At 37.0% G+C, this 72,089-nt stretch overlaps 1 long non-coding RNA gene, 6 other non-coding genes and 2 pseudogenes across 7 annotated transcripts; 8 read left to right on the top strand and 1 right to left on the bottom strand.

Moving 5' to 3' along the window:
* Positions 1-12,730: 12,730 nt before the first annotated feature.
* Positions 12,731-17,173, bottom strand: LOC135157560 (uncharacterized). The gene is made up of 5 exons (XR_010296547.1): positions 16,827-17,173; positions 15,554-15,650; positions 14,638-14,797; positions 13,283-13,566; positions 12,731-12,895 (listed from the first exon to the last, which is right to left on the bottom strand). It is a non-coding gene; the product is annotated as an uncharacterized LOC135157560 (long non-coding RNA).
* A 26,868-nt stretch (positions 17,174-44,041) lies between these two features.
* On the top strand, positions 44,042-44,260 carry LOC129282322 (small nucleolar RNA U3). The gene has a single exon (XR_008586590.2). It is a non-coding gene; the product is annotated as a small nucleolar RNA U3 (small nucleolar RNA).
* A 545-nt stretch (positions 44,261-44,805) lies between these two features.
* LOC129282313 (small nucleolar RNA U3) lies at positions 44,806-45,024 on the top strand. Its single transcript, XR_008586582.2, has one exon. It is a non-coding gene; the product is annotated as a small nucleolar RNA U3 (small nucleolar RNA).
* Positions 45,025-45,557: 533 nt separating this feature from the next.
* On the top strand, positions 45,558-45,776 carry LOC129282327 (small nucleolar RNA U3). The gene has a single exon (XR_008586594.2). It is a non-coding gene; the product is annotated as a small nucleolar RNA U3 (small nucleolar RNA).
* A 546-nt stretch (positions 45,777-46,322) lies between these two features.
* On the top strand, positions 46,323-46,541 carry LOC129282326 (small nucleolar RNA U3). The gene has a single exon (XR_008586593.2). It is a non-coding gene; the product is annotated as a small nucleolar RNA U3 (small nucleolar RNA).
* Positions 46,542-47,083: 542 nt separating this feature from the next.
* LOC129282311 (small nucleolar RNA U3) lies at positions 47,084-47,302 on the top strand. The gene has a single exon (XR_008586580.2). It is a non-coding gene; the product is annotated as a small nucleolar RNA U3 (small nucleolar RNA).
* A 529-nt stretch (positions 47,303-47,831) lies between these two features.
* Positions 47,832-47,920, top strand: LOC135157570 (small nucleolar RNA U3; annotated as a pseudogene).
* Positions 47,921-52,107: 4,187 nt separating this feature from the next.
* LOC135157569 (small nucleolar RNA U3) lies at positions 52,108-52,353 on the top strand (annotated as a pseudogene).
* Positions 52,354-52,886: 533 nt separating this feature from the next.
* LOC129282325 (small nucleolar RNA U3) lies at positions 52,887-53,105 on the top strand. The gene has a single exon (XR_008586592.1). It is a non-coding gene; the product is annotated as a small nucleolar RNA U3 (small nucleolar RNA).
* The last annotated feature ends 18,984 nt before the right edge of the window (positions 53,106-72,089 follow it).

Raw genomic sequence — 72,089 nt, 5'->3', positions numbered from 1 at the left:
GGTTCCATTTTGAGAAGCAGTTAGTAGTTTGACTATTTGCTTCCCTTTTTTCTTCCACAATACAACAAAAAATGCATATTTCATTTCATTTATTGATTTATTCAAGTCCATTTACATACATTAAACATTAAAAAAACGATAACAAAAACACAGAAAAGTAAAGAAAAAAGGAATAAAGATAAATAGTAAGATTCATGTAAGGTAGAACATAGCTAATATTGTACAAAGGCTATTTACAGTAAATGCAAAAATATTCACTACTGAATGATACGCGCCGTATAAGCTAAAACAACAACAGCAACAACATAAAAAATGAACATGAAATGGGAAACTGCAAAAGAAAAAAAAGAGCAAAGGTTCATTATTTCAATTGCATTGAGATACTTATAAAAACATTATCTCCAACAAAACCGACTAAGTCGGATTTTGACAGGCACATCTCCAAGCGAAATTACCGACCGCACTGGGGAACATAGTTTTGAACATTCCAACAAAATTAATGTTTATTTCATCAAGCTAAAATCATATGAAAACGACTCGTTCCCCGCGGCAATATCGATGACTGTATGAAGGTTGTAATAGAATAACGGAAGAGTGTATGTCTGTTCGATTCAGCTCTTGTGAGGGAGCCGCTGATTTTCAAATTAAAAATTAATCAGGAAAAAAAATAAAACATAAACAAGCGGAAAAATTGAATCCGAACATTTCTATGTCCTTTAGGGCTGGCAGAAACATCCGTCTCTTCCTCATCAAAATTTTATTGAAAAATATTGGCGAAATTATTTGGGTAGATGTTTTCTTTATCGAAAACCCTAGAAGACACCAGGAAGACGAAGATATTTCCTGACATGTCGCTTGATCTATTTCTTTATTTTTGGTAATTTTGTGAGTTCACTCGCCTCGGGGGTAAAAGAAAATCACGTTGTGTCACCGGATTCTTTGAAGACATTTTGGCATCATGGTTTTCGTTCGACATTTTGCTTGTGTGTAATTTTCCTATGAATTATAAACGACGTTTGAAATTTGAATACATGAGAAAGACTTGATATTAATAAAATTGCTTTCCACATTTATGCCTCCAAGAGTTTAAAAGGTACAACTTTTGTTTAAAAAAGGTAGAATGTTGGCATCAGTTTACTCTCTGATACCTCATAACCTTTTTGAACCAACGAAATAAACTAGTTTGCAGCAAATTTTAGAATTTAAAGTCCTGCTAACTATCGTATTAACTTTCGTAAAAAAAACACAATAACTTTATTTAGCAAGATTTTCGTTTATCGAAAACACAATGTTTGTTATCTTCTTTTGATCTGAACTTGTTATCTGATAACTATATATTCTCTTCTTAAAATTCAATTTCATATTGTAATTTTTTTTTTGCTACGTACCATGTACAGGGATTTAAAACAAGTCCACATGGACTGTAGTTAGGGACCAATCGAATTCCGGATTTAGTTTGAATCCTTAAGATTCATTTTTAAATCTCGAAAGATTTAAATTTAAATCATTTGAGATATAAATTTAAGTCGTTAGGATTAAAACTAAATTCAGAAATCGATTGGTCCCTAGCTACAGTCCATCTGGACTTATTTTAAATCCCTGTAATTTAGAGTGTATATTAAACTTAATCAGTTCAAGAGTCTAGAAGAGGTAGGTGCTAGCGCAATTGCTCAGTTAGTGATATAAAACGGTGGTTTCGTAAAGCAGCCATCCGGGTCCTTTGTATCCTAATTAACATGTCCCTCGGAGAAGACCGTAAGTAGTTGGTCGTCTGCGTACATAAGACCACCACCCATGTTGTCTTTTCCTAATCATGTTAATGATTTAGTCACCCATAGTTTCATATCTATCATGTCTATCACGGGCTTGTACAAAAGTCTTGCGGAAGAGGGGGCATGTATAGTTTGAAATCTAACGATTCGTCACGAAAGGGAATGGGGCGACTCTTAGACAAGCGAGAGAGAGAGAGAGAAAGATATATATATATATATATATATATATATGTATATATATATATATATATATATATATATATAATAAACACAAGTATATATATATATATATATATATATATATATATATATATATATATATATATATATATATATATATATATTAATGAGGCAAAGTGGTAATGCATTGTACTTTGTTCCAACAGTTTATTTTGAATTCCAAATTTTCGACGTTAAACATACGTCTTCCTCAGGGATACAATAAAGCTCACAGAGACAAGAACTGAAATAATAACATTCATGATTGTGGTAGTCATGGAACCGCGCACAAAACAGCATCACCATCATAATAATAATAAAAAAAAGCATATTGGAGGCGCAGGCTGTAAAAATTATCGCGTGAGGATATCATTGTTACGTAACAATCACTTTAATATTATGACGCCACCACAATCATGAAAATGCAAGAATAGAAAGGATAAAGGCTTATAATATATATATATATATATATATATATATATATATATATATATATATATATATAGATGAAGGTCCTGCGTCGGCTGTGGTAGTATAAAGCAAAATACAAGGTGAATAAAACAACCGTAGAGAGAAAAGTTAGATCAAATTTTCGCCCATAGGGCTTCATCAGGAAAAAAAATATATATATGAACTCCTCAAAAAAGTTTGGAAATCTGACTTTGATCGATAATTCCTCCTCGGTTGTAGTGAATATCAATGTGTAATTAGTATCACTAAATAGATCATTTAATTCTCTTTAAAATGATACCCTACATGATATGATTATGGTTCACATGGAGGTGCAGTGCCTTGAAATGTGGGGCAGGGTCAAAATTCAAAAGTTGCAAAATGACACAATATTGTTCTTTTTTCTGTGGTGATGATGAGTTTCTCAGCGGTTTTTTTTTTTGGCTTTGATCGATGATCTCTCATCGGTTTTAGTAAATATCAATGTGTAATTGATATCAGTGAATAGATCATTGAATTTGCTTTAAATTGATACTTTGCATGATATGATTATGGTTCACATGGAGGTGCAGTGCCTTGAAATGTGGGGCAAGGTCAAAATTCAAAATTTGCAAAATGACACGATATTGAAAGACACTGTTCTTTTTTTCCCGTGGTGATGAGTGAGATTCTCAGAAGTTTCTTTTAATTGTTTTCATGCACCTTAACATCAACATGAACATGGAATCAAACTCACCTCTGCACAAGCAAACATATAACAAACAAACAAACCATCACTACATAAACCACAACAAAACATGTGTCAATCTCTATTGACACAGACAAAAGAATCAAGTTCTGTATTGACCCTTCATTACTATTTCTGCTCATTTTGCAGCTTTTCAATTCAGACCTCATCCAACACTTTTGAATCCTGCTCTTTTCGTAATGGTATGATCATAACAAGCATAGTATCATTTTAAAGACAATTAAATGATCTTTAACATGATGTCAAATATGCATTGTGTAAAATTTGGAGTTGGGAGAAATTAATGACCAAACTCATATTTCCAAACCTTTTTTGCTCGTTTTGCAGCTTTTTCAATTCAGACTTCATCCAACACTTTTGAATCCTGCTCTTTTAGTGATGGCATGATCATAAGAAGCATGGTATCATTTTAAAGAGAATTAAATGATCTTTTACATGATGTCAAATATGCATTGTGTAAAATTTGGAGTTGGGAGAAATTAATGACCAAACCCATATTTCAAAACCTTTTTTCTCGTTTTGCAGCTTTTTCAATTCAGACTTCATCCAACACTTTTGAATCCTGCTCTTTTAGTGATGGCATGATCATAACAAGCATGGTATCATTTTAAAGAGAATTAAATGATCTTTTAAATGATGTCAAATATGCATTGTGTAAATTAATGGCCAAACTCAGATTTCCAAACTTTTTTTAGGGGTTTATATATCTTTTTCTCTCTCTCTCGCTTGTCCAAGAGTCGCCCCATTCCCTTTCGTAATAAACATTTCTTACGTCCATATCAACGTGAATGCTTTTAGATCTCGCCTCTCTTCCATTTATCATATTCATGATTAAATAAAAACAATCACGTTATATATATATATATATATATATAACGAGTTGGTTTACAGATTAATAAACATTTCTTACGTCCATATCAACATGAATGCTTTTAGATCTCGGCTCACTTCCATTTAACCTATTTATGATTAAATAAAAACAAACACGATCGCTTGCTTCATCAACCATTAATTTAACATTCCTTTTTAGTTGGAAGAGTAATTCCTATCTTAACCATGTTAACGCTCTGCATAACCCATTCACACTTAATAAACTGAGACTATCCATTCGCTCCACTTTACTTGCATTAAAGTCTATGTCAGTGCATTCCTACCCCCCCCCCCCCCCAAAAAAAAAGAGGAATAAAAAGAGTCACTGACGAAATACACACCCGTCTTCGCCGTCTCCATCAACTCGGAGACGAAAGAGGTATGCGATGATGGGTCATCAATTTCATGCCCGGTCATCGATTCCAACAATGCTCACAACGCGAACCCGGTCGTGGCGCCGTCTCGCCGTCGAGCCATCACACCCGACAAGCACTTGTAATCAAAATGCACTTTTTCCCCTCTCGCGCGCGCGCGCAAAATTGCCATAAATTTTTTTTCTCGCGATTTTATACGCACCATAAGACGATGCGATGTTTCATGTTCTGCATTCTGGCTGAATAAAAAGCATCCTTCGTGGTTTGATGATTGTCGGTTATATACGCGTCACTGACCTACGGCTACGCATCTCCATGCGTGGTGGTGGTGGTGTGGTTTAATGTTTTACGCAAATTAAAAACAAGGGAAATTACAGTGTATAAAACTTTCACGCATGACGTCCCACTACTTCAGCCATCAGCGTCTATTAATATCATGAAATATCGGGTGACCGTCGCCTATTGTTTGGTCGACCGGAAGATGTTTTGAGCCATTGGTATAAGAAGGCATCGTGTTGATTCACAGCCCATCTATTCGTAGTTTGTACTTCAAAGATCATATATTTCCGGTGGCGTACCCTGGGTCATGGCATGGGGGGACACCAGCAACAATTTTGAGTCACTTAGTGGGCACGCGAAGCGCGCTCAATTGCCAGGTATACTGACCTAATGGAGACATTTCATGGACTGTACGTGCCATTAAACGGATATGTATCTCACTGATCAAATTATGCGAGCACGAAGCGCGAGCTGAATTTTTTTATATTCAGACCTAAAAAAAGGACGTTATAGGCAAATTTTTGTAATCATGATAGTACCTGTCTCACTAAACATACAGTGCGAGTGCGAAGCGCGAGCTGAATTTTTTTTATATTGACCCCAAACGGACATTTTTAGGATTTTTTTTAGTAATTCAGGAAGTGCATACATATCTTACCATAGTCATCTCATGCGAGCGCAAAGCGCTTGCTGATTTTGTTAAAATTACAACTAAGCACATTCATGAAGCACTTTTTTTATAATTCAGACATGAAGAGGGGCATTCTAAGGCTTGTATGTAGGAATTCACTATAATACCATATTTCTCTAACCAAATGATGCGAGCGCTAAGCGCGAGCTGAAAACTTTTGATATTCAGACCAGAAAAGGGACATTTTAAGAACTTTTTAGGAATTCATGAAGGGCAGAACTATCTCTCCAATCCACTAATGGAGACGTAAGCACGGACTGGAAAAAGTATCTATTCAGATCGACCTCAAAAGGGGGCAATCACTTTAAGAAGTCATGAAAAAGAAGCATATGTCAGTACATAAAACAATAATAACTCGAAGTGCAAGGAAATATATTTGGTGTATATTGACTTGAAAATATTTTAGTACAACAGGATTATATATCTCATCAAACAGACTAATTTCCGCAGCTCGTTACCTCCTCCACATCTCCTCCCCTCCCTCTCTCTCTCTCAATTTGTTTCATGTATTTATTATCGATATACTCGTTATACGTTAAACTCTTCTTCATGTACCTCCCTCTTTCTTGCACTCTCTTTTCCCTTCTCCCTTTCTCTCTCTCACGCATACACCCACTCCCCCAAACCACGCCATTTCTCGATTCCTGAAACACCTTATCAAAATTATCATTTCCACGTAAATGACTTGCTTGAAAATTAGCTCCTCTTATAAGGGCACGACCAAAGGGGGAGGAAAAAAAAAAAAAGCAAAAATGAAACGAACCGAAACAAGAGCGAAAACATAATAGACACGAGTCCATGGTAGCTGGTTAATCAAGGCCTGTCAGGGAATGATGAATAGTGGCATCAATAAAATAACCTTTGGGGAATAAATATTGTGATGCTTAGAATTCGGAAAACAACGGCGAGGGGATTCGGGTGATGTATCCAAATTGGGTTTCACATCGTAAACTTCATCTCATCAAGCGCTTGACGGAAAAGAATAACAGTAAGAAGAAAAATGGATGACTATGCATGCGATGATCACATAGGCGGCGAAAGCGGGGGGGGGGGGGCGTGTCTCCCCTAAATTTTAGGTGGGGGGGGACGGTCCCCCCCTAATTTGTTTGTTGATAACCTTTATTTCTCTTTCTTTCTTTTTTGCTTGTCAATTTTTTTTTCCTGCGTCCCCCCTAAAATTTTTGGTTGATAACTTTTTTTTTTTTTTTTGCTTGTCAAAATTTTGTTATGGTCCCCCCTAAAATTTTGGGCTTCCGCCGCCAATGGATGATCATAACCCTTTCTAGCCTCTCTGCAGCCATGATTATGTTTTAGTCTGATCTAGCAATATATGGTAATCATTGAGTAGTAAAAAAAAAATAAGTGATCATTGTTGAATGTCGATATGAGTTGAAGGCCTATACCTACCTCATTTTTGACAATTTGGGTTACATATTAGAATTAGGAGTTATAGAGCTTTCGGAATGCAAGATATCAATGCCCAGTATTGTACGAAATTTCCGTTGCTTTAAAAAAGGCAATTTTAGAATGACTACTTGCATTTGGTGTTATCCATTGGTTTGATGCATATAATGTTACATGCAGGTTAATCATTATTGTTACACAGGTTCATCATGCTCACCAAGATAAGATGGACAAGCAAGAGTGTGCAACAAACATACAAAATCTAATTGATTATGTCTCACAGTAACTTGTTCAAATATGTTTTTACATTTATCTTATGATCTTCTTAAGATGTGGACTTATTTCTGCTCCTTTTTTTTATAATCCCACTCTATATATAGTTAATCTTATTTTTTTTAAAGAAATATTTGCGAACATCTCAACTACAGCTCTCATCACGGTAGTTGCTATTACAGTCATTATCCCCACCAGAAAGGTGTAAGGGTGTGTGTGTGGGGGGGGGGGGGGGAGGGGGTGGTTGCTGAAAAAAGCATTGTCACACAGCATGTGCACATAGTGATCTGTGTGAAAATGTGATTTACATTGTTAAAATGCTCTGATTCAACAGTGTGACGATGTTTATCAGCTTAATATATGAATAACCTAAACGTAATGGTATTAATATCGCTTTTATAATTTTATTATCATGATTATCACATTCGCTTATTTCAATAACTTACAGGGAACAAGTGTCGATAATCAAATCCATCCCAGTTCATTTAGCTGATACTTTATGCGCCCATCCAAATATAAAATTTGCCCAAAAATGTAGCCTTAAATATGTAATCAACTGTCTGCTACATAAAAGAATTACAAAATCTTATATAACTGAATATTTCAAAAGATGTCTCCAAACATCTTCTAATGATATCCCCCACAATAATGTAAGTAAGTAGTTATGAAAGTACATTCTTGTATTTTTATCATCTATTTCTTTTTGTAATGAATGCGCTGTGTATCTTATGAAAATTCACATACAACGAAACATAGAACACAGCAAATACATTAGAAATGCAAGTCAAATCAAAATGGAAAGTTGGGAGGTCTTTGTCGAAAATAGTTGTTGGTGAAAAGGAACAGCGTTGTCGTCCTGCGTTTCAGAGCTGACGGAATTGCTCATTCGATTCACCAACCATCGACAAAGACTCCATTGTCATGAACAGGATGAAGGGCATTTGACAAAGAATACATTTGATTTGTTCCCGAAAGTGATCTGCGTCGCCGTTGCGAAAAACTACCTAACGGAGATCTACAACCGTCGTTACATTTACTGCTATACAAAGTGCATAAACAGGTAGTCACAGCGTAAAAAATATGTATATGTATGCTGAGCAGCAGTGACTCATTTGAGTTAACAGAAAAAAAACGATAACATTCATGAATGATTCTGTTTCCCTCCAGCGCGGACTCAGAACTTAATCCCGATTATTTCATCCATGTGAAATGGTCCGTGGAAGGGTTATGGGGTGTTTAAGACACGAAATTCCGCGTTGGTTGATAACGAGCTGCACGGATAATGCGATTCTGTAATACCGACTATGATGGATGGCCGCGCTCCGTGATGATCACATCTGATCCTTTATTCATCTTCAATTCGTTCATTCATCCCACATTCCTTGTCTTGATTAAGTGCTGCATTTTGCATAAGCCTTCCACTCTGTTATTCTTCGTCACCTCTACAGGGTGTCTCATAAAAATATGTTAGAGCTTGATTAGATTAACTTACGGTACGCCTTTCTTCTTCTTCTTCCTCCTCCTCCTCTTCTTATTCTTCTTCTTCTCCTTCTTCTTCTTCTTCTCCTTCTTCTTCTTCTTCTTCTCCTTTTTCTTCTTCTTCTTGTTCTTCTGGTTCTTCTTGTTCTTCTTGTTGTTGTTGTTCTTCTTCTTCTTGCTCTTCTTGTTCTTCTTCTTGTTTTTGTTCTTCTTCTTCTTCATCTCCTTCTTGTTCTTGTTCTTCTTCTCCTTCTTCTTCTTCTTCTTCTTCTTCTCCTCCTCCTTCTTCTTCTTCTTCTTCTATCTTAACAATTGAGAATGCAGGAAAGCCGCTATGAAAAGATGCACAGTACTTTTATAGAGGGATTCCTGCTTTAAGACGCACCACAGACCACTGACAAGGCACGTAAGCATAAGGGCCCGAATTCACAAAGGTCGACTAAAGTTATACCGGGGTTAAATTTAGTCGGGGGTTAACTAATACCGGGGTATAAAGTTAGTCCACCGCGCTATTCACAAACGGTGGACTAACTAATCCATGGACTAACTTTAGCACCCGGTGCTAAAGTTAACCCACGGCTGAGTTATACCCCGGTGATAACTTTAGTCCATGGATTAAATCATGGACTGAAGCTAGCATACTATTATAACACTGCACTGAGCATGCTCAGTGTAATAAAGCAGTACTGAGCATGCTCAGTGTCGTATTTGAGAGTTTCGTCTGCTAGGGCCATATATGAAATGTCGCCATTGCATCACATGAGTTAGGAAGCAGAACTCAACCCCAAAATCATGTATCAGCAGCATGAACTTGAATTTCTTAGCAAATGAGGTGTTGACAACGAACATTGTCATTACTTATTTGTTAATATTTACCAACTTAGGTTCGGACTAACGTTAGCGCTGCCTGCGTGCGAGCTAGCTCGACTGCGCCTGCAGCATCGTACCGTATTGAGAAGTTCAACAAACTCCGTCAATGTATATACGGTACACGTGAAGAAGTTTTAACCTTTTTTAGACAGCTGCAGCAGCCGGCTTTTTTCGATGGGGTTTTACACATTTTTTTTCAATTCCTTATTTCTCAATTGGTTAGTGGAGGCAACGAAGTCCAGTGGAACAATGACAGAGACCAAAGTTTTTTTTTTTTTTTGCCTTTTTGGTCTAATATGAAGTCCAGATCGATCGCCATCGTATTACAGTGCAGTAGTTAGACGTGGATCTAGGCCTATAATAGCGTGCCGTAACTGCGTTTTAGGCCTGAGGAAGTTACTTAGATCTACGGAAAAATAAATCTAACGTTACGCCAATTACATCTAGATCAAGTGCACATTTGTTTGAAGTAAATCATAACCAATCTGATTGTATAATCCTACCTACCTTATCGTAGTCCGGTGGAACTTTGCCCGGAGCTAGCTTTGATAGAAAATGGAAATATGGAATTGAATCTTTGTTTGGGTTATGTACTTGGTAAATGGTGGGGCCAGCGTCGCGTGGGGCGAAGCGACATGACCTTGATCTGAGTCGCGTCCACAAGCGTGCCTCTTTTCCTTTCCCTCAGAATTGACTTTCCCATTCGAAGTAATATTTTCAATTCATTTATTTATTCTTGTCTTTTTATATGGTGTATCTCGATAAATTGATTTTAAAAAAAATTAAGCGAGCAAAATTTTTTTAAAATTGACATTAAAATCCTAGTTTGTGTTAGATTTTCACATAATATCAAAAAAATATTCTATTTCACCCTCGTTTCTTTTATCTTTTTCTTGGTCGTGAATTTTTTTTTTTTTTTTTTTTGGGGGGGGCAAGAGCCCCAAGCCCCCCCCCCTCCCTATTCTATACGTCAGTTCTACCAACATCTCTAAAAGGAGCTGAGATACTCATTAGTAGCTCCTCCACACTCACTGGTCACTCTTGCAATCGCATTATTCCCAACCTTAACCTATATACTCCAGTTTGCTTTAATGGGGGGGGGGGGGGGGTCAAGCTATTCACCATGCTTGCAGTATTTTTTTCCTTAAAGGAAACACAATTTCCTTATCAGAAAAATAAAGACTTATCAATCCTGGATAAGTGTAAAGGGTATTCCACCCAATCATAATAATATATTTGAAATTGGGGAAATATCAGTGGGCTAAATATGGCATATCAGGTAAAATAAAAACTTGCAAGGAAAAATATTCAAAATTTTAATATCAAATATCCAATTTTGTGATAGATTTGACATAATATTCAGAAAATAATGTGTTTCACCTTTCTTTCTTTTCTTGGTAATACTATTATTTTTTTTTTTTTTTTTGGGGGGGGGACTTTTTTCCATGGTCAGTGGTCCATGGTCTGCCCTCTATACTTTCAAACTGAAGGGACTAAATTTCCTAAAATAAAATAACTTTTAGACAAAGATTTATGCTATAACACCACTGGCCATTCTCTCATTGACACATGTAGCTACCTTTACTCCTTTCATTTCTCATTTGCTTCCATCACATGTACATTATTGTGCATCTTAACGTGCAATACTTTTCTCTCAATTAAATTATATTATAAATAATTTTGCATTATACCCTACAAGTTTCTAGAAGTAAATCCTCCTGCACAAGCAAGCAATCACTTGACTTTCTTCATAAACAACCTTAACCAACATACCATTACCACCACCCTGCCTTACACATAACCTTAATCTCTCCTTAGCACAATTTTTATCTGAGAGTAAATAAAATAAGTCTTTCTTATATAAATTTATTTTTTGCCTCCTGCAAGAACGATGAACCATGCAGCATATGGACAGAATTGATAAAAGAATTTCATTTTTGTTTTCTCCTGACACAATTACTTGAAAATGATATAAAAGGACAAGTCCACCCCCACAAAGTTGATTTGAATAAAAAGAGAAAAACCCAACAAGCGTAACACTGAAAATTTCATCAAAATCTGATTTTAAGATATTAAGTTATGACATTTTTAAAGTTTTGCTTGACCACACACTTATATGTACATCCCAGTAGGCATGCAAACTATTTCTTTTTATTCTACTAGATGAATAATTCAAATTTTCTCTTCATTGTCAAGTGAAACCAAGATTAGTCCCCCCCCCCCCCCCCGAACATGTGGGATTTGCATTATTTTAATACTATAATTTTGGTTTAATCAAGTTGGCCCTCAATGTCAAATCTGTAAAAAATGAAATGTTGTACAATTCAAGCAACAAAAACAAAAGAAATAGTGAAGGACATCATTGACTGTCTCATTTGCATGTCACTGATCTGTGCATATAACTGTGTTGTGAAAAATAAGCCAAATCTAAAAATGTCATAACATTCCTATTTGACAACCGATTTTGATGAAATTTTCAGCATTATGCTCTGTTGATTTTTTTCTATTAATTCAAATCGAATTTTTTCTGGGTAGGACTTGACCTTTAAAATCAAAACTTATATGTACATGTGTAGTAGACAGAGCAGTTTATTTAGTGCATTACTTTTTAAGGTAGATTGAAATTCTTTACATAATGATACGAAGATTGAATAGACTGTTTACGTTTTCTTAACAATGCATCAGAAACTCTGAATGAAAATAGATAAACAATGGATTTAAAAAATTTTAATGAAGATTTTAAACTCTACAGCTAAAGCATGAATATCACAAGTAATTTGTCAAATATATTTCTGAAAGAAATTAAAGGATGATTCTATAAAATAGTAATATCAAACAAATGATAATAGCTTGCAATGTATTTATAGCGCTTACTACAGAAATGTATCTTAGGCCCTATAAAAATAGGTTGAAAAAAAGGATGTTCAGCAAAAATGATTATTTTATAATTTAAATTTGATAAATTAAGAAGCTGCATATGCTAAGAAAAATGACTGTTTAATTAACAAAGAGGTTTTGAAATTGAAATCATGAGGCTTCAAACATTGATTGTTGATTAAAACAAAATTGGTATAAAATATACCTGAATCATAAGAAAGACCAAGTCCATCTCATGCCAAACTTAATTAAACGAAAAAAATGTTGCTTATACCTCTCGTGTCCCTGCTTATACATTAGCCCATCATGTGTGTCATTTACATCCTGGAATTCACGTCCCAAACCTTTTGTCAAACAAGAAAAATATTGTGATTTTGGGATTTAAGAAGCAAGATGGTCATTTGATCACTAATAATAAATCGGAATGCATGAATACATCCTATCAACCAAGCTACCATATTTTTATCACAAGTGTCCACTTTCATGCACAGATAATCCAATGGAATGCTTAATACCCGTAGCACACCGTCCTTTTCTATTGACAACAGAATGCAGGCAGGAATTCATCAAAGAGAGGAGCAACGGATACCTGCAATAAGGATCAAAACAAAATGAATATTAGAAAATTTGCTCTTCGGTATTCTTTCTGGAAATATATCTTCGTTGATCAAGCAATTAATACATCCTTTACCTGAATAAGCAAAATGCATTTTTTTCTATTTTTCATTTCTCCTGCAATAGGAAAGTTAGCAGATTATCTATATTTTTTTTCTTCAGTGAAATCTTTGAAATTGTCTTGTTTCACATATTAAGAGTATAAAATTAGAAAAAAATTTGACCAACAACATTGAAACTTGATAAAAGACAGTAAAAGACATGTAGTAGGGGCCAATATATTTTTTCTTCATTATCACATACCTCTAGTAGGTGTTGAATACAGAGAATATCACATTGAAAACTGAGTGAGTATACCAACCTATACATTTACAGAAGACCTGTTCTTCCTGCTAAGTACAGGGCTTGTTCCCCATCAGGACTCCTGATGTAGACATGGCCTGGAGTGGCCCCAATCGATAGCACCTATGACTCTTGGAAACCTGTAGCAATCATCAAATTGTCGCTGGGTGGTTTGAATTTCTCGTCATTGGAAACTTTATTCACTGTTACTCCTTGCTATTGCCTCAGAAAAATCTTTGATGATTCTGCACACGGATGACTGTGATATAGTTGCTTCGTCTGCTTGCATCTTCTAAAAGGTACCTTTAGTTATCGAATGATAAGTGATGTTATGTAATTGGTTTATTGATATGAAAGCCAATTGATACTTTACCATTTACATTTGCAAACATTGTGCTTCTGTTATGACCTGATGTTTATGATGCACTGGAACTGTTTAAAGAGATTTTTCTTCGATTCATTAAAAAAAAACTCTACTGCAATAACAATCCATGCAAAATGGAGAATATCTCTCTAGCTGAAATGACATACCAATATTTCTTTTTGAGTGGTTATAAATCATCCTTCATGATAATTTCCCACTTGAATATGACATATTTGTATTAAAAAATGTTGCTACATTGTAAAAAATGAGAGAAAAATAAAATCCCCACCTATTTCCAACCCAAAGGGTTACGTGTTTCATTCCGACAAAAACCTTTCTGTGAAATACCCCCAACACTCCCCCTCCCATGTAAGGGGTTACTAGTACTCCTGGCTGAAAGCAGAAACAAAAATCATACAATTTGGATGATTAATAATGAATATTAGGTTTTGCATTAATTATTTCTGTAAAACATGTGCATGTTTTCATGAATATGCAAGAAATAGCCTGATGATGTCACATCCACACATTTTCCACACATGAATGTACAAGGGTTCCATGATATTTGCTCTGGCGACAATTACTCAATGGAAAATCTGCATGCTAAGCAAAACATAAAACTTAATTTTCATGACTAGATACTTCCAATCCTTGATCCTTACATTATTCTGAACTCGCAATAACTATCTTAAATATATAATCAGCAGTCAACCCCATTTTTACATTCCTGGAGGAAAAAATTAATGATTATAATTTCAGATCACTAGAGAACAAGTGGGGATATGAATATTGCATATGAGATACACAGAACTGTTTCCCCCAAGTTATGTAAAACTTTAAAACTGAATCAATTCATAATTCTCCATCCAATATTGATGGTTTTCGCTAGTCGAATTGTTCTTTATCAAAATCTCATCATTTTTGGCCTGGAAAATCACTTTCATAGAACATAATTTGAACCCCCCCCCCCCAATTACCCTCTGCTTTATAGTTCGCACATGAAAACTCACCAATGACATAAAAGAAAGTCCTGTAAAAACCTGTAACATGACAGGCAATGTGTGGTTCTCTCTGTTGGTACCCCACTCTGAGAGGTTCATCCTCGTAGTATTCAAATGGATTCTTCCTGTCTCTTAATCCATGCTGTGGTCTTTCTATGTGTTGCTGAATCTGCATGGAAGTTGAAAGATTGTGTTGAAGAGTCACCATGAATGGGCAATTTACTCTTTGAATTTCATTTAATTCAAAAGTGTTTAAAATGAGGAACAGAATGTGAAAGATTATACAGAAATCCTTAAAAAAAGATAGGATAAAAATTCTAATTGACATGAGTAGCTTTTCTATTTACCTACTTGTAAAAGTGAAGAAGAAAAACCTGCCAATTGTTGCTGATCATCATCATTGATCAAACCACGCACGTCTTAGAGATGCTTCTATGAAAACTGATTAACTGAATCACTTTCAATTGGCTTTAATAAAGAAGGCAAGGCACTAATTTTATGGAACTTTGTTTACACAAATAGAGGTTATTGCTTGCGAGTGACTTTCGAATAACATATTTTCATGAATCTTCATCAAAGTCTCATTAAACCTTTTTTTCTACCCCCCCCCCCTCCGGCATTCATCAGACTGACAATGCTTTCTTTCTCTCTTTTAAATAAATATTCAACAAAATGTCAGGATTAATTGGAGATCAACAAGCCTAGTGACCAGTAGACAAATATATATGTTAATAACACACAAGCAAGGTCCCCCCCCCCTCTTCTTTTTTGTCAATTACTATGACAAGAATGAAAAAGTAACATACATGTCACATGATACATTTACAATTACATGATGAATTCAAATCCCAGAAATAATATTTTATTAAAAAAGGCCATTTTAATGACATTTAATTTTTTTTAAATATGAATTGATAAGGCATACCTCACTCTCTTGCAAGACGGCACGGCAGTTCAAAATTGTGAGCCATGTTTGCTTTGTCTGGATTGAGCACAATCTGCCAAGTATGTATGGTCTGTTGCTGATATGGAAGAAAAAAAATAATGAAAAAAATATTTATTCATCAATCATACTGCAATGTCAAGGTATATCAAAGAAAAAATAATAAAGTAGCTACAAATGTAGATTGATAAAATCTGCTGTTTCAGAGGAGTCTTTCAACATTTTCTGATTTTTTTTTTGGTGGGACGGGATGCTGCGGAGCCACATGAAATCTCAGGGGAGCATATCCCTGACAGAAATAAACCTATTTATCGGTCTACTACAAATGTAGAGGACTGAAGATCAAATGCACTTGTCTGTGGTCTCATGTGAATATAACATTGGGACTCCTTGTGAAAAAAAAATACTTGAAACAAAGAGGGTGGGGTAGAGAAAATAACCCCCAAAAGAGAGAATTTTCAAAGTTAGACCTCAGTTACTGAGTTAGATCTACTCAAATAATCAGTTAAGCCTAGGTCTAGGATTTCCATTATTTTTTAATGTTTTGACGACACCGTAAATCTATATTGATCTCAAATGCAATGCCGAAGGTCAGTAAAACTTAGTTTTAGTAAAAGTAAAATATTTTTTTTACTCCAACGATGTTGTAGGACTAACTCTAACATGGCTACCAGGTAAGCTTCATAGCTTGACCATCTATCCAAGCCAAGACAAAGCCAGCCCAGAGTAGAGTGTCTAAGTTAGACCGGCTCTGTATTGTAGTGTTTAAAAAAAACTTATTTGTATTGCTGCTCTCCTGGACTTGCCTTGGCCTTGCTTCAGTCTCAGACAAAATTAGATGCACAGTAGCTGTGTTGGCAGGGCCAGGAGGAGTGGCAGGCCAGGAGGATCAGGCCAGGAGGAGTGGCAGGGGTATCGTAGACAACAAAAATTCCATGAAAATCACACGAAATCGAAAATCACTGCCTGAGCTGACATAACTAGCAAATAGTATCGACCTTTCAATCACGCCTACCTGGCCTGTGTAGTGTACGCTAATTGCGTCTCGCACTGCAATGCTCATATAGATATGAACGCACACAAAAGTACATGGCTGGGACTGAGCAGCTTAGAGACGCGACGATAACAATGATTCAGATACCATTTCAAGTTTTCGAGTATACCTTTTGGAAAGTTAAAGCTATCAATAATAGTTACAGATGGAACTGAATGCTCCGTCATGATTTAAGCTCCAAAAATTATGTAATTTACTTACAATCTCGGTCGAAGTCGTGAAATATGAAGCTTTAGATAAGCCGATCACACCGAATCTCGTCTCTGTCCAAAAAACTTTTTTCTTGCAGCAAACTTTTCCGCAATCGAAATGCTGCTCTCTGATTGGTTAAAACAGTGGACTAACTTTAACCCACCGATTTAGTCCACCCCAAAGAGCTGACTAAGTCGTGACGTCAAATGACGCGTTTTATACCCCGGTATAACTTTAGTCGACCTTTGTGAATCGCAAAAGTTAGCCCCTAGGTGCTAACTTTAGTCCATGGATTAAAATGACGTCAAATGACGCGTTTTATACCCCGGGTATAACTTTAGTCCACCTTTGTGAATTCGGGCCAATACCTTTCGCCCTTGCACAACAATCGTTCCATATTCTGTGTTTTATCACCTAAAAAAAAATGACTAGACAAGGAAACAGAAGAAATAAATATTTCTTCAGATATGGAATATAATTCCTTTGACTAATTAGATTTTTGTGCGATGTTCAGGGGTAATAAAAAGATGAAACAAGTTTTGTCAACCGTTTAACTTGGCAAAAGATTGTGAAAAATGCATGATAAGAATTTGTTGATTTTAAACAATAACGATTAAAGACTATAGTAGTTACTGCGTTGTGCCTTGGGACATTCGAAAACTACTTTTCTTGCAGATAGCGATTGAAAATAAAATTTTGCTAGTCCGGTGAATCATAAATTATGTGTTGCAATCAATCTTAAAATAAAGATTGATCTCAAATAAAATACAGTGTCTAAAATCTTTCTATACATAGTGGTTGAGGAAAGTGTAAGTAGCTCTAGGCATGCGCCGAGTTATGCAGTTTCCATTTCTTGTACGAATTATGACGATATATTCTACATTGGTCACACCATGTAAAGTTGAATACTTTGTCATTCGCTGGATGTATATCACTCTATACCTCTACATGGTGCTCAAGCAAAATGTCACGGCTTCAGTGGTTATCAACGGATTGACTATCAATTAGAATTAATGGAGAGAATTATCCCCTCTTCTCGTATGAATGACCATGATGACATTTCGATGCGACTGCGACTGTCTGACTCTCGCCTTGTACAGTTGTAATCAGACGGCCGTGTGTTCGAAACTCACCGCGGCCTAGAGTCCATATAGGCAATAATAATAATATAGGGTATTTATATTGCGCACATATCCACCTTGTTAGGTGCTCAAGGCGCTCCTATATTACCCGGCTAAGCTAGGCGTTCATAGCGCACACAGCTTTTTAAGGAATTACTTCCTACCGGTACCCATTTACCTCACCTGGGTTGAGTGCAGCGCATTGTGGATCAGTTTCTTGCCGAAGGAAATTACGTCATGGCTGGGATTCGAACCCACGACCCTCTGTTTCAAAGTCCGAAGACTAATCCACTGGGCCACAACGCTCATGCACTCTCAGGCAAGGCATCACTCTCCTTTTATATAGGTGTTAAATGGGTACCCGGTAGGAGGCGAAAGCCAATGTAGTATGCCTAGCGATTCAGTTTGAAAACTCTTGGTGGAATGTTCCGCGGGGAGTGGAGAAAGGTGTATAATTATTTTGTGCTGGAAAGCCAGGATCCGATGACCGGGGTAATAGCGCTTATAGATAAGTAGCGACGCGTCGTTCCGTTAAGCGCTGAATAAATATAAAAGCGGAATATTGAGATCACTATCATAATACCCATTGTATAAGATTTCATTTTATGCGTGTGTGTCATAAATTATGATGATACTCTGCAAGAACTGACTGAGGCAGTGACATTCTCACATAATCCATCATGTCAATTGAACTACCGTCGTTCAAGTTACCGTCGGAAATCGTAAACTCACTAAAGTAGGTCTATAAAGCTTAATACGGTTACAATCAAGATATTTTTTTCGATGCCTCATTGTCTGTTTGCGTAAAAATAAGCAATTAATCAGGAATAACGTGGTAATGAAAATGGAATAGGAAGGAAGGAAAGCTTTTTATAATAGGATGCTACATCCTACATTGTTGGGCAAGCAGCTGCCGTTTCTAAGTTTACGGTGTATTCTATGAATCATATAGCAAGTTATAAATAGGTGATGGGCCCCAAACAGATAGCATTTAAAATCATTGATATAAACAGAAGCTGAACGTTCCAGGAATAGTATTATTGAGAGTGAAGTTGGTGAAATATACGAGGGTGATTCTCCGAAGCGTAGGACGCGGTGTTTTGGTTTGTATAAAACTTTGGCCCCTTTAATGTTCGGTGGTTTAGAATTGCAGCAAATTGCACGTGACATTACTTGTCATGTTAGTTAGTGCGGTGCGCCCATTATCGTTAGCCAGACATCGGCCGCTCATTCGCTGCGCATTTTGGAAATGACAGTTGGCATTAGCTCCGAGACGGGGAAAGGCGGGCTGACGAGGGACGGCGAAATCTGTCCGCGCATTCTTTGGATAACACCGCGGGGCTGGCGAGATTTGGGTTGACAGGAAAAAGTACAGGAGAGGGTTCTCCGGTGTGGGAGGGGTGATGAGAGGGAAGGGTGGGAAGGGGTGGAGAGAGAGAAAGAGAGAGAGAGAGAGAGGGGGGGAGAGCGCAGAATACGCATGATATATAAGTTCAAAGTGGAAGAAAAGAGTGTGAAAACACAGAATGGCAGAGAATACGGATGGGAACTAAGAAGTGCTTTACATTAATGACAATTACAATGAGAACGAAGCGTACTACACTGTACATAGTGGAGTTCCTGGGTAGATCATGAATATAATATACAGAGGGAAAGTGAGGGGTGGGGTAAAAGAGATATATACAGGGGGTAGGGGTATAAAAGAAACAAGGGATGTGATGAATTTAGAGATCAGAAATGTTGGACAAAGCTACCCCATCCCCATTAGAAGGGACCAAAGAGTGGGGGTAGGGGTGCAAAGAAGATTCATCGGGGTGGGGTATGCAGGTGACCGGGTATATAGAAGATGGACGATACCAAATAGAAACCTTGGGGCAATGACTGCCATCCCATGTCCGTTCATCAATCACAATCCTGATTATATTTGTCAGTTGTATACCAATGTGGCCTTTCGCTTTAATGGGTGCATGTTTGGTGGAAACTAAACTTTGCTGCGTCCAAAGGTAATCTCCAGTACATCCATGTCGTGTTTCATGTTTTCTTTAGCGTCATTTTATTAAGCTTAATAGAGAGAGAGAGAGAGAGAGAGAGAGAGAGAGAGAGAGAGAGAGGGGAAGAGAGAGAGAGACAGACAGACAGAGGGGGGAGTGAGGTTGGTGAAGGAGATATAAAAGGCTGGAAATGTGGATAAAGTTTCACGTCCCCTTTTACATTTTTTACGTAGGGCAACGACCGATACTTATGTCATTTCAATAAGTTTGACATGATAAGGTATCCCTATTTTTCACAAACTCCCCTCTTAACAATATACTATTTTTCATATTTTATATCTCCCTCTTTTCTTTCCCTTAATTAAGTTACTTCATTCATATATATATTTTCATGCGTGTATGTATAAGTCTCGGTTGTCACAAAGAATTGTTAATAATGCACGCTTTATGTAAATTGAATGTCGTTGACTGTTCACAGGAGGGAAAAAACAAATGAAAAGTAATCATCATGGAATGTTGGATATTATCTTATAATACCCTAACATGATCATCACATTTTTTTTCATAGGAAAATATTGGATTAAAGATACCGCAGTATATACCAGCAGGTATTTTTTCACGACTGTTTTGTTCAGACGATTTTAATATCTACGGTAGATCGTTCTCTGCACACGGCATAGTAATGTGGTGTTGATCGTTTTACACCAGTCATTTTAATCCGGTGTTAAATTTACAGTGCTAGTTATAATGATGGGTGCTATTACAACACCTTCTTTTGTTACTTTAACACTGTTTGGTGTTATTTTCAATCTCTTGAGTGTGATTTTAACACCTCACGGTGTGATCCTCTATAAGACACCAATGGTTTCCGTTTTGACACCCCAGTTTACCACACTGCAAAAAATCCGGTGTTGATTTAACACCAGCCCGGAATCTATATATGTCCCCACCAGAGAAGTATTGGAACAACACCAGTTTGGAATCAAACCGATGCTGTTTTAATACTAATTAGTGTTGTATAAACACATATCTGGTGTTAGACCAAAACGAAACTGGTGTTGTTTAACACTCCTCTGGTGTGGACATATATAGATTCCGGGCTGGTGTTAAATCAACACCATAATTTTTGCAGTGCAGGAACCTGATACACAAGTCTAATGGGAATTATTGTGTGCAATTAATATCAACTGTCCTATACACGAGGCTTGGGTTAGGAGATTCTAACCGAAGCCTTGTGTAGTACACACTGCAACAACGCCGGTGTTAAAATAACATCAGCCTGATATCTATATCGGTCCACACCAAAGAGGTGTTGAAACAACATCGGTTGGCGTTAGGCTAACACCAATGGGCATTAAAGCAATACCACAGTGTTAAACTAATATCGGTTTGATTCTTAACTGGTGTTGTTTCAACGCTTCTCTGGTGTGGACCGATATAATGAGATACCAGGCTGGTGTTAAATTAGCACCGGTGTTTGTGCAGTACATTTGATATTAATTGCACACAGGTCTCATTATACATCTAATCGCATGGCGCGGCTTCGTAAAACTTTTTGTTTAAAAATAACAATTGATTTAGTTATTTCTCCAATGATATAATTATCGCATCATCTTAGTAGCCTATAAAGATATAACTTGCACCATCTCTGGTCCTCATTTTTTTAATGATTTATCTTCCACTCCCGTAACTCATTCTTTCAATTTCCTCTCTCTACCATGCACCCTCCTCTCCTTTCCCCTCTGCGTACCTCAACATTCCCTTTTTAGTTCTTTTTTGTCTGTCTTTTATCATATTTATATCTCCCTCTGTCGTTACCCGTCTCTCTTTACTCCGAAATTAATGAGACATCTCTTCCAATTATATATGCAAGCCTAATTGAAGTTTTGGTACCCCCGTGTCCTTAACTATTCAAATTTTTTTTTTACCATAAGTGTGTATGTTATACAAATGTTATAGTATGGATGATATGGAGAAAAAATGTTCTCCCGACTTTCTAAACTGTTGTTCTGAGTATGATCCAATCCAAGAATTAAAGGCATTGATCAATGATTGTTGACAAATCGATCGTTTCAACAGCTCAATTCATGTTTCAGAGTGCAAATATCCAAGCTCTTGATTTCGAAGAGATTGCCTTTTACGATCGCATTTAGACCAAGATAAATATTGAATTTGGGTGTGCTGATACAATATTGCGGTATGCACTTATTCCTTATTTTTTTCTTTAATTAGACGACGCACAAATGCCTTACCTACCCAGCCGCCAATAAAAATAATTCATAAACAGTTCCAAGAAACGTTTGCAATATATGACATACAATGTACATGACGTAACAAAGGTTCCTTGCGGGAGGTGATTGATACCAGTTATAAATTTACATTTAAGATTGTCACGCACGGATGTTATTTTCCAAGATGATGTATACCGGTTTCTATTATTCCACTACATCCTGGTATTTCAATATTAGCGTAATTAGCGGGTTGTGGTAAATATCAATTATTGTTGTACCTGTTCAGGCAGACAGACCATTTCTTATTTTTTGAAGGAAACGCTTCTATGTATAAAGTTTCTTTTTATTGTCTGTTTCATATATTTAAAAGGGGATCAGGAAGATGACATTCAGTGATGTTCTTTTTTTTTTTATGCAATCACTTCTAAGTGTACACATGAAAATCGTATATAATGGACAATACAATATTGTCGTCTGATTATGTCCTCGTTATCCCGGTAAGCATGGTAATCCCAACACAACGCTTTTGTAACCAGGACATAAAATGCGTCACCAAATAGGTGATTTATTAAGAGAAAAGAAATTATATATATAATCATAATTCAATGTTTTACACCCTAAATATATTAAGTAAAGATTTGCCCAATATTGGATTAAAAGGAAACATCACACGTTTGTCATTTTCGTTGGGTGACAAAAGGTAAGTTTCATGGGTATTTTTTTTTTTACATCAAATGTGTAAAATGTACACAGCATTATGTGTTGTTTTCTCAACAAACACACATGTACACGTTCTCTTTAACCTAGTTCTGAGCAATTGTTTTTACTTAACTCTTTTTTAATAATGCAGGTTTTTCATCATTTCACTAATCATGATGCATCTTAATAAGAAATATTTAATTCAATTCATTCTTTATTTCGCAAATAAGATAAAAATACAAAGAAACATCGAATGTGAGTTGATACAAAATCGATCGCGTGGCTTTCCACTAAGGTTATAAAAACCTATAAGGCTGGATCGCCAAAACACATTAAAAAACATTAATAACAATATTAATAAATCACAAAATCTCCTAGTAGTAATAAAACAACGTAGGAAAATAATCCTAAAATACTTAAACATGAGTAAAAGAGGGGGGGGGGAGGTAATTATGGATTTGAGTTCTTCTTCGGAAAGGGCCTAAATAAGGGTAGGGTCTATTATATCGATATCGATCTTTGCAATAACGCTGGAATGTAGTCAGTGATTTAGTGGAGTTTCGATAAAAATAAAATTCACCGTGAACTTCTTTCTTGCTATTCTGCATCAAAGAGAAAGCATGATCTAATGATGGTGTTAATTTATGTTCTAAGAATTTTTTGTCCTTTTTTTTAAAGGATGATCACCGCTTACCTTTCAATATATCAACTGGCGACAGGAGTGACTCAGTGACTCTGGTATGTTCATGGAAAATAAATTTCAAAAGATAAGTGTCGAAAGATGTTTAGAAATGAACTCACTCACTGAAGACGTAATACATTATAAATGGTTGAAACTGCTAATAAATCACAAACTTTTCCGAATGCCTTTCCCAATCTAATGGTCGCTGCGAAAAGTAGTGATATCTCAATTTTTCTTCAAATGAGTTAAAGGCGATAACATTTTGTTATGAGATGAAGAATTATTATTATATTTACTCAGTGAATTCTGCTAAACCAATTAGACTAATTTATCATGTTTATTTATATTACTTCGAATGGAGCAAGTTTCTTTGACAGAACAATGTTAGCATGAATATTTTTCTTTCTCTTCCTCTCCAACCAAGCTCAATCGATGATATGACTTTTCGTAGAACTGACAACCGTTGATAAAATATGACAATTGCAGTATACGAATGACCGAGCGCAAAGATTAAAAACATGAAACGCGGAGATCGAATTGAGGTAATTGACATGCGCGGTTTTCTCTTGTAATTTTCATTTCTTCATTTTCTATGATTCAGTTTCTCTTCCTATTTCACTGTTTCTTGTTTTTTCTTTATTAGCCTAGTTCATTATATGTGCTTCGGGGGATATTTTGAAGAAGAAAAAATACCCTGCATGCGTCAAGAACTAATTAGCAGGGACAGTTTAATATCGGTGTGTCTCATTTCCATTCGTTGTCCCATTTTTAAAGTCGTGTTTTCATATTGTCCCCTTATTTCATTTATTTCCATAGTCCATTTCCGTTTTAAAGTCAGTGCAATAAACATAATAACAAATTTCTAAGTATATAGGTTATTGTAATTTACGTAATTTAATCCAACAGAAACAACAATTATTATAGCAAAAAGATGCCCTTAAAATATAGCAATATACAAAATCTTATTTTGCCTTCACATCATGAAGATACCTTCATTACATATTTGGTAACAGATTGATTCTACAAAGGATTAAACACTCGGAAACTCTGATATTCCGATGGCTTATTAGTGCAAATGTTCGTTGGGCCGAAGGTTCGGTTTCCAAAAACAAACAAAAAAATAAAAAAGATATAAGGTTCGATATTCTGAAGTTTGGACTATAGAAAATTCAGAATATCGAACCTCATTTCCCTTTTTTCAGAAAACGAAAACGAAGTTAATAATGAACTAAAGTTCGTATATTTAATTATTAACTTTCGTGTCTGAAACGTATTTCATTACATGATAAACAAATATTCGGCAAAAAATCCTACTTTTCGGATAAAAAAACCTTCGAAATTGCAACTGGTATTCGGTTTAACATGTTTAACGATGTCATTACGTATGACGTATGGAGAGACAAAAATAGTGAAAAGTGTGGATTAACTAAAAAGAGCCAATCGACAACACTGACCTTGAAACAACTTTAAATGAAGGAAGGGAAATAAATGTTTGATTGACAAATTACTAAATATGTGAAATAATACGGGGAAATATTTTTTTCCAGATCCTTATTTTCCGGTGTCGAGGGAGGTGTCATTATGGAGACTAATTTTTATGAAAGCCGTTTTAAAGAAGCATTATTGTGAGGCCTCGTATAAAGGCTATATTGTGTATAATTATGCTTTCGACACACGATTCCCTTCCAATTGGTTTAACAGCAAGCCAAATATGTCTGGCTTATGTGCTTTTCGTCTTTAATGTTTAACATTATTAAGTACAGTGACCTTTTAAAATAGCACCCGACTTACGAAAAAAGAAAAAATCTAAATGGTAAAGTCCCTTTTCGTCACAACCTCTTACAAAAGAATACTCTTTTCATGCTTACAGACTATGTGTTATATTTTATCGATAAAAAGTATCGATTTAGCTGTCTGATCTAATCATCGCCAGACGTACTAAGACAAGCGTTAGAGCAAAATATCGATAGCTGCCGATCAGTTATTACCAATGGTTTGTGAATTTGACAGTTCTTGAATATCAACACAGATCTTCTGATCAAAAGTGCACTTTATATGGCATGAATTAGCTTTCGCGCAATGAGAGGCGAAACCTTGGAAACTGAAGTTTATGAATTCGGGTTTTCTGAAATAAATGAAGGTAAAAACTTTAAAATAAACATTAACTTTCTCTCAAATTACTCTTTAAACATGATGATGAAGAGATGAAGGTCAAATCGCATTAACAATTAAAATTTCATATCGGAGGAAACTTGTAATTAAAAAAATCATACCGTATGAAGGAAATAACTTTTCATTTTTTTTAATTATGCTAGAATGACTATTTGCTCTACAGCTTAATCACAATTTGAAATAAAACTCATAATCAATTTCAGGATGAGTAGATATCTGTATAAGCAGCTTATAATTTCTAACGATGATAAAAGTATTAAAATCAATAATAATTAAGTATTTCCAATCAACTCTAGCTCGTGATCATTGATGAATAACTGTACGGAAAAACGGGGACAGAAATAACCTTCAAAGAGAAAGCTTGATAGATGAACAACAAACACTGGATTACGTTTTTGTTTGAATGGAGCAATAACAAGCTTCCATTTTAGTAAGAATGTTGCTTTTTTTGCAATATTCATGTTATTGTATTCCATGGATGTTTGCCTGTTTTGTCTCGAAATTCATTACTTTTCGATCCCTTCCTGCCGGTTAAGATGGGGGGTAGCCTAGCAGACGTAATTCACCACCACTAACTGCCCATCAAGGGTCCATCGCACCAAGTAGAAATAATTAATGTGTACTCAAGACTGTTAATTTGGCGAGGCTCACGCAGGCAGACAACCGTATATTATAAGAGTCCACCCCGCGCAGAACCCGCCATTTAATTGTCCTTCCCGCGCTTTTTTCCCGCTCAATCTTCTGTTATACATCTGCCCTCCCCTCCTCTTGCCGAAGACACACCATCAATAAAGCGTCCATTTCTAATGACGTTTTAATCCCGTGATTAATGCCTTCTTTCAGGTTGTGCAGTCAATTCTCGTGTAATATGGACAGGGAAATTCGGCCTTCGCTGGTTTTTCGAAGGCTTCATGTCGAAAACCCCTCCCCGCGCTCGGTGAAACAAATACATCCAGTCATTATGATTGAAGACAGCCCACTTCGCTTTATTAAACAGTGAAGGCATAGAAGTTAATGGGAGTGTAGGGTGGCAAAGTGGAATGGATTGTGAATAGTTGGAAGTTATCTGTCATGATTGGAAAATTGCCACAAAATGTCAAAATAAAGATCATCATGTGACAACAGAACCACTCATGAGAATGATTTGCGGAGAAAACTCAACATGCTGAAATAAAACGCAGTCGGCACTTTTTCACTTTTTCTTTTTATTAATGGGTGTGACTGTATTTCAGCCTTTCTTCTTTCACCATACTGCTTCTTCTTTTCTCCAGCTACGTCTCCTTCATTATCATTATCATCATCATAATAATCATCATCATCATCATCATCGTCATCATGACCATCAACATTGTCATCATGACCATCATTATCATCATCATCATCATCGTCATCACCATCTTCATCAACATCGTCATCATCATCACCATCATCATCGTCGTCATCATCATCATCATCATCATCATCATCATCATCATCATCACCATCATCATCGTCATCATCATCATCATCGTCATCATCACCATCATGGACATCATTATCCTCATCATCATCATCATGGACATCATCATCATCATCAGTAGTGTACAGATAGGGGGCTCGGGGCCAAAAAAAGTATCACGACCGAGAAGAAAGGAGAGAGGGAGAGAGAGAAAAAAAAAGGAAAGGTAAAAGTGTGAAATATGATGTAATTTTTCTATAATATGTGATTGAAGTCTATCACAGAACAGATTTTGTATTAGGAAGGTCACAATTTTGGCCCCCACCCCCTCAAATGTTTTGGGTCATTACGCCACTGATTATGATGGTCATCATCTTCTCCAGTTTCTTCCTTTCTTTCTCGTTCTTCTACTTCTACTTCTTCTTCTTCTTTTTTTCTTCTTCTTCTTTATCTATCTATCTATATATCTATCCATTTTTTGGACCAAATACGGACCGAATACGGATTCAGATTGCGGATTTCAATCTTAACCCTGAAGATGTATCAAAATCATTTTCTACGATATGCAAATTCAAAAATATGTAAATCTATATCCGCAGTTCGACTGGTGACTTTTCAAAACCGATCTAGACTTATTTTAAAATCCATTAATCTGATCCATGACCTGTTCTTTCCCCAATTTGATATGTGGGCCATGTCACCCCCGTTTTGAAAAGTGGAAAGAAAAGTAGACCATAGGCATACTTGCGGTCACAGTCACAACGGCGAATAACCTCCATACCGATCAAAACTATTCCGTTATTTTCAATGGCATTCAATCGGTCTGAATGGAATTGGTCTCGTAGGTGTAACGGCCGCATTACCTGCAGAAATTTCCCAAGAATGAGGTGAGATGGATGGGAGATGTACCGTACGTTCGGCAGAGATTCTTCTTCTGTGATTGCATCTTCGCACTTCCATCTGATAAAAAGATGCATGTTGCCACTTAATAAAACAAGACACGGAGCTTTTAGCATGTTTAGCATAGTCCTTAAACAATCTATTTACTCACTTACGAAAAACGAGAGTGGGATCCGCTAAACTATTTTCCATCTCTACCTGTGGGTAATGTTGAGGGGGCTCGATACGGCGTATCGCGTAAGATTAATAAAAAGTTGCGAGCGAGCGAAGCAATCGATCAAAATATGTATTCGATTTGTGGAATATTTTGACATAATATTCATAAAATAATTTCATATTTCACGGTTATCCTTTTCATTTTCTATCCTTTTGTCTTTTACGTTTTTTCCTTTTCTCTTTTTTTTTCTCTGTCATTTTCTATCTCTCATTCATCAAGATGTCAGGTACCGGAAAAGGAGGAATGGGTCTCGGAAAGGGTGGTGCCAAGCGTCATCGCAATGTTCTACGATCACGAAGCCTGCTGTCAGGTCGTGAATATCTTTTTTTTATTGGGGGGGGGGGAGGTTGGGGGCAAGATCCCCCAAGCTGCCCCACCGCTATCTGTACGCCAATAGCCATCCTCTCTGTCTCTTGCATTTTCAGTATTTCCAAACCAGTTGGAAAGGGAAAGAGAGCGAATCGGTATAGAAAGACAGCCTTGCAGAGGCACATGGAGATGGATACACTGGCGAACAGATAGGAAGGCTTAAGGCCATGGACCTCCAAAATTTCCACGATCAAGGAAAAAAAAGATGGAATATAAAAAAGAAAAGGAAAGGGAAAAGTGTGACATCATCATCATCATCTGCTGTAATCTTCAAAGATGATCTCGAAGATGAAATGATGATATGATGACATGATACAATTTCTGAATATCACGTCAAAATCTAAAAAAATCTTTTGCTTGCTCGCATCTTTTTTTTCTTCACATTTCCTTCGTCAGTGCCTACGCCATGTCTGGCCCCTTCAATGTTTGTATCATTACATCACTGGATGGATGGATGGATGGGGAAGATGATAATTTATAATTGAAAAATGAAAGACCATTTGATTGATTGAAGGATTTTATTGAAAATATCCATTCTCGCAGTCCAAAGACTGAATTGCAGTGGTTACAATGTATGTATCCAAGATAAAATAAATAATACAATTTAAACATTTGGTTCGAGAAATAAATAGTAAATGAAATAGTTATATGCATGCACAATTGAAAGTAGTACTTTTTGGAACAATTATTGATGAGAAATAAAAGTGTATTCACTGGGAATAACAACGCAATCTAGGAAGTATGATATTACTAGAAAGTTATTAAAATTGAATATTATTATACAAGAATGCTTGTATTTTGAAAGTGGTTGTTTGTAGATTGATATTGCACAGGTTTAGAATAAAATTGAATGATGATCTGGATTAATATATGGTAAAAATAAAATCAAGAAGATGAAGATGACACTTACACCATGACCATAAAGACTCTTAAAATCTCCCCCATGGTGGATTATAAAAGAGGATCCTCGGTATAATTATAAGTTAATTATTTTCTTTTCCCATCAAACTTGTGTCCGTTTCTAATTTTGAATCAGAAATAAAAGGAAAATAAAATACAAACAGATTCATGGGTTGGTACAGCGGCCAGAGAACTTCAAAAGCACAGCGCCTGAAGCCTACATATATACTGCAGATGTTTTTAATTGTTCGTAGAAGCCTCTTACAAGGTGCCTAAAAACATCACCAATTAGCAACGCTCCCTAATGGGGGGACTTCCATTAAATTGCAGGTCATCTTGGGCAGTTCATGACTCTCATCCTGTCTTAAGTGGAAGCAAAATAATGATAGCAAGAAAAATGGAGACCGATTTACCCTGAGATTTTGAAGTCTTTGAGCATGTTGACGGTACTTGAAAACACCCAGTTTTTCGTCACCAACCGGCCGACAAACAAAACGCTTCTTAAGCATGTTAAGCCTCGGGCGATTGCTAATTAAACGCTTCGAACGCCTTGTCTTGAAAATACATTCATTAGAACGAAAAGGCGGGAAATTTTACTGAACAAAATCCAACATAAGCATGAGAAGTAATGAAATTGTTGAAATCATATTACCTTAGCATACCTTAAAGCTGATTGAACTGTTGACGGTTTTCAAACATGTCTTCTTCTTCATCTTCTCCTTCGTATTTCTCTTCCTCTGTGTTCATCTCCTTCTCTCTAACTTACTTTCACCATTGTCTTGTACAAATGTTATATTATGTATACTATTTCTTCTACATTTATTGTGTTTGAAATTTAATGATGAATATTTTCCGCATATACCAGGAGGAGGGGGGGGGGTGTTATAGCATCATACATACCTTTCATCATCATCCACATGCATTATGAATTTTGGGGGGTATTAAAGTAATTGCAGACAGTACTGTTATTAATAATTAATCGTGATTGTCCATGTAAAGTATTTCAATATTGTTATGATTATATTGTACTTTTCATCTTTTTTGTGTATACTTATTGTTAGAGCCAATGGAAACCAAATTTCTTTGTATTCGTACATTGACCAATTAAATAATCTTGGATCTTGAACGAGAAAAGTTATCAAGGAGATCGAAATGATTGGAAAAAATGATTCAAATATCCCGTACACCTGAAGAAAAACAATTAATTAACCCCGAGGCGCTTGCTATAATAGGGGCGGTGACGATCCGCCCTTTACTGAAAGATAATTGTTCATAATATACCAAGGTCTAACATGCCTTTCGGGCACAGGAGTTTCATGTTGATAATTATCTATTCCGGGAGGGGACGAGCTACGAAATGGAAGATTGACTTTAGTCACACATTTAAGTTCTTCAACACAAAAAAAAGCGTGAAAGAGATCACTTGTTCTGAGAGAAATATGTTTTTCACCTTATTTTGAAGGAGAAAGACTAACCATTCAAAGATCAGACAAATGAAGAAAAAATAGTTAGACTATACGCCAATCCAATCAGTCTAAACTTTACTCGTTCAAGAGTTGAAATATGAGTGGGTTACAATCAAATTCAAACATACATGTACATGTACGTTAAAATGCATAGGGCGTAACAAAGTGAATTACTAAATAATTATGGGCCTATATGCGATGTGTTTTTGTGCTCACCTGCAATCAATGTTAACATCTCGTTGATTATAATAGAGAGGTTACAGCTTGTTGTATCATCTAATCATAATTCATAAAGGAATACTAATTCCCAGATTCACTCCGCTCCTTTCCTAAGCGCACCTTTACCGTTTCAACAATGTCAACCTTAACTTAGAAATTACACCCCCCCCTCTTTTTTCAGATCACGTGATGTTTCCTTAAATTGCCTGACAGATAACTCTAGGGAGATAAATCCCTTCAAACCGAGCATGGTTATGAATGCAAATAATTTCTCTCCAAATGTTCCCCTCTTAATTAGCAACTGAAAGTTTTGAGAATAAAATAATGGTTAGGCACGAAACCTGAAGCATCTTGAACTTCATGAGCTCTTAGTCTCGCGGGGAAAAGGTCCCGTATGTTCGTCTTATGTGACTATTCGCCAGAGAAGACGGATGGCATGGAAAGAGTGGCGTTCTGATCAGGCGCCATTTTGTGGCGCGCGCACGTACTCCGCACCTGCATTAATCGAGCGTCCCGCAAGAGCGTCGCGATGATTATACCGCGAACGTATTAACGGACTGAGAGGGGTGGTTTGCAGTGCTTTTTTTGGAGAAAATTGCTTCCATAAAGGGAATGGTACGTGAACAGTTTTGCTTTCATTATGATCATTCGTGAGAAAGGAAAGAAACAAGGCCGATGTCTGGAGACTAAAGCCCTGCTCGGGGCTGTATAGTCGCGAAGGATGCACGTGGGTGAAACGGGGCTAAAGACGGAACCGTGAAAACATCTCAGCCGGGAGCGCCGGGGCGGGTTTTGATTGAAGTCGGCTGTACAGAGGAAACGGCCGGCCCTTTTGATCTCCATTTTATACAGCCAGAATTCATGTTTCGGAACACATTTCCTCACGATAAGTTCTCTTCCAATCTCAACGACTCTCAATCTCTCTCTCTCTCCATCTCTTTCACACTGCCCTTCTCCATCTCTAGTTCTCTTTCGCCGTTTTCTACATTAGTTTCTCTTTTTTTCATCCATCTTCCCCGTTTTGTGATCTCATTAGAAGGTGGTTTCGTCACCCATTTCATTTCCCCCTTCAAACCCCCTCACGCTCCTCTCCCCTTCTCTCTCTCCCTTCCTCCAGTTCATTCTTTCATCAACCTCTACCATCCCCTTTGCATCACTCTCCTCAAAGAGCCGCCAAAATTGCACCTCATAGGGTGTTGTGTGTCCCTGCGGGGTTCATTGGTAGGTGTTTAAAGGGTGTTGTCAGGGGTGTCAGCTCGACACCCTCTTGGCGGTAGGGGCGTGCCGTGATGCAAAAATTGCCGAAATGCTACTTAAAAGGAAGTAGGTTATTGAGTAAAAGAAGGGCCAAACCCTGAAGAATGGAATGAATTTTCTTTAAGGTTATAAAGATCGTAGGGGTAAGTAGTAAAGACTAAATAATTGATTGAAAACGGAAAAATGATTACGTTCATCATGTTCGTATAATCAAGTAGGAATATAATGATTACGACGGAGATGTCGGTGATGATGACGAAGATTTTGTGCTGGTATTGTAACTACCATTAACATCATCATCTTTGTCATCAAGTACATGTCACATATATCAACTTCTGTGATATGAAAAATACACTGCACAATATTCATGAATATTACTATTTATTTATTTGTTTATTTGTTCTATGATTTTTGATATATTAAATTTGAAGTAAAATCTCGGCATGTTTATCACTAATCTGGTTTCTTACTCCTTTTTGTTGGATTCCTATAAGTTCTTCTTAGCCAAGTTGTCTTACACCTCCAAAAGATTGCTTGATACGTGTTAAAGACGAATCAGTTTGCTGAATATGATATCGAAGACTGACCTATGTCCAATAATTGTAAACGTCTTTGGGCATGATAGTTTGGACAAAGACTAAGGCCCGGTTTCACAAACTTGCCATGAGCCTAATTTCACCGATGTCCCATTGGAGCGCGCACCATAAACACATTATTACACTGTAAATTTTCTGAAACATTAATTAAGACTTTTTCCGAGAAACGGGCCACCGGTTGCGATAAGTCGCCATCTACTGAAGATAGCGTTCGTCAATAATAATTATTGAGCGTGATGTTTGTTACGAAGCGTCTTGTCAATGACTTACGCTGAGAAATATCCTCTCAGCCAACATGGCCAATTAGATGCAACAATTTCAGTAGCTTATAACAAAATTTTCGACGAGTTGCTCCGTGAAACACTATTTCATCCAGGAAGCTATTAAAATGACCATATCCTACACAGCAAAAATTGTGGTGTTAACCACACCAGTTATTTTACACCGGTGTTAAAGTGTTTTTAACACCTTTGGTTGTTTTTTTACACTCTTTGGTGTTATGATCAATCTCTAGGGTTTAATCTTAACACCTTAGGGTGTGGACCTCTATTGACACCATCTGGTGTCAGTTTAAACACCACAGTTTTTACAGTGTATCAGGGATGTCTCTTGAAGCAATCCATCTTCGTCTACCACACTCTTATGCTTTTTTCTCTGCCCTCAGCTCTCCTATCCATTTTAATTCGTTAAGTCACGTTTACAACATTTACTTGATCACTCGTTTCCTTCTCCGAAAATTAGTTTCCCTTTTCTTTCTTTCCACGAATAGAAAACGCTTTCAGTATACTGTTGGTTGCAGTTTGAAATGTACAGCCTATTTGTCTGTAGATGTTATAAACTAAGCCTTTTTTTAAATAAATGTTCATAAAAGTTACCCCCCCCCCCCCGTTTTAAATCAGTGTTTTTCCTCACATCCCTCTCATAGATTGCTGTAATGGATATTCATTAAAATGTTCACTCATTGTGAAATCTTATCAATTTACATTAATATTCCGTCGCGTATTGAGCTAAAAACCTTTGAGGGGGAAATATCATATCTATCTATGTACAGATGGGGGGGGGGGCTTGGGTCAAAATTATCACGACCAAGAAGAAGAAGAGAGAGAGAGAGAAAAGGAAAGGTGAAAGTGTGAAATATGATATGATTTATCTAAAATAATGTGATTGAAATCTATCACAAATTTTTGCCCTTACCCCCTCAAATGTTTTAGGTCATTACGCCACTGTTTAGGATCATCTTCTCCGTTTTCTTCTTTTCTTCTTCTTCTTCTTGTTTTCTTCTCCTCTTCCTTCTCTTCTATATCTATCTATCTATATTTCTATCTATCTATCTAACTATCTATCTATCTATCTATCTATCTATCTATCTATCTATCTATCTATCCATCCATCCATCCATCCATCCATCCATCCATCCATCTATCTATCTATCTATCTATCTATCTATCTATCTATCTGTCTATCTATCTATCTATCCATCTTTCTATCGATCCATCCATTCATCTATGTCCATATCACACTCAAAAGCCCTACTTTCATTAGTTGAATCGGTCTTTCTATTTCTGTCTATTTTATTGATTTTTGTATCCTCTCGTTCAGGCTCTATTTTCACCATCTCCTCATCTTGCCCCTCTATATAATGTATATTTTCTTCGTTTTTCCAATCACCACCTTCTCCCAAAATGTCGCCCATATATATATAAACCAAATAGTAGCATTGATAAGATTGATAGAAAGCAATAAAATTCATTCTTCGTTGCCTGGAAATTCGCACGCCATTTATTCACAATCGAAGTGGTAGTGTCACATCGCTCACCCATATAAGTTTCATTCAGTCGTCTTCCATCCTTTCAATTTGCGCGGGAAATTTGCGCGCGAAACAAAATGAAAAGGGTTACGCCATTACGGGGAAGAGTGTCGATCGCTCGTCGGGGTAAGACGAAGAATAATCGGCAGGGATATGTTTCGACAGACCGTTAATAACGGTTATCAGCAACCGCACTAGACCCATGTATCATCCGTGACAAGGCAAGCACTATTGCCGCCTCTTATATTAGCGCCACATTAGGGTCTGTTTGATGTACGAGTACAGATGGATGACTAGACTTCGGCAACAGACAGTTTCTCCTCCACCTCTTTCCCCTTCGTGGCACCTCCCCGTCCGTCTTACTCGCGCGAGAGGAATACCAAATGGAGTTAATGATTGAATTCTCCTTAGAATTAAATGTAATAGTGATCTCTTCTACGCAATACAAACCCCGAAGACTAATCTCAGCGCTATCGATACTTTAAACGATAACATGTGATTTCATCGTCTGCTTGTGGTTGTCGCAGAAAGTCCGTTTTCGCGCCTAGCACCAAACCAAAACCGAAACGTTGACTTTGAATGAGAATCCGCGTTCTTGAGTTTCCGAGATGTCTGATAAGCTGAGAAGCTGAATGAGAATTTGAGAGGGGAATGGGGGCTGATGGGATAATTTTGTTCCAGTGTGTGGTTTCAGATCAAGATTCTAGAGGGTTCAGGCTTCAGCCCCCCCCCCCACTTTTTTTCCAAAACCGTGTACAAAAACGAAAAAATGACCATATGATTGTGATTTTTTGCATGGTCAGCCCCCCCCCCAACTTGTGGCTCACCCCCCCCCCCCACTTTGAAAACCGTTCCGCGGCCCCTGCATAAGATGTACGCTTGAACACGCCTAGCCCTTTAATAATCATTGGGCCCTAAATGAAATGTAGATAAGATTGAACAAAATTCTTATTGTGAGGTGAGCCATGGAAAATTCAGCCTTCAACATCAAATGTGAACGTTAGTGATATAAACACGATTGATTGGTGTTTAGACTGGTATCAGAAGGATATATTTGAAATGTAATATGACGGAACGTATATGAAAAGTGTAGCATTTCAATTCTGAAATATACCCCCCCCCCAAAAAAAAAAAGGAAGTGAGGGGCAACAAGAAAGAAGAAAATTCACGGGGCACGCCCATCTTTTACCTTTTCTCTATAGGAGGAAAAAAACTATTCGAAGAGCAAACTTATATTGTAGGTTGATTAACGCACCGAAGCAAGTAGTGCACAGCGTTACCTTTGTTAGAAGTTTCTTAGTGCTATGACGTTTTACTCAACATGCTAAACTTTAAAACGTGGTTGCTTAATAAAAGTCGATGGGCGTCTCTGTCAGATAAACAATCGAATCATATCAATTGGGGCGAGGGGGGCGGGGCCTCTAACCTCAAATCCTCGCCATGTTGCAATCGAAATCAGGCCAGCTTGTGTTTCTAACAATGCATCAGAGGCAGCGACCCCCCCCCCCCATACCACCATCCAAACTTACATCTTGCTTGTTCCATGATAGAATATAGAAAAAAAATTGAGCCGCCCCCCCCCCCCCATCCTTGAAAGCCCCCATGAATTGACACCCTTTTTGTAGAAAACGGGGGAGCATGACGCCCGATGATCGAACACCCGTCTAGTCTGCTCATCAGATGTTTGTTTGCTCTCTCATTTCACTCGTCGAGACAACATTAACTGGCAGAATGAGTGAAACGGCCACTTAACACACGCAACCGACTCCTCAGCAAAAACCGGGATATAGCGATTCTTCGGGGAGGCGGGGGGGGGGGGGAGGTATAATGGAGGAAATTTGGAAACTAGTTGAGAGTTTGGGAGGATTGTAAGAGATTCGTTTGTGTGAAGAAGAAATAGGACACAGGATGCATTAGCTACAAATGTAAATATTACTTGAAAACATCGCGAGCCAAATGAGCAAAAAGGCAAACAAGAAATTGGGGAAATATATTATGAAAAAGAGAGAAAAAATGAGATGAAAGGAAGGAATGGAGAAAGGAATGAAAGAAGGGAAAGAATAAAATAAGAATGAAAGATTGATTAACTTTAGGGAAAAGGTGGAAAAGTAGGGAAAAGTAAGGAAACTGGAGAAAATTGCAGATATAATAATTACAAGGGTACAATAAGATCGCATTCTTGCAATGATATTATTTCACATTGTATGATAAATCCCTTTTACATCTACCACGGCCCACGAACATAAACAATGCTTGGGAAAATGAAAGAGAAAGAATTAACGAGAAATAAATCAAGAAACTTCACTATCAAACGTGCATTAATGTCAAAGCAACGATGAATGATGGGCACTTGAGAAATTAATTTATGAAATTATTGCACAAAATACATCTAAAAACGCGGAGGCGACAAGCATACTCTTGAGATGGCATTTATAAATTATGCTAGTAAACAACAGGCGAAAGGGAAGAAATACTTGGAAAGGAAAATGAAACGTGACGATATAATAAATCGAATGATAAACTACTATAGATATTGCGTTAGTGTCAAAATTGATTGATCATGATTGTACTTCACAAGCACTACAAACAATTAATGTTGTATTTATGAGATAGATCAATTTATATCCTGTCAGCAAATGCATAAATACCTTTTCAGAGGCAAAAATCCGTTTTCAATGTTAAATTATTCCCATAAACTGATCAAGACAAGATAATTATGTATCTAATAAATAATCAATTCAATTCAATTCAGTTCAACATATATTTCCATAGGTCAAAGCGTTAATACATTTTTAAAAGTGACAGTTATAATAATGATATAGCTGGATTTATAAAGCGCTTTTCGCCTGAGGATACAAAAGCGCAGCTATTATTACCCCGATTTTAGCTAATAGGCGCTGAGGTATTCAAGGAATTTCTTCTTACCGGGTACCCATTCACCTCACCTGGGTTGAGTGCAGCACAATGTGGGTAAATTTCTTGCTGAAGGAAAACACGCCATGGTTGGGAATTGAGACCCACGTCCCTCAGATTGAAAATACGAAAGTCATAACCACTATAGGCCACGACGCCCCCACATTAGATAAGAAAGACAGACGGACAGACAGACAGACTGAGAAAATTATTGGTATAAAGAAAGATGCAGAATGAGCGAAAAGAGAGGGAGAGATATTGACAGAGAGACTTGAGAGAGATGGGGGGGGAGAGAAAGAGACAAAGAAAAATGAGAATGAGAGAGGGAAGACAGAGAAAGAGAGAGAGAGGGGGGGGGGGAGAGGGGGCACAGGAATCTGTTTCAGAGATACACATGCTGATCAGCGCTCTACATAAATTTTGGAAATTAATTCATCATAAAAACAATTCATGTTAGATTTTTTCACGGTGAATACGAGGAAATAAAGAATGAAGACGGCATTCTGGAAAACAAATACTGGAAAGCCAATTATATCCCAACCCACCCTAATATTCAATCCCGGTGTAGTGATAAATGAATTATAAACTTATTGTGATCATATTAATTAATCATCATAGACTCTGAGGATATATGATATTCAAGAACACCACAACAATCTCTTAGCTCGAAACCGAAAAACCAACGGCCTTAACACATCAGGGATATCGTTTTTCTGCGGCTTTATACAATTTCCATTTAAACTAAATCCAACATTCTTTTTCTCAGAGATGATGTGCCGACGTCACAAAGAATCGAATTAGCGCCACGAGAAGAAGAATTATCAGTGATGTTTAAACCGCACGTTTATGGCCCATCATGACTATATAATGCGCACTGGACTCATTAACGAGGCCCAATTTAATAAATCATCATGATCAAATAGATTGCATTCGAAACTCAATAATGGATGTCGTTTATTCTCTCTTTCTCGTCAGTGATTATTGCGAACACGACAGACGTCCCATCGTGACGGTTATTTTATATCAACAGCACGTAACTATTGATTTAAATTCAACATTCACTCATGTTTTATTACATGATAATTTCTCTGTTAATATTCCCCGGCTCCGTGTTTCTGTTGACTGAGTTGAATGGATGAACACACGGGTTTTGTTGTTGCCGACGAGAGGGCAATCAAAATGCGGTGATTTAATGCAAATATAACATTGCCAATTTGACCTTCCCTTGAAAAACCACGATTTATTTCAAACTCTAATAAAATGACAATTTAGAATTAGGTCGAGGTATGACAAATGTACACAAAAAGCATATTGCGGTAACCTATTAATCAGACGAACTATTTTTTTTTTGGTCTCTCTCTTCAAATCACCAAACATAAATTCATATTCGTGGGACCAGCGACGCGTAATGAAAGCATAAGTTATCTTCAAAGATAACAGCGTTCAGTGGCTATGGGACATGGGGCGAATGGGGTCCATTTTTTTCATGCAACATTAACGTTTAGCACCATGATTGACTAATAATCATCCATCTTTTCTGTGTGCTATGTATGGTATCCCATAATACCCCCTGTCAAATTCAAGAGTGAAAACACATTTAGAACGATACAGATTACCATAGACTAAATCGTCCGAAGCACAGATGCATGGTTTGTGTATGGCTGAAAATGCATTGTTCATACGTTTCCACCGTTTGAATCGATTAGATTTGATGTATGGCCCGAATTAGAAATCGACCACTTTGTCAGATATATCTTGGGTACGATGGACGAACGCGCATGAATGAAACGAATTCGGGACCGTGGGAGTTAGTCTGACCTAAAAAATAAAATGAGATAAATTCATCTTGGCGTTTTACATTTTCATTCATAGTTCATTTCTCTGGAAGGCGTTCATGCACTATACTGCAAATAAGGAATGACTTTTGTAAAAAGCCGGTTTCTTGCAAACACACACACACACAGGTCGAACAAAAGATTATGCTTCTCTCCAAGGTTTTTCTAATTGAATAAAAACATGCCGCTGTAGTTCATCAAGGTTCTAGAATATAAAAAATGCATTTGCCCAAGGATTTCTGAATTTAAAAAAAAAAAATCACTTTTTTTAAAATTTCAGTTTCTATCGCCAAATTATTTTGCAGGACCTGAATTATAAAGAAAAAACACACTGTGGCAGTGAAAAAGAAGAAACCAATACATAATTTCCGTTTAAATTCGTGTAGTTATTGAATATTACTTAAAAAAATGAATTTCTTTTTAGTTTACTGTATGATTTAAATTAGCATTTCATGCAACTCTTGTCATTCTGATTTATGTACTTTTCGACTTGTCATTATGTGCGGGTATCTATCTTACGGAGCCTTTAAAGTGCCATAGACTTTGACGACTTGGCGAGATACTTTATCTTGCCATGTCGACATAATAACCTTATTATGTCGACATGGTGAGATACGTTATCTCGCCAAGTCGACTTGTAAATAGTTATATGTCGACATGGCGAGATACGGTATCTCGACAAGTCGACTTATAACAATTTATATGTCAACATAGCGAGATATTTTATCTAGACAAGTTGACTTATAAAAAGTTATATAATAATAATAATAATAATAATAGCTGGATTTATAAAGCGCTTTTTGCCAGAGGATACAAAGCGCTGCTATTATTACCCCAGCTTTAGCTCGAGCTACCATCACCGGCGCTCAGTGCATGCAAGGAATTAATCCTGCCGGGTCCCCATCCACCTCGCCTGGGTCGAGTGCAGCACAGTGTGGATAAATTTCTTGCTGAAGGAAAACACGCCATGGCTATATAGGATTCGAACCCACGACCCTCTGTTTGAAAGGCGAGAGTAAGAACCACTAGACCACGACGCGCCCACTTGGCGAGACATTTGGACTCTCACCGGGCCTCGGACACTTCATATCTCGCCATGTCGACATATAATGTTTTATAAGTCAACTTGGCACGATAAAATATCTCGCCATGTTGAAAATCACGTTTTATAAGTCAACTTGGCAAGATAACGTATCTCGAAATGTCGACATATAACTTTTTATAAGTCGACTTGGCTAGATGACGTATCTCGCCAAGTCGATGGCACTTTAAAGGCTCCGTGGTATCTATTCAACAAGTGGTGAAGATTATCTCATTGGAGAATTGGCGAGGAGTGGAAAAGACAAAAGACACTGGTGTCAAAAAATAGAAGGGTCGCGATTTCAGAGCTTTACTATGTGCAGAATATAATGTGTAAAAGGAAGGCAAATCTCTAACATTCTCGCATCTTATATCACGTTTAATAAAATGCTTGAAGAGTAGAAGTGACTATCAACAAGGTAAATTGGGCACATGCCATTGAAAATAGCAGAATTTTGATAGAGTGCCTATTAAGGATGAGAATTTAACTTTGCAGAAGTAACTTGCTTCCTTTCTTATACCCTATAATTCCGTACTCATTCTAGCTGTTTCATAATAACTGTAATTGAACATAATTATACGGACGTTACTCACTAACGATATTAGCTTATAATGGGTAAAAAATATCTTGTGTACTTCGCAATAGAACATACACGAACATTGCAGATCATATAGAAGCTCTTTGAAGAAAAAAATAGGAGCTTTGTATGGGTCACTTTTTGTAAAAAAATACTGCAGATATTCCAAGCGTACCGTAGTTTCTTTGCGCTTTCGCAGCACACGTTCGTTAAAAGAGAGAGAGGGGGGAATGGCTCAAATCTTGCACTAATAGCAAGGGACATCGCATAACTGATGCGATCCCGAGAATGGATGGCGAAGATGATTACATCTGAAAAACCAATCACACAGCTCCCATCACACCCTATATAACTGTCACTTGCAACTCCAATCTTGGGTGTATATTTTCAGATATAACACAAAAAGAGGAAAAGACGGGTATGGATTTGAGAAAGGAGAGAAAACGGTCGTGATCGCTGATTTGGTTTGCCCTTGATGAGGGTGAGCTGAAGAATAGTAAAAATGAGAAAAGGATTTGTCTTTCTTTCTTGTGTTTTATTGATCGGTGAATGACAAAAGACCAAGGAGAAGTCTTGGGCAATTTCCACATATACTTTCACGAAGGGAGCGTTGAACTTCAATTCGAAAATCTTTCGTGAAAGTATAGATCTATGATAAAAAAGAGGGTGACAAAATCGAGGTATACATAGGACATCAACGGGCACAAGAGTCCTATTTTTATTGACAGTATTGTCATGCTTATTGACATTTGCTTAAATTACAGGGGCCGCGGAACCAGGGGTGGTGGCTGGGAGGGGGGCATTCAGCCCCCACTTTTTCTCTAAACGTGTACAAAAACGTGAAAATGACCATTTAGTCGTGATTTTTGTATTGTCACCCCCTTTCAAAATCGTTCCACGGCCCCCGCCTGTATGGAGCATCATATCCTCTCATTCAAACCTCTTTCGAGTGGCTTTAATCAATATAATACAATAGTCCCTTTGACTGCTTCCAAACTTAATACCAAGTTTTATGAAAAAAAATTAGCTCACTAGATGCTTGATTTAGAGATAGATCCGTAACTTTTACATGTTGTACGGAAAATGATTTCCTATTCTTCCACGATTGTCATGTATCAAGCCTATTGATGATATTGATACCCCCACCCCCTTTCAATCATATCACATATTCATGTTTGCATTCTATTTGATCTTAAGAGTAAGCTAGGTAAGTAGGCCAATCTTCATGACATGAACATTATAAATTCACGATAAAATATGCCTGTGCATGGCGTAGTATAGGAACGAAGTCTGCAAGCACAGACTCAAATTTGACACTCAAACAATAATAGAAATCAATGAAGGCCAGTTAAGCATCCACAGTACAATGTGCGAATCTAGTCTTACTACCTAGACTCTGCATTAAGCACTGTGCTAAAAATTGAAGGTATGTCCCAGCAGACTGTTAAGGTATGTCCATGCAGACTGTATCAGGATCATGGGATACTGCTTGTAAAGACACAAAAGCCTTTGGCGCGAGCACAATGTCCTCGTTTAACATGAGTCCTACCCGATGGGCTTCACTACACTCTATTTCTAGGCAATTTTTATTTTGGAGCCCCACCCCCCCCCCCCCCGACACACACTAAATAGGTAATGCGACAGTCTCACCCACAGTTCGACTCCGAACCGACCAATATATCATTGCAGTAGTGTACGAAGTTTTTTTTTTAAGGGGGGGGGGTTCGAGTTGAATGAAATTTTGAAAAGTAAAAAAGGGGGTTTTCACCCGAAGAAAATTTGACAAGCCCCCCAAAAAAGAAAAAGAAAGGTTTACACCAAAACAAAATTGACAAGCAAAAAAAAAAGGAAAAAGATTTCAAAATAATCTGAGGGTGGGGGGTAAATCCCCGTAACCCCCCCCCCCCCTGAGTACACGCCTGTATCATTCGTATGAGCATATTAGCTTTGATCGGTCTGGAGTCGTTTTCGTTGGTGCGAATGGCCTTACTGCGTACAACGATACTGACGTCTGGAAATCAAGACTAATCTTAACTCATGCATATTTATTAGTCTATCATCAGCGCATCGAAGACCTTTTGAACGAGAGGAGTGAAATTCTATCACAGGAATTTCGGTAAATAATGTTATTTTCATTTGTATTAGAATTAAGGAAATCCTGAAGCTTGTCGCATGCTACGAGTACGTGATACATGTTGAATTCACATGAAAATAATCGAAACATCATCATTTAGAACTTGATAAAGTTTGGTGATAAAGACTAAACAATTAATGAATATTCATGATTCAGCTATCGCAGTCTGCTATTTCTGAGCGTATTAACACCTTCATTACTTTTTATTTCTATTTGAAATAAAATAAACGAATACATTTTAGTTGTACATAATGCGATTTGAGACTATAAAATGACAAATGCAGGGATTTATTTTTGGTCAAGATAGCTTGCATATCAAAAGTCTTGTATGCAGACTAATCATCATGAATATTCATCAATGGTTCTCCGTTGATTTACACGCAACTTCGCCTTTTTGTTTATACTTTACTTAATTTTACTATAGAAAGCGATCTGGATCACATGGTAATGATACTTATTTTTTAGATAAATCTATTCTGAGTATAATCAACTCTAAGATAAAGTATAGCAATCATTTACTTAAAAACAATCAGCAAGTTTTCAAATGAAATATGTTTAGTAACCGTCATTCTTTATGGTTATTTTTTGTTTATACATTGCATAAGGGTGGAATTTGATGAAGATCATACTTTTAGGGATCATTTCTATAGTATGCATCGTTCTCTTACGACACACTAGTGTCCCCACACCTAACCACGATGAGGAGTCGAAGCGTTTCCCTCTGAGCGCGAAGCGGACTTCGAGTGATATCATCTTGATGTCTCGCTCGTTGTCATTGATGACCGTTCCTCTACTTCCTTTGCGAGGAAGAGGAGGAGGGAAACGCATTCTGAGTGGTTAGTTTTTTTTAAGAATGCAAAGAAAGATCAAGAAAATTACAAAATCCACATCTTTCTTAATTATCGGGATCTAATTCTATAAATATCGCAATTAAGAGGCCAAATGATTTAAGTTTTCGCTCAATTTTACGAAACAATGATATGCTCAGCACTAGCAAGTTTTGACATGAGATACGGTAAAGCCTTGACCCCCCCCCCCCCCATTGAGCTTTTGAAATCACCAATTTGTCGCAGTCACATGAACAAATCATGAATAAATCATCATGAATATTCATCATAATGGTTCTCCGTTGATTTACACGCAACTTTGCACCTTTGTTTATGTTTAACTATATTTTAATCTAAACAGCGATCTAGATCACACTGTAAGGATACTTATCTTTTAGATAAATTTATTCTTAATAATTATAATCAACTCTGTGATAAAGTATAGCGATCATTTACTTAAAAATAATCAGCAAGTGTTCAAATGAAATATGTTTAGTAACCGTCATTCTTTATGGTTATTTTTTGCTTATATATTGCATAAGGATTGTTTTTGGTTAAGATCATACTTTTAGGGATCATTTCTATAGTATGTATCGTTCTCTTACGACACACTTGTGTCCCCACACCTAACCACGATGAGGAGTCGAAGCGTTTCCCTCTGAGCGCGAAGCGGACTTCGAGTGATATCATCTTGATATCTCGCTCGTTGTCATTGATGACCGTTCCTCTACTTCCTTTGCGAGGAAGAGGAGGAGGGAAACGCATTCTGAGTGGTTAATTTTTTAATAGAATGCAAAGAAAGATAACATAATTACAAAATCCACATCCTTCCTGATTATCGGTCTAATCTTATAAATATTGCAATAAACAGGCCAAATGATTTAAGTTTTCGCTCAATTTTACGAAACAATGATATGCTCAGCACTAGCGAGTTTTGACATGAGATACGGTAAAGCTTTGACCCCCCCCCCCCCCCCCATTGAGCTTTTGAAATCACCAATTTGTCGCAGTCACATGAACAAATCATGAATAAATCATCATGAATATTCATCATAATGGTTCTCCGTTGATTTTACACTCAACTTTGTTCATGATTAACTTCATTTTACTCTAAATAGCGATCTAGATCACACTGTAAGGATACTTATTTTTTAGATAAATTTATTCTGGATATAATCAACTCTGTGATAAAGTATAGCGATCATTTACTTAAAAATAATCAGCAAGTTTTCAAATGAAATATGTTTAATAACCGTAATTCTTTATGGTTATTTTTTGCTCATATATTGCATAAGGATGCTCAAGGTCAAGATCATACTTTTAGGGATCATTTCTATAGTATGTATCGTTCTCTTACGACACACTAGTGTCCCCACACCTAACCACGATGAGGAGTCGAAGCGTTTCCCTCTGAGCGCGAAGCGGACTTCGAGTGATATCATCTTGATGTCTCGCTCGTTGTCATTGATGACCGTTCCTCTACTTCCTTTGCGAGGAAGAGGAGGAGGGAAACGCATTCTGAGTGGTTAGTTTTTTTTTAAGAATGCAAAGAAAGATCAAGAAAATTACAAAATCCACATCTTTCTTAATTATCGGGATCTAATTCTATAAATATCGCAATTAAGAGGCCAAATGATTTAAGTTTTCGCTCAATTTTACGAAACAATGATATGCTCAGCACTAGCAAGTTTTGACATGAGATACGGTAAAGCCTTGACCCCCCCCCCCCCCATTGAGCTTTTGAAATCACCAATTTGTCGCAGTCACATGAACAAATCATGAATAAATCATCATGAATATTCATCATAATGGTTCTCCGTTGATTTACACGCAACTTTGCACCTTTGTTTATGTTTAACTATATTTTAATCTAAACAGCGATCTAGATCACACTGTAAGGATACTTATCTTTTAGATAAATTTATTCTTAATAATTATAATCAACTCTGTGATAAAGTATAGCGATCATTTACTTAAAAATAATCAGCAAGTGTTCAAATGAAATATGTTTAGTAACCGTCATTCTTTATGGTTATTTTTTGCTTATATATTGCATAAGGATTGTTTTTGGTTAAGATCATACTTTTAGGGATCATTTCTATAGTATGTATCGTTCTCTTACGACACACTAGTGTCCCCACACCTAACCACGATGAGGAGTCGAAGCGTTTCCCTCTGAGCGCGAAGCGGACTTCGAGTGATATCATCTTGATGTCTCGCTCGTTGTCATTGATGACCGTTCCTCTACTTCCTTTGCGAGGAAGAGGAGGAGGGAAACGCATTCTGAGTGGTTAGTTTTTTTTAAGAATGCAAAGAAAGATCAAGAAAATTACAAAATCCACATCTTTCTTAATTATCGGGATCTAATTCTATAAATATCGCAATTAAGAGGCCAAATGATTTAAGTTTTCGCTCAATTTTACGAAACAATGATATGCTCAGCACTAGCAAGTTTTGACATGAGATACGGTAAAGCCTTGACCCCCCCCCCCATTGAGCTTTTGAAATCACCAATTTGTCGCAGTCACATGAACAAATCATGAATAAATCATCATGAATATTCATCATAATGGTTCTCCGTTGATTTACACGCAACTTTGCACCTTTGTTTATGTTTAACTATATTTTAATCTAAACAGCGATCTAGATCACACTGTAAGGATACTTATCTTTTAGATAAATTTATTCTTAATAATTATAATCAACTCTGTGATAAAGTATAGCGATCATTTACTTAAAAATAATCAGCAAGTGTTCAAATGAAATATGTTTAGTAACCGTCATTCTTTATGGTTATTTTTTGCTTATATATTGCATAAGGATTGTTTTTGGTTAAGATCATACTTTTAGGGATCATTTCTATAGTATGTATCGTTCTCTTACGACACACTTGTGTCCCCACACCTAACCACGATGAGGAGTCGAAGCGTTTCCCTCTGAGCGCGAAGCGGACTTCGAGTGATATCATCTTGATATCTCGCTCGTTGTCATTGATGACCGTTCCTCTACTTCCTTTGCGAGGAAGAGGAGGAGGGAAACGCATTCTGAGTGGTTAATTTTTTAATAGAATGCAAAGAAAGATAACATAATTACAAAATCCACATCCTTCCTGATTATCGGTCTAATCTTATAAATATTGCAATAAACAGGCCAAATGATTTAAGTTTTCGCTCAATTTTACGAAACAATGATATGCTCAGCACTAGCGAGTTTTGACATGAGATACGGTAAAGCTTTGACCCCCCCCCCCCCATTGAGCTTTTGAAATCACCAATTTGTCGCAGTCACATGAACAAATCATGAATAAATCATCATGAATATTCATCATAATGGTTCTCCGTTGATTTTACACTCAACTTTGTTCATGATTAACTTCATTTTACTCTAAATAGCGATCTAGATCACACTGTAAGGATACTTATTTTTTAGATAAATTTATTCTGGATATAATCAACTCTGTGATAAAGTATAGCGATCATTTACTTAAAAATAATCAGCAAGTTTTCAAATGAAATATGTTTAATAACCGTAATTCTTTATGGTTATTTTTTGCTCATATATTGCATAAGGATGCTCAAGGTCAAGATCATACTTTTAGGGATCATTTCTATAGTATGTATCGTTCTCTTACGACACACTAGTGTCCCCACACCCAGTGGCGTAACTACGGGGGGGGCACGTGCCCCCCCCCCCCCCCAATCGGCTGGCCAAAAAAAAAAAAAAACGGGGAAAAGGAGAAAAAGAGGGAGAAAGGGAGAGAAACGTAGTGGGGAAAGAAGAAATTATTGTTATTATAATGTTATATTATGTTATAATTATGTTATGTTATATTACATTTAAAACAAATTATAACTGTATGAAACATAATTTGCGCAGGGCCTATGTCTTCATTTTTCCTGGTGCTCGCATTGTCTGTTTTACAAGATATATAATCCTGTTTTACTAAAACCTCCCGTTTTCAAGTCAATATACACCAAATATATTTCCTCGCACTTCGAATTATTATTGTTTATGTAGTGACATATGCTTCTATTTCATGACTACTTAAAGTGATTGCCCCATTTTAAAGTCTTAATATAAACCATTTCCTGTCCGTGCTTACGTTCGCATTCGTGGATTGGTGAGATATGTCTGTTCTTCATGAATTCCCAAAATCAGTCCTTAAAATGTCCCTTTTTCTGATCTGAATATCAAACATTTTTAGCTTGCGCTTCGCGCTCGCATCATTTGGTTAGTGAGATGTGTATATGATAATCATGATTACAATGACTACAAAAAGTGCTTCATATGTCATTTACATGAATGAATGAATTGAATTTATTAGAACTTCACTGGCAATTGCCAGTATTTTGTTCATAAAAAGAAGTACAAAATGATACAAGACAAATATACAATGCAAGGAATATAAGCAAATAAACAAAAACAAAATAGTATTTCGTCAAAAAGAAAAAAAAAGAAAAAAGAAACAACTTGTAAATTATATACAAATATACACAATAAACATAGGAATCATTCGGATAAATATTTTGACAATGAATATAGAGACTGATATCCAAGAAAAGATAAAGAAAACATAAAGAAAGTGAAAGAGGAAAGGGAAACAAAGAGGGAAGAAGTTCAAAAATGGAGAGAGCGGGAAAGAGAGGAAGAATGAAAAGAATGGCATTACATGTAAATTCATTGTGTAAAAATATTGCGAATATATTACTTCAAAGTGTTTACCGGTTTATATTTTTAGTACTTAGAAATCACCCCTAATAGCAATTATGTTTTGGATAAAAGAACAAAACAATTTAATCTTGGCTTCAGTTTCCAATTTCATGATGTAGATAAATTTTTCCTAGCACTCCATTTCAGTAAACCTAATATTGAAGGTAATTATCTTTTCAAAAAAATCTTTACGCAAATCTTTATATTTGTTACATTTCATTATATTGTGGAACTCATCCCCGACAAAATTCAAATTACAATCTTCACAAAATCTCAGGTTAGGTGGTATCTTCTCCGGTCTTTTGTACCTTCCTGTTTCTATTGGTAGATTATGAGCGCTCAGTCGGAGCTTGGTTATATTTTTTCTCAAATTGACATTGTGTATTGAATATAAATAATTTTCTTTTCTTATATTGAATTTGAATTGCCTAAAAGTTCTTAGTTTATTTCCTTCCCTAGTGTCCCTGTCGTTAAATAAATCCAATTCAAATTGTTCGTCAAATCTTCTTTCCAATGATGTTTTGCATATTGTAATAAATTCTTTTTGGGAAATTGGTATATTTTCTGGATCAAGTATGGGGGTGTCATTTTTCCGACAAATATCTAGTATGTTAAAAATATCCTGAATTGTCTTAAGCCAGCAATTGTTTCCGTTATTCAATAGACTTACATTTTCTACAAAAGCTTTGTAAACCAAACTATCTTCGTCCATATTACGTATTCGAATCCAATATTTCAGTATATTTATGGCAATTTGGATGACTTTTGGATATCTACCGATTTCAGCTGTCGCTGCTAAATTACTGCATTTGCGGTTTACCCCAAGAATATATTTACAAAATTGAATGTGCACCTTTTCAGATTCGTGTTTAAAATATAGCCCTGTTTTCCCATCCATTAATTGTAGATTTTTTTTCCATGTCTATAACATTAGTACCCCAAATTTCAGATCCATAAAGTAATATCGGTTGTATCGTTGCATCGAAAAGATGCAACAAGGTTTTAGTGCTAGGAGTATAGGAACCAAAAGATTTGTACAATTTGAACAATGCTCTTCTCGCTTTATCAGCTAAATCCCTTGCGGCCACTTTAAGTGATCCATTATTTGCGAAAACAATACCAAGATATTTCATTTCCCTAACAGTGCATAGTGTTTCTCCATTAATTTCAAATGAAACCCCTTCGTTCGATCTCCCTGATTTTGAGCACACCATAATCTTAGTCTTAGATACATTTATGTTTAACATCCAGGATTTACAGTATGCGGTGAATTTATCTAAACAGTGTTGCATACCTTTAGGGGATTTCGACACAATAACAAGATCATCAGCATACATTATACAATTTAGTTCTTTATCAAAAAGTGTTACTGGATCGCTTACTGATGTATCAAACATATTAGTTATGTCATTTACAAATAACTTAAATAAAGTTGGACTAATTACGCAACCCTGTTTTACTCCAATATTAGTATGAAAATATGGGGTAACACCTTCGTCTAATTTGATCGATACATTACATTTTGAATACATGTCACGGATGACTCTTAAGAAATTTCCACCAATTCCATGTTCTAGTAGTTTGTACCAGAGACCATCCCTCCAAACGTTGTCAAAAGCCTTTCTTAAGTCTACAAAGCATACATATAATTTATTATAGTTATCATTTATTTTACATCTTATATATTTATCAAGAATAGTTTTTAGAACGAACATGTGGTCTGACGTTCTATAACCTGCTCTAAAAGCAATCTGATTGGCTGTATTGAGACTATATTCTTCTAGAAATGATACCAAGCGACGGTTTAGAACTGAGCAAAAAACCTTTCCAAGACAACTTGAGAGGGATATCCCTCGATAATTTGAGGGATCGCAAACTGACCCACTTTTGTAAAGAGGCTTTATGAGGCTTACTGACCAATTATCGGGAAAATGACCACTGATAAGGATTAAATTAAATACCTTTGACAAAACTGGTGACAACATAAATTTTCCAGCTTTCAACATTTCGTTCAAAATAGCATCATTACCTGGGGCTTTCTTTCTCTTCAAAGTTTGAATACACTCTAACACTTCATTGGGAGTGATCTTAAAATCAAGAGATGAAAACGTGTCCTGCAGTTTTGGGTTATTTACACGATTCTTAATTTCATTTTGATCTTTTGAAAGTAGGGGTTTGTGATTCATGAGTTCTTTAAAATACTCAAACCACCGTTTTGGTTGTATGTTATTTACTGGACTTTTTCTATCAGTGTGCAGTTTTTCTCGGTCGTTAATCAGATCCCAATAAAGTTTAGGGTTCTCACTTTGAAGATTGTCTAGCTTGTCAATTATATGATTTCTCTTATTACGTACAATTTCTTTTAATCTTCTTTTCAACCTTTTCTTCATGGTGTAATATTGTTGCCTGAGGCCTCTATCAAATGGATTGTTACACACTTGTCTACACAATAGTTTTACACGACGCCGTAATTCTAACAAGATCAGCATGCGCTTGGCACTCGCATTAGATGACTATGGTGAGATATGTACTCTTAATGGATTCCTTTAAAAAATAGTCCTTATATCCCTGTTTGGGGTCAATATATGCAAAAATTTAGGCTTGCGCTTCGCGCTCGCATATTTTTGTTAGTGAAATACGTATGATCTTCGTGAATTCCTACAAACAAGCCTTAAAATGTCCCTCTTCAGGTCTGAATTTCCTAAATTTTCAGCTCGCGCTTCGCGCTCGCAATATTTGATTAGTGAGATGCGTATATTAACCATGATTACAATGACTACAAAAAGTGCTTTGTGTGTTTAGATGTATATTATTCTAACAAAATCAGCAAGAGGTTGGCACTCACAATAGATGACTATGGTGAGATATGTATACTCTTAATGCATTCCTAAAATATAGTCCTTAAAATGTCCCTGTTTGGCATCAATATATACAAAAATTTCAGCTCGCGCTTCGCGCTCGCATTGTTTGTTTAGATGGTCAGGTATGTATTATGATTACAAAAATTTGCTTATAATGTCCTTTTTATGTCTGGATTTCAAAAAATTTCAGCTCGCGCTTCGCGCTCGCATTATGTGATCAGTGAGATACATATCCGTTTAATGGCACTGTCCTAAAAATGTCTCTATTATGTCAGTATACCTGGCAACTGAGCGCGCTTCGCGCGGTCTTTAAGTGACTCAAAATTTTTGCTGGTGCCCCCCCCCCAATGCCGTGACCCACGGTATATACGCCACTGCCCACACCTAACCACGATGAGGAGTCGAAGCGTTTCCCTCTGAGCGCGAAGCGGACTTCGAGTGATATCATCTTGATGTCTCGCTCGTTGTCATTGATGACCGTTCCTCTACTTCCTTTGCGAGGAAGAGGAGGAGGGAAACGCATTCTGAGTGGCTAGTTTTTTTAATAGAATGCAAAGAAAGATCAAGAAAATTACAAAATCCACATCCTTCTTAATAATCGGGATCTAATCTTATAAATATTGCAATAAACAGGCCAAATGATTTAAGTTTTCGCTCAATTTTACGAAACAATGATATGCTCAGCACTAGCGAGTTTTGACATGAGATACGGTAAAGCTTTGACCCCCCCCCCCCCTTGAGCTTTTGAAATCACCAATTTGTCGCAGTCACATGAACAAATCATGAATAAATCATCATGAATATTCATCATAATGATTCTCCGTTGATTTTACACGCAACTTTGTTCATGATTAACTTCATTTTACTCTAAATAGCGATCTAGATCACATGGTAATGATATTTATTTTTTAGATAAATCTATTCTGAGTATAATCAACTCTAAGATAAAGTATAGCGATCATTTACTTAAAAACAATCAGCAAGTTTTCAAATGAAATATGTTTAGTAACCGTCATTCTTTATGGTTATTTTTTGGTTATATATTGCATAAGGGTAGAATTTGGTCAAGATCATACTTTTAGGGATCATTTCTATAGTATGTATCGTTCTCTTACGACACACTAGTGTCCCCACACCTAACCACGATGAGGAGTCGAAGCGTTTCCCTCTGAGCGCGAAGCGGACTTCGAGTGATATCATCTTGATATCTCGCTCGTTGTCATTGATGACCGTTCCTCTACTTCCTTTGCGAGGAAGAGGAGGAGGGAAACGCATTCTGAGTGGTTAGGTTTTTTTTAAGAATGCAAAGAAAGATAAAAAAAAAATCATAACTAAATCAATACCTTTCCTAATTACCGGCCGGATCTTACAGATATTGCAATAAACAGGTCAAATAATTGTGTCTGCTCAATTTAACGAAACAATGATATGCTCATCACTAGCGATTTTTGACATGAGATACGATAATGCTTTGACCCCCCCCCCCTGAGCTTTTGAAATCATCAAGTCGCAGTCGCACGAACAAAACAGGTTTATTCTATTTTATTAAAAGGATTCAACTTAACAATTTTTTTGAAATTATTAAACAAAAGTTATCAATTAATATTTCTAACAATACACATGGTCACAAATCAAACAAACGAAAAAAGGGGGAAAACATAACAAAACAAAGCAAAAACAGAAACAAAAATGCTATATGCTGTCAGAAACTGTATGATTCTCGACTAGCTGTCAATCTACAGGGCATGATTATTCATAACATAACAATTATCACCCCGTCGTTATATGTCGTTCTAATTATCAACTGCATATCATATAATTTGTGAAATATTTGTAATTTCTTGTCAGATTTAATTTGAGGCCATGTTATTACTATACGTGGATCGCAAATCATACATTTTATTTATTCCATTTATGCATATTTTAATTATATCCATTCCTTTGGGAGCTAACAAAAACACATCATTGTTTTAATGAAATCTGTTATTACGTCTGTTATCTTGTCAATCAAATTGGTACGGGGATTATCGAAATGTCTGCATTGGGCAATACAGTGATAATCACCTCCAACATCAAGATGACAAAGATGTGATTTAACATAACGTAATATATTTGATCGGGTTTGGAGTTGATTTCGTTGATGTGACTGTAACACAAGGGCCGTTCTAATAAAGAAAGAACGAATCGAAATTTGACTACCCTGGGAATCTAGCACGGTGTCTGTGACATTTTGTTGGGATTTTAACATCGGTGATGGCCATCCTACTCAGTCCTGTATTGATGGCCAGTGATAGTTTAAATTCACTCTAAAAAATGAAATGTTAAATCATCAATTGAAAGGTTGTAGGAGTGAAAATCTTCAAATTCACTCTAAAAACACTAAGTAAAATTTTACCCAATATTGGATAGAAAGGGAACATGTTTGCTGGGTATTTTTTTAAATAATTTTTTACCCCATATGGGGCTATTTCGACGCAACATCGCGTAAAATTTACAAAATATTTGGTATCTTTTTACCCAACTAGCATTCATGTTCCCATTTTACTCAATATTGGGTAAACCTTTTTTTGTGTTATACCCAACCTCCCTTAAAGCTGAATTCAACAAATGTGTTGGGTCGAATCATTTCAAGTTGTAAATGTAACATTTATAAAAGGATGTCACTCTTCCAACCTTTAAATTGTTGATCGTTTCAGTTTTTTAGAGTGTTGCATACACTTGTTAGCATATTACGCTAACAAGTTAACATCTAAAGCCACCGCACACCTTACGACTGTCCGCGATCCGATTTTGGAACAGATCGCATTTTGCTCATTTTCTGAAATTGTGAATGGAAAATATTATTTTGTTTGAGGTTTAGATTAATTGAAAGAATACTAATATAATCATTATGAAAGATTGCAAGCCTTTATTTTGGAGTAAAGGCCAAATTAGTTTCAAATCGTAGCCAATCGTGGGACTGCTATGACGTCATTACGACTAGATAGTAAATTCGCTTTTATTCTAAGAAGGATGATAGCATACTCACAGATTTGAACATAGGGATTCGTGCGATGATTTAGAACATTACACAGTAAGATATTCCATGTTTCAATATTAGCAACAAATTCTACTACGTTTTGTTCCAAAATCGGATCGCTGACAGTCGTAAGGTGTGCGGTGGCCTTATAACATTAACAACCATAACACGATCGTTTGTCATTCTTACTATTACATTCGGATCTGGGAGTTGTTGGGCAATACAGATTTGAACATTTCCAAATAGTCAACTCAAGCCTGTCATATTTGAGGATCGGATCGTTTTTCGCTTTTGGATCATTTAATAAAATATACAATAAGTCCTTCTAAATAATCAGTTACTTTTGTCGATCTTGTCTCTCGGTTTCATTCAATAGTAAACCCACTATACACATTTTCAACACAATTACAATTTAACTCTTTTCCATCCTTACGACACTTCAAAACCACCTTCAGACGAATGCATGCTTTGTTTCTCGTCTAGTATCAACCTTCTTACGAACTACACTCTACCTTTAATCACTTTGTATTGATATTTCATTCAAAACCTTGACTAAAGCAATTAGATCTTCATAAATGTATTGCCTCGAAGAGGAAATGATATCACGGGGTTGAATCTTGCTATTAAAATTTGTAATATGAATCCATTAACATTTGTAATTGGAATAACTTTATAACTTTTGATTAATTGTCAGTTCAAATTGGTAATCAAAACATTTACAAGTACTTATTATTATTACTTAGATGGCCGAAATTAAGACGATTGTCAGTATTCGTTCGTGTATCAAGATCTAACTCATATTTAAAAAACCGTTTCCTGCATCTAACATGATTTAGAAAATGTGTTGACAAATTAAAAGTAGATGTCGATAATTGACATTTTGAGGTGTGGTCGGTGAAAGTTTTATCAAAGAAATCTAATGATTTGAAATAAAAACATAAGGAGTGAGATAATCGATGTAAAAGAAAAGTAGACAAAGTAATCGTAAACCGTAAGCATGGTAAGATAAAGGGTTGCGATAGCATTCGCTGCCTTATGATTATGCAAGGAATTAAAACTCAAAAGCCCGTATGCTGAACTCGGGTTTGATTCAAACTTCGGTCTAAAGACATGAAAGTTGTGGTTTAACTATGGATAGCCAATAATGGTACAAATTTCTGACATTAGTACAAGCTCAATTCATCAGCTCAAATATTTTTTTCACTGTTAAAGCATGCGGGAAGACCACAGTGAAAACATTGAAAATTTTAATTCAAATCAAATTCAATGCAAACATTTTTTTTTCTTTATTATCATTTTTTTTTTACATATTCGGCTTTCCATAATTTTAACACAGAGTACTAGACCATGGTATAAGTTAAAGTGGACTTTGGTATATGGGCTAAAGTGACTATTACAGCGGTAAATCGGGGGGGGGGGGGGAGTATTGACATACATTAGTATTGGCAGGGATATTGCTATTTAATCTCACTCAGGGTTGTCGATATGGCGCGAAACAATACATTTCGGAAACAATTCACGCACGCCGCGCATGCATGTATTACTTTATGTACTTTGCCACTGAACATGCATTAGCTGTTAATTATGCCCACGAATGGTGTGGAAATGAGGTTTACTTCCAAAGCAAACACTTGACTTTGGTGAGAACAGAGCGAGTAGGCCTATTCCATGATTACATTATCCTTCAGCCCGGTAAATGCGACACCGGGATGATCAGAGCGGTAATTTAGATATCCTTCAACTAGCTAATAAACTGCCAATCACATTTAACCATTCTCCGTCTCCCTCGTCCCCCGGCGAGGGATGAGCAATAATTCATAATCATAATTTCCTAAAGCATCTGTCTATATTCTTTAACACAATCATGAAAGGGCGAAGAAGTGACAAATAGACATAAAATACGGACTTCATAATCGTGAGCGTTTTAAACGTGGACGGTTAATTGCCTTTTGTTTCGATGTATAAATCATTGTTTGTCGCGAACTGTTCTCATCAATACGAAACATTAGCAATCAGGGTAATGACTCACTGAAAAAATTTGATTATTTCATATTACCATGCATGCCGTGCTACAAAATTTTGCAGTGTCGCATCGCGTGCTACGCGGTGTCGTGATAATATCATGAAAGGTATGAAAGGGGGTAGATTTATGCGGGAAGTATCAAAATATTGGAGGGGCTGCTTGTCAATCTGCTACACAATAATAAGAGTCTGGTCATAAATGTCATAAGAAGATTGAGTGCGAGTGTGATACAAATGTCACAGCGCGGGCACTTCTCCCACTCAGGTAATAGATTTATACCGTCAAATTGAGTGGGAGAAAATACAGATAGGATGAAAATTATCATCCATTGTCTAGCTATAGTTTGTATACAGTATGATAGCTCTTTGCTGTTATGAATTTAGAAGTTGCCAACAAAGGATTGACTTTAGCATACTCTCGAAATCTTGTTATAACCTCTTCAAGAGGTATACAAATAGTTATGTTTATATATGGTATACAATTCATGTATGTACAATTGATGGAAGTGAATAAATAAATTTGAATTTGAATTTGAATTTGAAGAGGAGAATTTCAACAAAATTCTCAAAAAAATGTATGGACGTATATGACCATTAATAAACTTTCATGGAATATTTCACTTTTATCTTCATAGTTCTCATTATTATGCCGCATGCAAAGAGTGAAAATCATACAGCATTCACGAGTCCATGGATCTGTTGATAATTAAGGACGAAACCAAACTTTTAGCCTGTATACTGATTGGGCGACGGTCTTACGAAGTGGTGTTTGAGGGGAGAGGGTTACAGGAGTATAAAAGGGGTATCTCTGCTCCCCAGCTTTTGCTTTCCAAAGAAGATAATTATAATAGTCACTGGCGGAGATGGTGGGGGGGGGGGGGGGAGGTGGGGGATGTCCCCGTCGATTTTCAAATTTTTGTACAGCTGCCAATGGGAGAGGATCCTCTCATCCCCTTCCCCCATCGAGGACCAACAAATCTCACTAAATCGGCGCCTACGCAGGGGAGGGTGGGGGGGGGGGGTAGGGGGAGTCCTTGCCCTCTCCAGCAAATTGACAATAACAACTGCACACAAAGTCCATACGTTTCTACCAGATCCCCCTTTTCTATACTTTGAACAGGTCATGGGTTCTAGTAGGATCCATGAATAGGTCAAAACGGCTTTGTACTGAGCCCGACCGCTTCGCTCTCTCGATTAAATATGTTTTTATGACATATCGTGTTTTCTTGCCCCTCCCTTATTAAGAAATCAAATCTGCATATGGCCATGATTGCTTGTGATATTAGCTGTATAATTTCAGGAAAGTAACTGTGAAATGCGCGAATTCTCGACATTTTGCGGCAGAATCGATGAGATAAAACCCTTCTAATTAGCGGTCAAGAACCCACGGTGGGATTGAGGAAGCTGTAAAGCGCCCATAAAAGTGATAAATACGAAGGTGAAAAATGCCACTCGAACGCTAGTTTCTACCTGGGCAAACACAACTCAAGCCTCATCAAGAAACTCCTTGGTCTCGTCGAGCAACGTCCCTTTGCGACACCCTTTCTCCCCTGGCGACGGGGTAAGAGTGGCCCCCTCGACTACTGTATAATGGATCCGAGTAGAGCATGCGATATTGTGACTTAAAAAAAAGATAACAGAATTTAATTAAAGAGAGGGGGTGGCAGTAACAGTCTGGGTACATGGCGGCGATAGCCCCCCTCCCCCTCTTGTCAGCTATTTACTTGTTTTTTTTTTATGTTTGATCACACTTTATCCTCCGATGTAAAATAACATTATTAGATGAATAAGTACTGAATGGTATTTTCCGACATTATTGAAGCAGAAAACCGACTGTTTTTTAAAGGGGGGGGGTGTTGAAATTAGTGTGGGGGCAGATCGTATAATTTTGCTTTTTAATTACAAAAATCTGATCACTGATTTCTGTACTTACATCAAACTGACAATTTTTTACACCAATTGTTTCGAAGGTTCTCGTACTGAACATTAAAAGGAGGAAAAGTGGGCCCAGCGTTGTAACTTACATAATGATGATTTTATTGAATTGAAATTAGTGACAATATGTGCTTACATTGAATTTAAGCCATTGGAAGAGCACGCATTTCCAATGAGGTGTTTGCGGGGGGGGGGTTGACAGAGGAGTATAAAAGGGGTAGTATAGTCATTGGTGGCGATCGGGTGAGGGGATGGAGCGTTGTGGCCCAGTGGATTAGTCTCCGGACTTTGAAACAGAGGGCCGTTGGTTCAAATCCCAGCCATGGCGTAGTTTCGTTCACCAAGAAATTAATCCACATTGTACTGCACTCAACCCAGGTGAGGTGAATAGGTAACTGGCAGGAATTTATTCCTTGAAATGCCGTAAAAGCTGCTTGAGCTACAGCCAAGGTAATAATATCAAATTGGAAGCGCATAGAGACGTTATTCATAATGTGTTATGCGCTATAAAAGAACTGACTATTATTACTATTTCTATATAGTATGATGAAATGGGAAGAAATCAAAACACACTCTTACAGCAAATAAAAACCCCTTCTTCTTCTTTTTATAGTATACTCATGATATATACTCAATCTGTGAAGGAAACGTCGAACAACATTCAGATGTAAGCAGCAATATTTATTAGTGTAATGATCTCAAATCATCATTTTCATGATAAAATAAATCATGTCTGGATAAAACATGATCATAACTCAGCAGTTGGAGGAAGCACAACGAGCATTTTCCTTTCATTTTTTTTTGAAAATGGTTAAGAACTATATCCTATCATCGTAACCAGTGCTTGAAATATACAATCGACCATTTATAAAATCATTGTATTTGCAACGCTTTGATGTGAATTATGGGGAGGAAAAAAATCACGGCACAAAATTGCATCGATATCCCACCATGCCTTGCAGCATATATATTAACGCTTAAAGCTCTTAATGGTTTGGAAAAATGATGAATGATTTTCATAGATGCTTTTTAGGCGCCTTTTGTTAACCGTCCCCAAAACATATCGGCGCTCTCAATTCTGGAGTATAATAATCGTGCTTGACTAATGATGATAGCGTTCTCGCCTGTCATTCCAGCTGAATAAATGAGATCAATAAAACGAGGTAAAGGGGGAGATTTATATCCGCTTTCAACATTTCAAAAATACAATAAAAGAAAATGTACCCTTGATGAATGGTTGCGGATGACTAATTATTTACAGGTATCACTTTTAATACGTGGGTTGTCGTTTTAAGTGATTTACACTCATTACTCATTTTTGTTTATTGAGAATAGGAGAATGAGCTAATTCGTGTTATGAGTTTTAAAGCGAATGTTCAGGCTTTGTAAAGGTGGGGATCGTATTTCTGAGGTTTTCAAAAATTTCAAAGAAATGTGAGGGGGGGGGGGGATCTGATAGTTCATGACTAGATCCTGTACTCCCCTAATCTGCCACAAACCTCTATTTCTGTCCGGTTCTTTTTACACATGTTACAGTTAATCCCAACATGATTCAAACTTTAACGGATCGTGTAGTCCATTGGACTCATAATCGCAAGGTTGTGAGTTCGAATCCCCACTCTGCCATCATCTCCACATTGATAAAAAATGCCTGAGAGTTATATCTGTCGTCTATTAGGTCAGACAGCTTGACTGATTAACCTATGCGTAAAATGTTTCCTAGGTAATTGGTTGTATACCAGCTTGGCGTTTACCATGCAGCAAAAACGTTGTCCTTCCGAGTTCCTAGGGGAGTTACCATAAACAGAAACAGAAACTTCAAAATAAATTCCGGTTCTGGTAACGATTTCAGTTTCTATGAATTAAAATTATGTGCCAAAGGATTCTGGAAGATATGCAATTGCTGAGAAATTAGCACCAAAAATATCATCAAAAATTCCATCAAAATATCGGGTGTTTTCCCAGGCAATAAAAATACACAGTTCCACATGCGCTTATGCATGTTGGCGATTTTCAGTGTAATTGTTTATCAGTTTAGATTTCATGGTTTCACATAGTTCAGTTAATGTAACTGTATCAGATCTAGATCTAGGATTCTGGAAGATATCATGTAATTGCTGAGAAATTAGCCAAAAGCGCATGGTATTCCATCAAAATATCGGGTCTTTTCCCATGCAATAAAAATACACAGTCCCATATACGCTTATACATGTTGGCGATCTTCAGTGTAATTGTTTATCAGTTTAGATTTCATGGTTTCACATAGTTCAGTTTATGTAACTGTATCAGATATAGATCTAGGGTGATTATTATGGTGACAATTAACCTTGATTTTGCTAACTTCCCCTAGAAATCGGTGTTTAATGCATCTCCTATATCTTTGATATCACTCTTATTATTTCAAGATCTGCCAAACAAGCGCGTCACAAAAGTTGGCCACGCAAATCCAAAGGCTGTCTTTGTGGGTGGCATGAATAAGGTTAGTTTTTTTAAAATAAATTATTGTTAAATCCCCATATCATCAATGACCTCAGAGAAACGTTCACTTTTAAAATTATGATTTATAAATGATATGCATTTCTTTATTTCATATCGCATGGTTGTTATTATTTCAATGAAGAATAACGTGACCTAAATTTGAAAATGATATACAAAATGAAGTATTATTTAGCCTCGAAAATCAAAACCGTTATGGCGTCGACCACAATTTATCTTAATTTGCAATCGCTTTATATTTACCGGTTTTTCATAATTCAATAAATAATGTGCTTTAGAAAAAAAATCAAAATACTTTTGAGCCAATACGAAACTATATTTTTTTTGGAGGAACTTAAGAAGTCTAAGAAGTTTGTGCGATTCTAATCCGATAGCACAGATCTCGTCATCGAATCATGCTAAGTTTCCTTTAATGTTTTACGGTCGATATACTAGACTTCACCATAGATAGTGATCATATAGAATCGTGTTCTGTTGGCTATTTTCAATCTCAAACCAACTGCGGATGGGTGTATGATAGGCCTCCATGCATCCATTGCAGACTAGACACACATACGTGATCACAAACACGAGAGTTGGACTGATTATCTCATATCTCATCAGCGTGTATGCCAAATATAATTTGGGAATCTTTCCTCTCGAAAATTACAAAAACGCGGCAAAGTTGACAGATATCATATTTTGGTTAAGGGGAGAGGAAGAGTTAGCGATCTCGAGGTAAATTTGAGGGCCTGCATCACGGAGGTGATAGCTTGAAAAAGAGAATCCTTCCGTTTTGAGCGCAGACGAGGAACCGTTTCGAAAAGGAAAGGGTGGAAATAGGCGCGACGCCAATCGAGAGGAGATGCGTACAGACAAGCTGACGTTGGTCCGGGGTGCGCGGTGGGGTTTTGGGGTGCAGCATTATTTCGGGCACGTGGGACTGTTGGCAGCCATGCACAGGGATATTGTTTCATTGTATTAGTATGATATCTAAGGATTGTTGAACCGTATTACAGGATATTGTTTTATCATATAAATGTGAGTTCATGGGTGTCTTGTATTCCATAGGGAATGTATTATTTCAACAAGTATTGGTCACCAATGTTGAACTATAGGCCTCATTATTATGTTCAGTCTGCTTTTTATGAGGAACTTTAAAGTATGCTCGAATCATCCATGGTTCTGCATGGAAACAGTATGAAAGTAGGGCTATATGTATTTGGAAAAGTTCCTGTTTTAATTTTGTTTTAGGCTTAATTTCCCCATATTCAGTTAAATTATAAGATAATAATCTTTTAAAAAGTATCCACGAATGATAAATAAATTATGAAGATTATTGTTGAAATATGATCGATGCATAAAATCAAATTATTCCTTTCATCTTCATTATACATGTTATATTGGTTATATTGAAGTTATTAGAGCACTTTTAAATTCACTAAGAAGACATACCTCAGCTGCTATCCCGAATATTCTAACGGGGGTCACGGAACCGTTTTGAAAGTGGGAGGGGGGTGCTGATTCGAAAGTGGAGTGGGGGGTGACCATGCAAAAAATACCACACAATCAGATGCTATTAAAAAATATTGTAAACGTTTACTGAAAAAGTGTCCCTCGGGCCCCTCGGTTCTATACCTCATGCTCTTGAGTCTAGTAATTCATATAGTTGGAGAAAATAACTAAGTCATCAAGGCCACTTAACTTTTAGTAAAGAAACTGACACAATGGCATTTCACATCTTTCTCGCTGAAACTATCGCAGATATTCTGACTATGATCACAGAGAGTCGTTGTCAAAGCGTGTAATATATGGTCTGATCGTCACCTTCGTGTCGATATCGGTATCAACATACGATCATTTTGCGATGGCGTCGAATGCGGCTTGTAAAATCAATGCCCTCTTCATCGAAAATTCAGAAACCTTCATGGCTGGCTGGCTGTGACGTGTTGAAGAATGTTGGAGGTGTATTCATTTCATCCACTCGTGGGATATGAATTTCATAAATACTGAAACCCCCACACACAAAAACGCGCGCCCACACATACTCACACACCCACACACACTCTCCCTCCCCACATATACAATGGCTTTCAACACACATGTACACCCACTTTCACACACGCAAATAATCACACAAAAGACAAGTATATTGGCAGCAATGCTTAGGCCTGCATATAATTTTCATTTATTATTATTCTAAAAAGATAATGCCTTGTTCAGTGGCATAAGGCAGTGTAAGTGCAGTGCCGATCGATCAAACCTCAGCATTTTCAGTCAGGGATTTGATCCTCGGCCTTACTCTTAGTCCAGTTGACCACGTCACCTCCACGCACACCCTTTTCCACCCACACCCACACACATATGTATTTATTGATAGACATTATGGCACATACGCATGAAGAAACCCATACATACACTCGTAAACCCTCACCCATATACTCTAACACCTTCTCCCCCTTCCCCCTCTCTCTCTACCCCCCCCCTATCACTTTCAATCATTATTTATTTTCAGCGTCGATTCTTTAGCCCTTTATATCTGTTTATCGGTCTTTTGGGTTTCTTTTCTGGTATGTGGGGGGTGTGTGTGTGTGTGTCCGTGTGTGCGGTTGAGAGAAGTGGGATGGTGGGACGAAGGATTTAGTATTTATGATGTTATTGAGAAAACCACACTTTAGAATCAATATCTCCTGTTGGTTTCTAACAAGAGTCGAGCAGGGTCCACTCCACTCGTCCTACCTCCTCTATCTTTCTTGAATTCCGTCGAGGGCGACACGCCGAATGGTAAAAAGAGGGTCATTCAAATCACAGATATGCTGCCTTTGTTGGGTGCAGAAGTGGAGAAATGGAGGCTGTGATAAGAAACTGACCGTCCGTATTATCATCATCCACAGTGAGAACACACGAAGATCATTTGACTGTTATAATGATGTCATGCAATGTACACACCACGGAGCCTGTTCACACAACGGCGTGTCTCTCAAAATTAAACCCTTACCCCTTTTTTGTCATGCTTCTCGCGACAACTTTCACCAACTTGCTTTGACTAGCCAATATAGCTCGGGTTCGGTGTAATAATTCGCAGTGAAATCGAAAACAGTTTAAAATCTTGATCCCAATTCTTATCTTTTGCAAGTTTAGCTCAAACAGTAATGATGCAGTCGCACAAACGAAACCTAATCCAGACGTATTAACGCCATTGCGTTATTTCTAATGGCATCTCATCGGTTGGTTTGGAGTCGCCTTCGTCTGTGTGACTGGGGCAGAACCACAACACGCCCATGGTAACAGGAGTTTATCGGCTAGTGTGAATGCAGCACGTAAGAGTGATTCGAAAAGAAGCTTACTTAAACCAGAGAGATATACCATGTATACGGCATATCTCTGTGGTCTAAACGAATCCCGCCCACTCCAAGCTGGAAATTCACACTCGACCCGAGCAAAGGGCAATGGCCAACAATCCTACGTGAGGCGGGGGCGCGGAAGGAAAAAAAAGAATGAAAGAAGGAAATATGGATATGGATTCGAGTAAATTAAATGGAAAACATTCCGGAAAAGAGATACAATCAGAAATCAGAATATTAAAAGAAATCAAAGAGAGACAAGGAGAGAGAGGTATAGAGAATTAAAGAAGTGCGAGGGGAGGTGGATGCACGTGACATGATCATAATGAGCTTGATCAGGTTGACAACGAGGAATATCTTTCGTATTATAATTATAGTAGATTATAAGAAACTGTTATTGCTTTGAATCTCTCAAACTGTAATTTGTCTATAATCCATACAAACGCCAATTTTGTAATAATCGTTTTGTTGTTTATTGTTGTTTATATATATGTAATTTTTAAACAACCATTTTCAGTGCACTGACTGATTTTGTCTCATCTACCTTTCTTCTTCATCGCGGTGAGATCGAATCTCCGTCCTCTATTTAACCCTTTCTACCAATATCCTCATCCGAATTCTTGTTTCCCTTGTTCAACTGATTATTAAACGAGTGAATGTTATTATGAACCATGGTATTTCGTCTGTTACTGCTGTAAATTATTACGTTTTTTTAATGAATTCAAGAATTAGGAGGAGTTGTCAACACCAGATCACCTTCCTTTTCACATGTTAGATGAGCATATTACCTTAGTGTTTTATACATCTGTTCATATCAATGCTAAAGTCACACCAACGAAACCGACTCCAAACCGACCGATGGTTTGTCATTGGTAATAACGTAATAGATATGATCGGTCTAAGGTTGGTTCGCCTATTTGACCGTGTACATAAAGAGAAACGGTCGTGTTACAGTCACAACAACGAAACCGACTCCAGATCGACTGAACTTTCATTGGAAATAACGTAATATCTTTGATCGGTCTGGGATCAGCTTCGCCAGTGGGACTGTAGCATCAGAATATGTAGTTTATTCATCTCCTTTAAATGGGATGTTTGGTACTCAGGGCGCATCTTATTTTACACCAATTAATGTTCGGCATCACACCAACGGTAATGTTTAATGTTCCACATGCGACAAAAATTTCATACTTGAGAGCAATTTGGTAACACGGTCGATAGAGCCAACACTGTATCTGAGTGAGGAAACACCGAAACTTCCTTAAATGTCTATTCATATCTCATATATACAGATGTTCAAGATGTTTAAGAAATATTTTGTTTATGGATTCAAGAAAAAAGTATTTGTATGGACACTTTACAAGACTTACCCTGGATAGAGACAAGGACAAAGTATCTGAAGAGCATTGGCCTAAGTACAATTCCCTGTGGTACTCCATCGTCTCTTGAAGATCTCATATAAATCCTATCTTCCCCATGACTGATCCTAAGATGTTTCATCCCTGCACTTCAGAAGAGTACCTGAAAAATATGAAACATATTTACAGAAGCTTGTTTAACACACGCTAAAAGCATATCGCGAGGGAGTTTTCGTTGAAAATCTCACAAACCGTTCCTTGTAAAATCTCCGAGGGATATGAGGCGTCGTCTCAGCAAGACGAAAAGTGATTGAGTAGCGCAAAAAACGACCATATAACAAATACAAAATCTATTCCCCACGGGCTTATTCCACAGTTTCAAGACTTCCCTGAAAGGGCTATTAGTCCGTAATATTAACATATCTTCAATAAATGTTTCAATTGAGGAGAAGTAATATTTATGGCCAGAGCGATATGAGAGGTTCATCTTTAGGAGAAAAATTTTAGGTTGTTGATGAAAGTGGCACCTTGGGATCTGTGTATAAGTGTTCAAGTGGCTGCTCGTGAGCGAAGTTGAGTCGATCAAAATCATGAAAATCACAAATTGTTCAAAATAACTATTAAAGAACAAGATCTTATCTCAACAAGTGAGGAAGAAACCAATGAAAAGAAAGGTGAGAGAAGGAGGGAAAGAAAAAGAGAAGGAGGAAGAGGAGGATAAAGAAGAAATATGGAACTGCATCAAAGAACAAATTTGAACGACAGAAAGGTGAAAAAATACTAGATAAAATGACTAAATTGATAAGTCAGTATGATATTGAAATTTAGAGCTATAATGCTGTCTTTATAGAAGGAATGTATGGTAAAATGCCTCCATCATAATTTTAAAAGTCTTTTTTTGTTTCAATATACATCGACAAAGGCACCATATCTAGCATAAATGACTTCATGAATCGTGGTAAAAAAGATATCGATAAATATAAAGAAATCATTTTCTGCATGAATAAGTCTACATAAATATTTCCCCAAAATTCCTCATTCTAATTTCGAAAAATAACTGGACGGAACAAAATTTAACGGGGATTCTTGTGATCGAGGCGGTTTGAAACATCGCTCAATTCTGATTCCGATCAGCACGACCAATATATTTTTACCCAAAACATTATTAGTTTGGCCTAGAATTGCTTTATTTAAACATTCCTAAAGGCAGAGAGTTAGAACAACTAGATTATGAAAGCCCGAAACCAGGTATTCAATTTTGGGATAGATAAAAAGAAAATAGAAATACCATGGGATCAGAAAGCGATGAGGTTGATCGGATTCGATTGTTCTTCGTTTCAGAACTGCACATATTAATTTAATTCAATATCGCGATTGTCATAAACCTGCAAGGCGATATTTGACATTATTCCAACAGGGGTCGTCATGCCCCTCCCTGTTCAACGAAAGGCAAACAAAAACTAGACGGAAAGAGAGAGGGTGAGAGATAAGAAATTGAGAGAGAGAGAGAGAGAGAGAGAGAGGGGGGGGGCACTCAAAAAGAGAGAGAGGGAGAGAGAGACGGGGAGGGGAGGAACATCATCAAGTGCATTTCATATCATTACCCGCACGGGGTTTAAATTGTTGCATAATTCACTATAATTGTAAAAAGCAATTTCTCGCTCGGTCGCTACTCTCCTTTTCGGGTAAATTTGCCAATGTAAATGTAATGCAAGTAATGATATGAATAAATAAATCGCGTTTTTTGTTTTGAATGATGAAAATTGAGAAAACGAATTAAATAAATATCTTATTTAAAAATCCTCACTTCGTCCTCTCACATTTTTCTCTAATCCTCCCAAGGCTCATCCCCTTCTCCCCCTTCCCCCACCCATCTTACCCCAACCCTTATCCTCTTTCAGTCTTAGCTTAAAGGCACGACTTCTTTCATTTCCTCCAGAAACAAATCCCTGTAATCAGATTCCCATTTCTCTTGTTTCAATTTAATAATCTGACCCAATTTTCCAGCTTTCAAAACGGTATCGACTGATCTGAGAATTCCATCCTACATCTGACACATTTGTCAGCCGATTTTTGTACAAAATTTATACCACTGAGATTTATGTCATTGGTCAACTGTTGGTACTCTCCAATGAAACATTGATCATCGGCGCTGGCTGCATGAAATGATGTATCAATGTTTAAAGAAGTGTTTAAATAAGTGATCATGTAAATATTATCCGAGTGATCTAATGATTGATATGGAGCTGCATTTTCGATGGTATCGTGCATTGATCTATTTTCCTTTGCTACAAACAGGGAAGTGGGAGTTTTCCCTGCTACAAAAAGGTGGCAGATTCTAATTTTCTCCTCATTGCCATGTGAAACCAAATTGTATTCCTCCCTGAGCATGTGGAATTACCATTATTTTAACAGTTCATGGTTCGGTCAAGTTGGTCCATATTGTCAAATCTGTAAAAATTGAAACATTGTATAATTCAAACAATAAATAAAAAAGAAATAGTGAGTGAGGGACATCATCAACTCTCTCATTTGCCTATCACTGAGTTGTGCATATAATTGTTTGTGAAAAATATGCGAAACTTTTAGATGTCATAACTTTCTTATTTTACATCCGATTTTGATGACATTTTCAGCATTATGCTTGTTTGATTTTTCCCTATTGATTCAAATCCACAATTTTCTGGAGTGGACTTGACATTTAACTTCTCATCTTTCATTATTTCTCACTCTTTTTCAGAAATTTCCCTTATGAATTCTTTCCCTGTCTCTCTCCCCCATCTCTCTGTATCCCTCTCTGTCATGTCTGTGTCTGTCTCTCTGTCTTCCCGTCTCTCTATATGTCTGTTCTATGAATCCCAGTAAATCTATTATTTTCCCTCCCATCCCCCTCTCTCTCTTTATCGCTTTCTCTCTTTCTCTGTATCTCTACCTCCCCTATCTACATCTATCTCTCTATCTTATCTCTCTTCTGTTCTATATCATCCTTTCCCTTTGAAATCCTCTATTTTCTCTCGTTTTTCTACTCTCTCTGTCTCTCTCTCTCCAATATTCTCTTTCTGCATCTTATCTCTTCTCTGTTCTATCATCCTCTGTCTCCTCACGCCCTCTCTGTATCCCCTCTATATCTATCTCGCTATCTTATTTTTTCTCTGTTCTATACCATCGTTTCCCATTGAATCTCCTCTCTTTCTTCTCGTTCCCCCTCTCCCCCTCTCTCTCTGTGTCTCCCCTCTATATCTATCTCTCTATCTTATCTCTCCTCTGTTCTATATCATCCTTTCCCCTCGAATCTCCTCTCTCTCCTCTCGTCCCCCCTCTCTCCCTCTCTCCCCCTCTCTCTCTGTCTACCCTCTATATCCATCTCTCTCTCTCTGTCTCCCCTCTATATTCATCTCTCCCTCTCTCTGTCTGCCCCCCTCTATATCTATCTCTCTCTCTTATCTCTCCTCTGTTCTATATCATCCTTTCCCCTCGAATCTCCTCTCTTTCCTCTCGTCCCCCCTCTCTCCCTCTCTCTCTGTCTACCCTCTATATCCATCTCTCTATATATCTCTCTCTCTGTCTCCCCTCTATATCCATCTCTCACTCTCTCTGTCTCCCCTCTATATCTATCTCTCTATCTTATCTCTCCTCTGTTCTATATCATCCTTTCCCCTCGAATCTCCTCTCTTTCCTCCCGTTTTTGACACGGAGCAGTGTCGATTAAAGTTGACAAGCGGAAGACCAGTACACGGGGAGGAACCAGCGAATTAAACCCAGTTACCGCAGCCTCAAAACTTTACAAGATGTACTTTCTTCTGGAAATTCTACAGAACTTCTTCTGATAGTTCACACCCACAATAGGCCAACAAGCCAGTTCGTAGTTCCACTCTGCGCATGATCAGAAGATTCTGCGCATGATCAGAGGAAGGTCATTTGTACTAAAGTGACATGGTGGTTTAAAATTTAATGAGATAAGCACCAAATTCGATGTCTTGATTATTCATATATTCTTTTGAATTGTGTTTTTCATTCATATCCACACAAAAATGCGTCCACGAATGATTGGTATATATCACAGTTTGCCAAGTAGGCCTACATTGTACAATATCCTCTAGTATACATTCAAAGTAGAAATGCAACAAATAACTTCATAGAGTGTTCATTGATGTGCTATTCTAGTCACCTGGTCTATTCAATTTCTTCATCCCGCTATGTAAGGCATGCATACGTAATATCTTGCTTTGAAATCTACCTATCTTAATGAAAGAAATGAAAGGTCATTTGACCAAAATTGTCCCAGAAGTAACTACGAACTGGTCTATTATCTATATACAGGGCAACTGTAGGTTTGTAACATTGCAGAAAAAAACAGTTTCATTGCCAATGAAAATTCAACTATGGATGAATAACAATTATTGAAATTTTCCTCTCATCTTTTAATGTGATTATTGTAGTCTATAATGATACAGACGGAATGATATATTATTTACCGTCTGAACTTGACGAGTGTCAAGGGTATGAACCCCCAAAACGGGTGATTTATTCATGTACACAATGAGGCTTGCGATTCAAAGCTTAGGCGTGTGACGTCGACAAAATCATGGAAAAAGACGATGGCACAGTTATTCAGGAAAGTTGATTCAGTCAGTATGCACCAAATCGTTTGGTATTTTTTTAAAGAAACGGATACAGATCTGAGAATGTTTGAATCCCAAAGACTGGTTGTAAATGTAGTATAACTGAGGTGATAGCTCGTCATGACATCCCTTGCTTGTGTGGTTCACTTTGCTTGGTATAGTCCTCCATGTACCTTGAACAGGCTGACAAAGAACCCTACGAAGGTCCATGGTCCCACATATGACTTTATGAGTGATGTTCTTCCGACTGTCTCTTTAGCTTCACTTTGAATCGAGATCATTCTCTTCTCATTTCATAGTCCTGAATCTTAAGGATATACATTTGTTAAATACAAGTGAACATATCTCCTCCTAGTATTAGAGTATTAGATGGCAAATATTTGGTTCTTATATGAAATTGCCATGACTGCAATGAGGCGATTAAAGATGTAGAAATCAAGATGCCACGAAATTCAATGATTATCCCAGAATGTAGAGATTCTCCGTCTGCCCTTGCATATAACTTCAAGATTATACAAACGACTCATTCTCATCACGCTTTCATTTCGGCAAGTTCCAATCGTACCCACATGCTGAGATGCATCCACGAGATTGGATATCCCAACTTTCAACATGTTCGACGTACGCCTGGCAGTGACGTAATGAGCCAAGAATTTAGAAGGGGTCAGACATTAGCGTAAAGGGCAAAATTTATAAAAAGCTTCAAGCGAGCGAAACGAGAGAGCAGCATTGTTAACCTTTTTAATACCCAAATCTAACTGTGTGATAGATTTGACATATTTTTTTGAAAATAATATATTTTACGATTTTCCTTTCCTTTTTCTGTATTTCTCTCTTTTGTTTTCTTAGTCTGGAAACTTTTGGGGGCCCGTGTCTCCCAAGCCCTACAAAAAAAGAAAGAAAAGGGAAAATGAAGAGATAGGAAGAAAGGATTAAGAAGACTAGTTCAAGAACTTCAAGAGAGGTCCATGTTGCGTCACCCCTATTTTCAGTTGAGAACAAAACAACGTCACGTTGCTACCCCTATCAAAATACACTGGCCCGCCCCTGAATATTCCCTCGATAAATCTTCGAATTATCTTGGTTATACTTCCATAACTTAAAATTGACTATAAACAATAACTTCCCTCTCTAAACGAAAAACTTGACCGCGCAAAATGAATTTATTAGTTTTGGCATTTAAAAATGCTTGTAACAAATTAAACATTCGTTGTATATTTTTATTTAATTTCCATTGTACTTTCAAGGCGATTATCCCCAACAAACCCCTTTTAAAACCTGTTTTCCTTAGCGTATAAACATAAAAAAAACACACACACAGGGGAAGCGAACAAGTCAATTTATACGACACATGCGCAGTATAAACACTTCTTGCACTTTCTCTGGACCCAAATGGTTTGAATTTTTACGAACATCCTCCGTATAACAAAAGGAATTTCAAAACTTTTACAAAGGCAGGAAGACCATATAATTGCAAACTGTCCTTGAAAACAG

The sequence above is a fragment of the Lytechinus pictus genome, chromosome 18 (assembly GCF_037042905.1).
Source record: "Lytechinus pictus isolate F3 Inbred chromosome 18, Lp3.0, whole genome shotgun sequence".
NCBI classification, from domain to species: Eukaryota; Metazoa; Echinodermata; class Echinoidea; order Temnopleuroida; family Toxopneustidae; genus Lytechinus; species Lytechinus pictus.
Note: the sequence above shows the minus strand (reverse complement) of the source record. Positions and strands in the feature narration are given on the sequence as shown.